Source organism: Notechis scutatus, chromosome 1, assembly GCF_049901735.1.
Source record: "Notechis scutatus isolate UNSWTSFEM ecotype Mainland chromosome 1, rNotScu1.2, whole genome shotgun sequence".
Lineage (NCBI taxonomy): Eukaryota > Metazoa > Chordata > Lepidosauria > Squamata > Elapidae > Notechis > Notechis scutatus.
The window spans coordinates 248,052,743-248,124,785 of NC_142009.1; the positions used below are offsets into that span (position 1 = coordinate 248,052,743).

Consider the following 72,043-nt stretch of genomic DNA (forward strand, 5'->3'; position numbering starts at 1 on the left):
AGCTTTAAACTGTCTGGACTTCAATTCCCAGAATTTTCCAGTCAGTTGAAGTCCAAACATTTCAAAGTTACTCAGGTTGCAAAAAATTGCTTTAAAGCAGGGGTGTCATTGCTTTAAAGCAGTTTCATTGAGGGCCACATTAGGGTTGTGTTTGAGGGCCGGGATGGTGTCGGTGTGGCCAGCTCAATATCATTTGTGTCAGGGGCACCTGTGGTGGCCAAATGCTAAGGCAAGACTTCCCTGAGACCCTCCTCACTCTCATAATCTCCTTCCTTCCTTCCTTCCTTCCTTCCTTCCTTCCTTCCTTCCTTCCTTCCTTCCTTCCTTTTCTTCCTTTTCCTTCCCTCTTCCTTCTGCTATCCTCTTCCTCCCTCCCTTTCTTTATTTTTCCTTCCTTCCTCTCTTCCCATCTTACCTTCTTTTTCTTTGTCTTTCCTCTTTCCCTTTCTCCTTTCCTGTCCCTTCTTGCATGCTCAAATGCAAAAGGGGAAACATTTCTTCTTTTCTTTTGTTTTTAGTTTGTTTAACTAGCCCACTGTCAGTGAAAACCGACCGCTGTTTTTGGCTACGACAGCTTCCTGCAGCCCTCTGCCAGTGAAAATGGAGCTCGGGGGGGCACATATGGCCCCCCGTGCCCCGGGCTGATCCTTTGCTGTTTCCAGGCCAGCCTTATAGGCCAGATCTAAGCATCCTGCAGGCCGGAACCGGCCCACAAGCCTTTAGCTTTAAAGGAAGTCCTATTGAGTTGAAAAATTTCTGGTTTCCCCCCCACACACACACTGGATTTTGGCTCTAATAAATGATAGATAGGGTGCACTATCAACTATCATTGTAGCAACTACCTTTTAAGAATGGATCATACCTCAGAACAGTTTTTCTGGGGCCAGCTCTCATGTTCTATAATTCCCTACCAAAGAAGACCTCTTAATTTTCAATTGACCATAGATGGATAGCAGATTGACAGACAGAGGGATACAATGTGTGGTTTGTGTTAGAAAACTATTAGTCGACTCAGGAAGGATGGAGGCAGGCAGGCTGGATGGCTGCTTGGAACCGTACAAAGTAATCTTTTTTTTAACCTAGTGTATTGATAGTCCTTCCCATGAGTCTCTACAGGGGAGCATGGGGGAGCAATTGATGACATGTGCATCATGACATCATCATACAAATGACACAATTTACATAGCTGAACCAGACTTGCATCACCCATTTTTTTTTCATTTTTACTTGCACTTTTATATTTATTTTAAAGATAATATATTACATATAAAATAGACAATTAAAAAGAAACACAAAAATTACAGTCAAGACAAAAAAGGAAGGAAAAATTAAGAAGTGTGCACAACATGTATAGAATCAACATGAAACATATATCATCCGCCCTGGTTGAATGTTGACAAATATGTCTCAAATCAATCTGATACGTTCCCCCTCCCCCTTGCACAGTGGCTCTACAAATAATTATAAGCTTCTTAGCTATACTTGCTATTTTTGGTTTATTACTATTTTACGTCATATTTTTGCAAATTAGCATTTTGAGAATGTTGACATGCTGTTCTATTTCTTACTTGTTTTTCTTCTTAGTTTTAAGTAATGCTTTGTAGAAAGCAATAAAATTAAGGATAAGATTTATCGTTCATCAAACAGAAGCAATATATAGGTTGATAACTGTTTTGGTACATGGCTTAATTTCTGCATACCAAGTGTTTTAAATTGAAAATATACAAGAAATTAATCTGGTTTACTCACTTATTTAATTATAGACTTCAGCCAAATTAAGAGAACTAATTCATGTAAAACAAAGGAACAAAACAGACTCTTATCAAAATCCTTGGGTGTTTTTCTTCTATTCATGAAAGTTCTTTTTGTCTGAGGTTGTACAACTAAATCTCTGTTTTGATAATCTGGATTAAAATTCTCATATCCATCCTTTGTTTTTTTTAAAAAAAATCTAATTATGTATATAAACTAAATTGCTCACCGCTACATATGTTTATCTCTCAAAAACTTTATTGCTGCACTGTCTGTGTTGTACTCCTGTCACAATGTAAGTCTCTCTTTTTTAATATATGCTTATGTAGATATAAGTAGTCCTTGACTTACAACTCTAATGGAGGCCAGAATTTCCATTGTAAGTCATGATGATCATAAATCGATGCACTAGTGTGACTGAACCAATTTTATGATTTGCTTTTTGTGGTGTTCATCAAATTATTGCAATGGTTATAAAGCAAACAGGGTAATTGTAACAGAAATGCTGTGGTTATAAAGCAAATCCATTAATTCCTATGGGTGCTTTTTGCCAGAAACTGACCTACAAGGTCCCTTCCAACTCTTTTAATCTGTTAGATCTGTTACTTCTCATTCAATGCAGTGTTTCCTGGGGTATACAGGTATACTCCGATGTGCTACCAGTAATGTAATTCAAGTCAAGATAAACATATTTGACATGTTAGCATAAGAAATTTGGACCATTGATTTTTTAACACTCAAAGCCTCTGGATAGCATCTTTCTTTTTCTTTTTCTCTCTCAGGAGACTTTATATATATTTATGGAGATTAGATCCTAGAGGCTTTGAAAATAAGAACATTAGGGGTGGCTGCCTTGACGTTCCCCAGAATTTTAATTTATAAAACTGGCATGGACAACTAACATAGCATTGCAGGTTGCTTCTATTCTTTTTACTGCTGCTGTTGCTACTGTTTTACTGTTGTTTTTCCTCATCACTGTCACCATACACCCCTGATAAAAAGGATCACAAGGGAGAAGCTGTGAGGAAGGATACCTTGCCCAAAGGTTGCAAAATCAAGCATTGATCTTGATGTCAAATAGATCTTGATACCTATTGATCCATTCCATTCTCCCTACTTCAGATGTACCTCAAGGACTTTCCAAAGTGGTTGTGCTGCCAGCTATAAAGATAATCAAGACTGTAGAGGGCAACTCAAAAGTAAGACTGATGTGTATTATTCAGCAGTCTAGACTGCAATGCTAGGAAACAACTATTTATATTACCTAAGTAGGAGGAATACATGCTTAGAAAAAATGAAACAGATGTATATAATGCTATCTCCTTCTCCACTAGATGTACTGGACTTCAATACCCACAGTCTCCCAGCCAGTAAAACAGATCGTTGAAGTGCAATATATATGGTGCATCTAAACCAGGTACATACAATGATAATGTGCCTGATAGATCAAGTCAAAGACCTGCCAGCTAGCATTGTACTACCAACAGTGGCCGCCTGCCTGATTTGCTTCTCCCTGACATACAGGAATTTTGCTTACATGATTTCCTTCATGCAACATTACCTTAGATTAGCCAAGGGGCTTGCATGACTCAATGATGGTATGGGCTATTATCATCAGAAGTATACACCCATTATGAGCTGGTGAGAGAAGAAAGGTCTGACCAAATACAATTCACTGAAAAAGTTAGTAGCAACACTCTACTATTCTGCTAAGAAAACCAAACGGACATTCATGATACTGGGAGATAATCCTTCCTCATCTCCTCACACCCCAAGTTGGAAGGTATCCAGTAAGGTATCCAGAGAAAGAGCAGTTGGGAATAAAGCCCGTGCTCATGCTGAGGTTGAACTAAAAGTCAAAGGGACAACAGTTGTAGATGTGGCCAGAAGCAAAAGGAATGTTCAGTGCTGCAAAGATACATATATCATTTGCATGGGGTTTATCAGAACCAGAAACCAAAGTGAATTTGATGTTATCAGAGAAAAACAAGAAGATATAAAGAGTAATCATTCCCATCCCTCCCAAATTCACACACTGGGATATGTCCCATGGTGACATGCTTGATAAACATGAAATTATGAGCTGGAACCCAACAGGTAAATCAAAGTATCCAGAAGCTCAGATGAAGCTTTGCAACAGGATGTGCAATATAATTGTGACATTCCCAACCTGTCCCTTAAATCCAGTTGCAAAATAGGACCTCACTTCTGGTTATCTTCCTACAGAACCTCTTGTATGACAGTTACTACTCCTTTTATCGTACTATGTGAATGTGATTGATGTAGAGAGGAGAAAATACACATTCTGAACCCACCCAGTTCTCAATAAGACAAGTCTGCCTTCTCACCAATGGTACTTAAACATTTGTGTACCCTTGAATTTGCAATATTTCTGTATACACATGTCTTAAAAGTGTGATCTTTCTTTCCCACATACATTTTTAAACTAGAGAATCCAATTAAACAAACGAGTCAAAAATGTTATACTTTTATTTTTTTTAATCATTTTTGAATAACAGAAAAAGAAAAGAGACAAAGTACAAAAGTAATGATAGAAATACATACATTATCAAAGAAAAAAAAAACACGTAATTGCTTTAGCAAAAGATGAACCCCCCAAAAATAAACCCAAAAAGGAAACAAAGTAAAATATATCATTATCACATTGAACAGTTTCAATCCTATAATATACTTGTATATGTTTCTAAAACACTTGTAGGAAGTTAGCACCCACCCCTCTCCTAGAAAATTGAAATAGCCTAGGAAATATTAAAAAGGCAGATTATTTCCTCTAAAAAGAGTAGAAACTCAGAAGCAGAAACTCACCTCAGAAGCAGAATCTCACCTCCACCTTTGTTAATGGGTTGGCCATTAAGGCCTGGGCCAGAATACTTTACATAACAAAGATCTCCAGGTAAAGCTATAACAATTGCCAAAAGCCCTTTTAAGGGCATAATCATCCAGCAAGGCTCGACCAAGCCTGGAACTCAGGAAAGCCTACAGAGTTGCCCCTGGGAGTCTGACAACCAATTAGAATACAAGCTCCAATTCAAATCCCAACGGAAGGTATAAAACCCAGGCACTCTCAGCACCTCAGCCCTTTTTTCTTGATCTCTTCTCACCTTGAAGCATGGGATCACCCTTCTCTGAAGCTCTAGGCCATGTGGTCCTGTCCACCATTAAACCTTCCAAGCAGCCTCCATGTTTCCAGTGTCTTTTTCCCCACTTGGAACTGAACCCAGAAGGATATTTCTTCCAACACACTTATGTAAGTACCATGCTTTTTTTGAACCTACTGTATTTTATATAAATGAATCCCATAGAGTATATAAAGTCTATGTCTATAGGCAATCCATAAGTCTGAAACCCTGTACTTGCTCATTTGATTGTTAGCTACATATTTGCGTGTGGCAAAAGTCTAGAAAGATTCCCACTGGAAGAGGAAATTAGAGTCAAGTGTTTCAACCAATGGGATGATACTCCAGTGGGAGGCTGGGAGGTCCTGCCTTGAATTAAAAAAAGAAAGAAAGAAAGAAATTATGGGTACTGAATATCAAAGTGTGATCTTCACAACATAGTGCGAAAGTGTGCCATGGCTCGAGCATAGGAGCTAGTTGTTGACACTCAGCAAGATGGAAAAGAAGACAAAACTATTTCCGAAGAGTTTTGGCTCCATCAGACCACTGTCAAGTAGATTGCATACAAATACAGGCAATTCAGCATCCCTGTTACCTTCCTCAAGAGTGGCCAATTAACCAGGATTATACCAACAGCAAGGTATGTAACTCTCCAGGAAGTGATCTATGCATGTCTAAACAATATGAATTTGTCTGCAGCCTAACCTTTCAACCTTTTCTGCTACACCACCTACCTGGCCCGCAGTAAAATGTAGCTCAAAATCAAAACCCATTGTTGGAATATTACATTCCTGAGCGAGTGCCTCTAATGTGAATGTAACACCACCCACATTCTAAAGGTCACATATTTTCATTGTGATCCCCCCCCCCCCAATCTTTGGTCAGGTTGTGAAAGTATCCATGGAAGCGTACCAAAGGAACTGCCTACAAACACCTTTATATGATGCTTTTTCATGCAGTGTTGACAGAAGAATGAACAGAAAAACAAACATCAGCAAAAGAGAAAAAAGAAGAGGAAACAGCAGACATTTTGTCAGCATATTTTCCTTACATTGAAGCCAAGGACCCCATGCCCTGTAAAAGAAACAAATTTATTTTCCCCCCAGTATGAAATAATATTCTTTCAACAGTTCATAAAAAAAGCAGTGGCAAAACAGGGGAAGTGATGGATTTCTCTGTGATTCTTGCTTCATTTCCTTTCTCTTTACCTTTATATGTAATAACATGTTTGCTCAATTTGGCTTTGCTAATATCAAGCAATTTCAGAGTCATACATTTCAACTAATTGCTTAGGTTGAAAACCAGATGTAAAGATCTACTAACAGTTCTTTTTTAAACAGTGCATTTGAAGGCATCCTGCTCAGTTTTGAATCTGAAATCTAACAGATTGCAATTAAGTCAATATAATACATTTTTAAATGTAAGTGCTGTGCTGGGGTTAGAAAAAAGATGCTGACTTTAAATTATCCATTTACTTTGGACTGGCATTTTTTAATTGGCTTTTTGAACATTTATATTGACGTCTCACTATTGTAAATTAAAACAAATAAAACATGGTAAGCACATTTATGGCATTATCCTTCATTTAAAATTATCATTTGAAATAATACATAAAAGTAATGTTCACTTTTAAAAAATCAGAGCATTAGCCTCCAGCTGTCTTATCTGCAGGAACATGTTTAAACTCTACTGAGGCCCCAAAAGCGTTTTTTAGAAAACACAAATAGTTGGTATGTGTAATCCAAAGCCTTCATGAAAATACTTTGGATAGAGAATGAATGAATGAATGAAGGAAGGAAGGAAGGAAGGAAGGAAGGAAGGAAGGAAGGAAGGAAGGAAGGAAGGAAGGAAGGAAGATGAGGCAGTAGGAACAATGTTATCAGTTTGTACTTTAGTAAATAGATGTTTCATGGCCATAGTTATTGGGGCAGCCAACTGGTAACCTGAGCTCTTTCTTAGGTAGCTATTTTGTAAGAGTACCCCAATGCACTGTATATTTCTATCATCTTCCCCCTCTCCTGCCCTCGTGTGTTTATTTCCAACAGATAACCTGCATTTTTAAGAGAAGCAAAGAGGTTGCAGAAAAGGGGCATAAAATAAGTAATGGTTGGGGATGTGTAGTTTATTTTGCTCAATAAAGTATAAACTATTTGATTTATTTAACGTATTTGCTAATCATGGGAAAATTTTGAATTATGTAGTAAAAGTATTCTGAAATAAAATCTATGCTTCTTCCATAGACAGACATGTATTCAATATTGTTGGCATCCATGTATTGGTATATTATTGGCATCCATGCTCAAGAAATTTTTTAAAAGCATAACATGGAATAATACGTCAAATGCCAGAGCAATTTAAAAAATGAGATAAAATTTCTACAGCCTTCATTACTAGTTTCTTATCCATATGAATTAGGCACAGTTTCAGACACCATTCCCTAAAAACTGACTTAATATATGGTAAACAGGTAAGAAAAGGATTTGTGCAAGGTAACTGTGTTTTTGTGTGATTTCCATTTATTCCTGGCTGAACAAGATTGTCAATGGATTGACTCCACCCCAAAAAGCAAACAAATGGCTTATTCAGGTAAAATTAACAAGACAGCTTTTGTGCAAAATATTCACTGGAAACAGAATCCATTTTAATGAAGCACAGGGATGCAGTTTTCTCTTATTTTGCTTTCCAGATAAAGCAGGGATAAAAAATAAAGAGTTGAATTATAATCACATTGCTGCATTGTTTTGTAAGGAACTATGTTCCTCCCTGAATTGTTACCTGGCTTCTGAACTAAACAGCTGTTGACATATTTCTCAAGTAACAGCTTTAGAGTAATATTACTGTTAGTAGTTTTACTTTGTTTTCTATTCTTGTCCCTGGTTTCCGGGATAATGTCTGATCAACTTGACTTTTGTTAACATGTTTACCACTATCTCCTTTCTCTCTCACAGCTCTTATTACTTTAGGTTCAAATGACAAGGAAAGGAAAAGAAGGGCTGCAGAATAGCTATGGCAATCTACAGTTCAAAATTACCACTGAATGGGGCATTGACTTTCTAATAAAGAAGGAACAGTGAACACAGTGTTACCTGGAATGTTTTAATGCTGGATTCATGACATGGTGCTGGAGGTCAGCTATGTGCCTTTGGATACTTCCCTTGAGGTCTGCCCGGCTCCCTGACCCTCATATTTAAAATGTTTTTCTACCTCTTCCTTACTACCTCTCACACTGCCTGCCTCTCCTCCCAGATGATGCTGGAGCTTTTTGCTTTCAGAAGTTGCATGGTGGAATGAATGAATTTTGCAGACCAGAAATGAACAAAATACTCACTGTGTTCTGACCAGTCCTGAGAGAACTGCTACTATTTCTTCCTTTCGTATGAAAAATCCAGTCCTATTATGCAATCTAAAATTGCATGTCTCATTGTTGAAGCTTCAGGATCAAAAATTTCACGGTCCTTTTTAAATGACAAATTTCTCCTACCCACTTCTTGTGCATTTGACTCTTTCAAAAATGGGGGAACTTCACTTTTTTTTTTTTTTTTGCATTACATTTCATATTTTTTTTAATTCTCTTCTACAATGTCCAACCTATCAAGAACATTCTGAATTTATTTCTAAAGTGTTAGTTATCCAGTTGGGTTTTTTTTTTTTTTTTTGTTACCTGCCAACTTAAGAAGCAGATCTTTATCTCTTTTCCAAATCCTTAATATCAATATTGCAGAGCACATGGCTCATTAGAGAGTCCCTTGGAGTCCCCTGCCACAACTCCTCCGATTTGATGCAGAATTATGAATAACTATTTTAATATGCTTCTTCAAACAGTGGAGGGCCAATGACATGGAGCACTTTTGATATATCAGATTGCATGGTTGGTAGTGGTACTGATTTTTCAGAACCACTCCATAATTTCAGCAGGGGCTGCTGTTGTCACTTCAATGACTCTGAGATAGTGTCAACACAGACACTAACCCTAACCTTAAAACAATCCTTTTTGGCTTGGTACCTAAGTGGTTATAGGACAACATACTGTAATTGATCTGGACCCATCCAGTAAGGTTTTCCCAGGAAAACCTGATAGTTGTGTTTGATTTTCTTGAACTGAGAGAGTAAGGCTGGAAAATACTCTTCCTCAGTTATGGGTCCTCTAATTTGGAATACTGTAGCATCTCCCCCTGTATAAACCTTCTGAAAATGAAATAAAGTAGTCTTCTGCCAGGTAGGATTAAGATCAGGGGTGGGATCCGACCGGTGTAACTACCGGTTCGGTGATTTTACATTTTGCCCGAGCATGCACGTTTCATGCACACGCCTGACGTGCGCCGCATGTGCATGTATATCGTCATCATCTAGCTGAGCAGTGCTGCGCGTGGATGCGCAGCGGTTGAAAAAGCACTTTTTTCTGCTTTTTTAACTGCAGCTGTGTCTCGCAAAGCAGCTGCGGTTGAAAACGCAGGAAATAAAGGTCAGGTAACAGCCTGGGCGGGCGGGCAGGCCAAAACAGCAGCAGACATAGAACGGTTCTATGTATGCTCTCTGTTTGTTGCTTTTCAGAGCAACTGGTTCTACAGAAGTGAACATAACAGGTAGAATCCCACCCCTGATTAAGATCTTGTGAGAGGCATGAGGGAGGATGATTGTGTTTTTGATTTTTTTCTTGTGGTTTCTTATCTAATTATGTGTTATCCTGTTTTTTTGCACTGTATGTGTTTTAATTTATAGTTTGCTATAATTCATTGTGTTATTAAGCATCCGAAGTCCTTGGAGACTGTGGCGCCTACTTGATAAATAAATAATGAAACATGTGTTTCATCATTCTAGGTGCTGGAACCAGGCTTGAGGCATAATTCATCATTCATGTGTTACTGAAAAGGAAAGGTGAGAAAACCTAAATCAAAGTTTCTGTCTATCTAGTAGACAAACAGATAATGTATATCTAGTAGACATTAAGGATCAACAAGCCTCTATTCATCAAGCAACTCTTAATATCGTTTACATTTTATTCAGTGCAATTACAGTGCTTAGTGTTGGGTTTCTTGCTCTTCCTTAGTCAAAGCCCAATATATAAACTTTGGCAAGCACTCCTGTGCTCATCAAAGAACTCTTTGAACTGCCAACTTGATTAAGGCAACTTCTCTTTTTAGGATAATCTTTGTCATTAGAAAAGAGAAAAAGAAGACCTGTTAGCACTGATGCTTGGTTTGCAACACTCACCACTAAAAGATCTGAGAAACATGCTGAGAAAACAATTCAATGAAGCCTTGCTGGCAATATAAAATTGTTCCTAGAGAACCAAAACATGTGCTTGTCATCGGCCAAAAGGCAGCTTAAAAAACTGAGGTTCAATGAGTGCTTGATGAAGTTGCACTTTCTTTGAAAAGTGTAATTCTGGAATCAACCATGACCTGGATGACATCTGGAATCAATCGTAATCTGGTTAATCAGGAGATTGAACAAATCCCTAAAGTTTTTATTATAAAAACATACTTCTGATTAAAGATTTCTCTGTTTGATTTGAAGGTGTAACGTTTTATTCCCCCGGCCTTTCCAGGAGTTATTCTTTTATCCTATGCAGTTCTCTTCTATTGGTCAAATGAGGAGAAAGTAATAAAAGCCCTTATCTCTTTCCTCTACAGTCTCCAGTGTTACTCCTCCTGCTATTCTGGACAGCCCCCACATTTCTGTGAAATAGATTTTCTTGGGATAGGGTTAAGATTGAATTCCTTCCTCCAGTTAGCAAATAGTTTCTACTAAATCAAAAGTTGTCCACGGATAGAATCAGCTTTTTCTGGAAGTCTGGCAATAATATTTATTAACCAATTGGAGTGATATGTGTTGCACATGAGACAATATTGTAATATGGCTTGGGGGATGCTAATTCATCCCTGTGAGTCATTTTTGCTTCATAGTATATTTCAGAAAATATACAGTAGTGTTAAAAAGGCTCTGAATCCCATAAAAATCTTTCCACTATATAAAGGGTTGGGGTTGGAAGAACAGGCCATGTTAACTGCATGGAAAAGAAAGATTTTGCACTGTACAAAAGAAAATTTTCATTAGTTCCTGTAATGAACAAGTACAACGCTCACTTGATTCAGCAGAGTCTTGGGCAGATCCATCCAACCTGAGTGGTGCTCACATGCCCCTCCACAAATCCCCTCATTCTTTTGCTAGAAGATCCCCATATATGTATTTTCACATATGGAAGACTATATCTGTGAGTTATATCTGTGGGTTGTTGTACCGTTTGAGTTCACTCACATCCCATTTTTGAAATTTGAAATCTTTGATGGCCCTGCCTTCTTTTCCAGGGTAGCTCTGCATGGTCAGTCACATGCAAGACTTTATGGAACAAAGTTTGTATAGTCCTTCCCTATGTCAACAAAGTTGAGTGGACCAAACATGAAGTCCTCTTCTATGATTATATAATGACCATCTGCATTTTCCTTGCCTTAAAACAAGTTTGCACAGGCAGGCTCTTCTCAAAGTGATTGCAATCTTGGCAAGTCTTGAAAGGACTTGGAAACCCATTTGGAAACCACTTCTCTAGGAAGGTCTCCTATTGTACCAATTGCGTAATCTCTCCACTCTGTGCGTGTGTGTGTGTGAGAGGGGGAGGGCAAGTGTGTACATATACATACTTGGAGACACACAGATATGTCTCACTTCACTGTCAATAAACATGGTCTTCATCATAAAGCAACTGTAAGGCTTTTGAAGTAATCTCCCTTATAAGTTTTTGATTCAAACACAAAGCTGTCTGCTGATAATATCTCTAGCTCAGCACTCTGTAAATTCTTGAGAGAAAAGAAAGGCTCAGCAGCTATATGATGAATGTTCATAGACCAGATTGTGCCAGAATCCTGCCACCTAATTCTCTTAAGCAAACAAATCTGGAACAACTGGCATGCTTTGTTCAAAGAAGATTTTCAAAATAATAATAATAATTCCAAAATATAATATTAATATTCAATTGCACTGCAAATACTTTGAAATATCAGGAGTACACATCATATACTTCATGTACAGGCTACACTTGAGTTTTAACTTCAGTGGCAGTAGCAGCACTCCAAAAAGTAATCAGAGTCAAGATTTTTATAGTATCAGTGGTGGGATTCAGCTGGTTCACAACAGGCAATGGAGCAGCCAGTGCAAGGAAAGGAGAAGGCCGCTTTCCCTCCTCTTCCCCTTGGGACAGCCACTCTGTTGCCTGTTTCTCCCTTGCAGCGCAGCACCCAGGATCCACTTTGATAGCAGGGGTGGTAATTTAACAACCAGTTCGTCCAGGGCCAGGTTGGCTGTCACGGGATGCTCGTCCCACATGTGCAGCAAAGCTGGAGGATGGGGGTGGGCGATGCCTCCCCTGGCAGCCAACCTGACCCTGGGTGAACCGGTTGTTAAATTATTTGAATCCCACCACTGTATAGTATGATATTGACAATAAGGTGGTGGAACAGAAGAAGAAAACACTGGTTTCTGACTACATTCAGCCATGATGCTGATAGAGGATTTTTGGACCGATCACCAACTTAAAGCCCAACTATGTCATAGGATTCTGAGATGCAGAAATGGATGTAATCTAATTGATCAAATATTAATTAATGGTGTTAGGATAAAAATAAAATCTGATTCACTTTATGTTTAAAAATGCCATGAAATAAATACAGTTAAGATTATTATTAAATACAAGGGAGTTATGATCTCTTGTTCTCACAACAAAAGTTACAATTTGTGGAAAGTGAAAAGAAATTTACTTTAAGGTAAAAAGCAAACTAGTTATGGATGTCACTCCAAGCCAGTGGAAATTATATTCAGTCGGAGGCTGAAAGTGGTTTCAGCAGCTGCTTCTGACTTTTTTTTCAGCTGCTCACTTAGAGTAGCAAGATACTAAAGTAATGACAGCATTTATTGATCAAATCTCAAGATCTTTCAGGGTGAACACAGAAGTGTTTCTGCATTCATAATCTCTAAATAATTAGGTATGTAAAGTATCTAATATTATTTGCAATTAGTGGTAGCATGTTTTTTATATTTTCCCCAAGCTTTATGGATTTTCCCTCTGATATATATCTGAAAAGTTCAGTGGTACCCAAATAATTTTAAGGGAGAGAACAGACATACCTGTGAAATTGGATTCCTAGCTGAAATGAGGGGCAAATTCCTTATCTTTTGGAAGATGTCTAATGGTAGCTTGAGGAGAGGTTATTAGCTGGTTGGAAAGTGATATTTAAGTTCAACAAAATATAAAACAATGCAAAAATAAAAAAAAAAAAAAGATTGTGGTATATTTATTCAATAAAGCTTCAGTGAACCATTTTTTAAATGATGGGCTTTTTTGCTGTTCAGTAACTTAGTCTTGTCTAACTCAGAGGTGGTATTCAGCAGGTTCTGATCAGTTCTGGAGAACCGGTAGCGGAAATTTTGAGGAGTTCGGAGAACCGGCAAATACCACCTCTGACTGGCCCCACCCCCATTTATTCTCTGCCTCCCAAGTCCCAGCTGATTGGCTGGGTGTTCTTTTTTTGCCCTGCACAGGAGAACGGAGCTGGAAAGCTGGTTAGTGGGGTGTGGAGAGAATGGGGATTTTGCAGTAACCTTCCTCCAGGAGTGGGGAAGGAATGGAAATTTTACAATATCCTTCCCCTGCCACGCCCACAAAGCCATGCCCACAAAGCCATGCCCACAGAACCAGTAGTAACATTTTTTTGCAGTGGTCTAACTCTCTGTGACTTTAGGCACATAGCACATCAAGGTCCCTGTCTTCCACTGTCTCCCACATTTTGCCCAAATTCATGTTCATTGCATTGATGACACTATCTAACCATCTCATCCTCTGCTGTCCTCTTCTTCTGTTGCCTTCAATGTTTCCCATCCTCAGGGTCTTTTCCAATGAGTCCACTCTTCACATTTAGGTGGCCAGAGCATTTGAACTTCAGCTTTGTATCTGTCCTTCCAAAGAACTGTCAGGGTTGATTTCCTTTAGCATTAACTAATTTGATCTCCTTGCAGTCCAAGGGAGCCTTCTTCAATGCCACAATTTGAAAGCATCTTTGGCATTCCGCCTTCCTTATTAAAATTATTGTTATTAATTCCTTATTAAAATGATTGATGTGACTTCATACTATGATCTTGCATTTAATAAAATGCAAATGCTGAAACAGTATCTGTTGACTTAGTAGTAAGCAAATATATTCACCTTAAATAACTAGATGCATATTTAAAGGAGGATATTTGTAGCTCAGGGTTGAAATGAGGGGTCCTTGGTGTTCTCTGAGCTTGCTTGTTTTCTTGCAGATGTGTCATTACCCTAATTAGGTAACATCATCTGATTAACTAGGGGAATAGTTTCCCTTCAGAAGTTGTCGGTGCTTCATCACTGGAGGTTTTTAAGAAGAGACTGGACAGTCACTTGACTGAAATAGTATAGGGTCTCCTGCTTGATCAGGGAGCTGGACTAAAAGACTTCCCAAGGTCCTTTCCAGCTCTCCCTAAGTACAAGACAGAGCTCGCCATCTTCCTTCAAATGCCAAACATTGTATCTCCTTTACAAAATATACCAAAATAACAGAGGGGGAAAACTAATTGTGCGTACAAAAAAAAGATACAGCTAAATATATACCTTACATAAAGTGCATTCTTAATCTGTGGGTAACTAGGTGTGTATGTTATATTACTTGCAATAAATGCTTGCATATATTTACCTTGTTTCCTAAGTTTTATGTTTTCCTCTGATATACATCTGATACTTTGTAAGAGCCAACTAAGGAATTTTAATATAGAGAATGAGGCTAGAGATGAGAAGAGGCCTATGTTGTATGACCAAGGGGAGAAAACTAGGGCTGTTAAGACACGAATATGCCAAGATAGAACTGCAAGTCAGAACAGAAACAAAGACAAATACAAATGTCCACAAAAATGTCCACACCCTATATACCCCAAAGACAAGGCAATCTTATCCCCAACAAACATTCCTTCCCAACACAGAAATATAAAACACACCATCCAAACCGACCCATTGCACCTGTGGGAAATTAGACTCAGCATCATACAGATGGAGCTTACTTTACTGTAGTGAAAATTACATAATGAGTTCGAGATGACTGCTGCCCACATGGATACAGATCCCTCCTTAGACCAGAAAGTGAAATTTTGCTAGGGTAGCAGCAATAAAATGTTAGCTCCTCATCCCTTGTGTCTCTGGAACTACACTGCTAGGAATTACACTAAAAATAGACTTACTACCTCTGACTACAGAAACCAAAGAGATTTCTAGCTAGAAGCAAGAAAGAAGAACAGACTCTCATTCTTTGCTGCCATCTAACAGCCATCCAGATTTTTTCAGCCTAGATCTAGTAAGCCTAGTTGTTGTTGGAGAAGGGGAATTTTTTTTCTCATTGTAAAATACAATCTCTGACAAACTGGCAGAAAGACAAAAAGGGTCTAGAGACCAGACCAGAAATGAAAGAAAACACTGCAGTCCTCAAACAGCAGCTCCTAAGCAATGAAAGAGCCAGGAAGAGATGTAGATGTGTCCCCTCTGTCTTAGCCTGCTAAGGGAAAGAAAAGAGGATGAAATTTACCTTCAGTTTCTCCTAAATCATGCTGGGACCTGGACACCATGTCCAGCACTGGGTGGGGCCTGCTTTGACGTGGGTTGGTCCCTCCACTCTTCCCACTTTTTTTATTTTGTAGGTAAGCTTGTGTTTGTTCATGTGTCAGATCTGGGATTGGCATTAATGCACTCCTGGGCATGATTCTTTCTCTATATAAACAGGAACATTAAAGGAAAAGGGAGGAGAAAAGGCAACCTTATACTTAAAACTGGGAAGGGGGTAGAGGAAGGTCAGGTTCTCCTGTGGGAAGGGAGTGGGGAATACATTCTGGATCTGGTCCCTGTATGTGAGGTTTGGGGAATATTCTTTCACAAATAACTTTTCACCCTTTTCAATTAAAAAGAAGACAAGCTTCCTAGGAACTGAAAAATAGGCTTCCCAATTACAGTATGTGTGGTTTACAGTTCTACCGCTTCATTAGCAACAATACTAAGCAATCCTTTTAATCCATGGGATTTATTATTGTGCCTAAGTCTGTAAATGATATGTGAAAATGAACTATACATGCCCTGACTCTGCCTTTTTCTAATTTTCATCACCTGAACTTCTGATTTCCAAATTCCACAGGGGAGAAATGTGTTCCTTTTTCTTTTGTTACAATAACTTCTATTAATACATGTTCATCCAAGGAATTTGGACATTTTGAATGTATTACATTATTATAATTGGTAAAGTCACAGAAACCCTATGATTTAAAAAGAAAGAAAAAGAAAAGCCAGTTCTATGAAAGAAAGTTTGATACGAATAGCAAAGAGGATAGGACCTGTCCAATGGAAAACTGGAATAACCTATTTCTCTGGGAGCATTTTTATGATTACTGTGAACAAACAATTGCAAAGTGTACCACGTTTCTTAGTGATTTAGATACACAGAGGCAATTCTCCAGATCCTGCTCTTTTATGTACAAGAATAAGTGGGAAGAGGATGAGAACAGAGCAGCATTTCCTGTTGATGTATCTCTCATGCTAAATAGTATGAAATAGAAATCCTAGTTCCACAAATATATAACCAAATTTGTCTTTTATAGCAGCAAGGATGTTTGGAAAGATATTTTGGGACAGGCAAAAAAACTGAAGGAAATTGAAACAAAAATTAGCTGTTTGTCCGTAAGACAAATTCTGCTTTGTGTGTGTAGGAGTGACAACTTCTAAAAACAAATCTTGCCTTAATGTTATACTATAAATTAAGGCAAAGGAAGTAGGTAGAAGCTCTCTGATTGAGGTAATTGGATAATAATATGAAATCAGAGTTTGATTGTGCTTTTCACATGTTACTACTACCAGCAACTTGATTTTGTTACTACTTATAAACTGAAATGTTTGAATGAAGGGCATCCTTCAGAATTACCTCAGAAATAGATTTGATTATTCTGTACTGTGTGTTAAATAACAAAACTATGTTTTTAAAAGGCTAATTGAAATATTTATTGGAGTGAACATCTAAACAACTTGCCAAAGTAAGTAACTTAGTAAAATTAATTAGCATCTGCAAAGACTTTAATCTGAGACATATGAACTATTGCCAAAATAAAATGCAATTGGCTAATGACATTAGGTGTCACTCAGTAAAATTGGGTCCCATTAGGCCTCCAAAGCCTGAAAAGACAGACAGACAGACTGCTGGTTATGCATTCCTCCTTTTAATACACAGGCAATGTTCTTTCATCTTAGTTATCTCGTTATCTTTTTAGTTGGAATATTGAGGTGTAATTAACACTAAGGTAAACAAATCAATAAGGCATTATGACTTTGAAATGCATAACTTCAGATAGCTAAGACTCATTTCTCTATTTGGCACTCAGTGTTTCTATGATCAACTGAACCCTGTGCTAAGGCTTGACAAAATGAGGATCCAAAAGATAAGAATATTTTCAAAAGAATCAAGTAGTATATATTCTACATCCCTCAATCAAGGCACTGGAGGTACTGTTTGAAATACAATAATGCAAAACTTTTGAAAGGTGCTTTGGAATCATTAAAGCAGCCACATCTTGTGCTTTGCAATCTGGGCTCTGGGCTGCATATGCCTGAACAGGCTTTTTGCTTTGTTGGGAAATAAGCAAAATGAAGTTGTCTCTACATGTACATACAAGCATCGACAGCCAGGAGCAGCTTCCAAAGCAGCCAGAAATACCTGGAAAAAGACACAGTCACTTTAAGAAGTTTGGAAATTCCTCTGTCAAACAGCCCTACTATAAAGGACTCTTGATCTCATAGTGGTTCCATTGTAATTGAAAGTGTACTTGTAGTGGCACTGTGGCACTGACATTGAAATAGAAGGATTAAATAAAATGGATTAATATTTTTATACCCAGCAATTGAAGAAAATATGACTCATTGCCTCAATGGATAAAGATATGCTAAAGAAAACCTGCCAAGAAAAAAGCCTGTCCCACAATGGAAAAACACAAAAGGCTGAAAAGTGCTACTGTAGTTCCAAGTCATTTCTCCTGTTCACTTTTCAGTGTCAGATCCAGTAAATCTGGGGGTACATCTGGTAGAGGAGGAATGTTTGTAGCTTAAGACTGAATTCAAACAACTGAAGATCCTGTTACGAACTCTTTTTTTTTTTTTTTAGTTATGACAGCACTGTCAAAAATAATGCAAGTATAAGGATCACAACAAATAAGAGGAAGCGTGAGGCTCATCAACAGCCTGCGAAATAGGTGGCTCATGACAAACTGCCCAGCAGAATCACATGTATTACTTCACTTCTTTTGTTCCACAAGAATAACAGAATAACAGAGTTGGAAGAGGCCTTGGAGTTGGAGGGCTTCTAATCCAATGTGGACTGGCACTGGTTCGTGGCATGCTGCGCAAACAAGCAAAGCCCTCTCCCTGGGATGCAGGTAGCACACAAAACCACACCTCCTCCGGTCCACAGGAAAAAAAAAACTCTCCACAAAACCAGTCCCTGGTGCCAAAAAGGTTGAGGGCTGCTGCCCAATTGTTGTCCAATATCTTTTTGTAAAAAAAAAACCTTCAGTGTTGGAGCATCCACAACTTCCACAGGCAAGTTGTTCCATTGATGAATTGTTCATGAATCATTCATTAACAAGATTCGTGGAGTTCCCTGACCACTTTTCAAAAACCTGTGAAGAACGTGATGTGTTCACTTCTACATGAAGCTCATTCCCAGTTCTATAGAGAAGATGGCTGAGACACTTAATTGCATGCCTAATACAATTTGTGAATCAACAATGGACTGAATAAAAATGGTGTTAAATAGTTATGAATTGCATTTAGAATATTTTGGAAAAGGGGGAATCAAACAGCAGTGGTAGAATTTAAGGCTGAATTAATTTTTTTTTCCTGAAAATGGATTAAAGCTGAAAAAGTAAGCACCTTGGGAACATCATTAGATTTAATTGTTGATTCAGCAGTAGACAAATGTAATAAATACTTTCTATAATATGCAGAGAGATTAAATAAATACTGGCAGAGCTCCAGAAACCATAAATCAAATGGCAGAATGTGCAGAACAAAGCACATTTAATCTTTTAGAATATAACTTTTTGCAGTGCCCATGGTAAAATCATGTTTTACTTTTCAGTTATTTTATCAGCTGGATATTGTTGAAGAACTTGCTGCTTTAGAACAACAGAGTACCCAAACCATTTTCTCCTGTTTATTTAAAAACCACAGTGCCCTCATAATGAAAATCAGAGTTCACAAAGTGATTCATAATGCTAGGTCAACATTTCGGAAGATAACTGCGTCCCACTGGTTTTTTGCAAAGAGCAACATAGTGCTGTTTTAATAAGTTAAAGCAGGGGTGAGAAACACCTTTGTGGTGAGGAGATATACTCTAGTGAGGGGAAAATACTTTTGAGAGCTATAGGGAGCATGTGTGATGACCCAGGGCGTGGTACAAAGGCAACACAGTCAGATAAGCAATAAGAGTCCCTTTATTATCTCCAACTTTGCCCCCAATGTCCAGTTTACCTTTGGCTCAAGAAAAACTCTCCCAGGAACAGCCTTTGATTGTAGAAAATTCAGTCCAAAACAAGGTACACACAAGCTGTAACTTAAAATCCAAACAAAACAAACTGAAGTAATTAGTTTGGCAGGGCAGGAACAGGAATTTCAAACTTGAAAACACGGCAAAACTCACACCGTTGGGCAGATGCCAGGAAGACAGATAAGCCACGACAATACAAGATAAAGTCATGTTTGCTCCCAACAGCTTGCTACATGCAGTTTGCCTTTTTAATACACTTGTTCCCAGCTGCAGCTAATGAAAGGAATGAGGGCCCTTTCCTACCCCGTAAGCCACGCAACCCATGTTACTCTCTTCTTCGTTCTTTCCTGCATGCCCTAGGATGAAGTGGGGGGTGGGCCTGGGTCTTCCTCTGAATTCCCCCTCTCTTGTTCTACCTCTTCACTGCTCTGCCCAGCTGGACTTCGCCCTTCCCCAGTTTCTTCCACAGCTAACGGAGCCACACTCCCACTCCCTGTCAGCTGTTTGGCTTCCTCCTCCAAGTCAGATTCTGACAGAGGCATGACTATATATGTCTTTGATAATACTGAGGTGGGGAGGCCAGGAGTGGGCTTCAAAAATATCAGCAAACGGTTCTCTGCCTGGTTGCTGGGTGGGCGTGGTCATGGTGGGCATGGCCTAGCCGGCCTCCTGCACCATGGCGGAATGGTGGTGGTGTTTTCTTCAAGCCTCTAGGAAGGTGAAAACGACCTTCCTGGACTCTGGAGGCCTTCTGGAGGCTGGAAATGGGCCCGTTTCTGGCCTTCCAGAGCCTCCGGTTTTTCACCCTCCCCAAGCCTCCTCCTGGGCCCTGTACTTACCTGGCATCCAAAATGGGCCATGTGGGGACTCCTGGAAAGGGTGGGGCAGGGTGGGCGGGGCCATCCAGGGGTAGGATTTGCGGGTTCACCAAACCATGCAGAATCTTAGCTAGAGGATCATCCAAATCCATGCGAACTCGCAGCAGCCCACCCCTGGGAGAGGCTGAACTTTTCTGTTTTCCATTTGTTTGAGTTAGGTAGTGTGGGTTGAAAAAAGTAAAATTTAGCATAAATAGTTTGCTTCTTATTTCTATTTAAAAAATTCTGCCAAATATTGGCAGTTCACTAGTGAATGTAAACATTAAGATTAGAAAGGGGGAGACTAATTCATTGTGGATAGGAATTTTGGAGGGTCAAGTGCCTACTCCTGAGTAAAAGATTCAGAAGAAATTAATATAAACACCCCAAAATATGTTAATTTATTCCAAACCTTGAACTCGGGATTAGGCACCTGGCCCTCCAAAATTCCTGTCCACAAAGAAGGGAAGGTGTGTGCTGGAGAGGTGTCAAACAGCATGTGTGTGATGATTTCATTAATAAAGGATTACAACTTACATACTACATACTAGCACCAAATTTAGAGCACAAATATAGATCTTGCATGGGGTTTTGCTCTGAATGAATCTGGATGTTACATATGTTTGTATGTTTGTTCGTTTGTAACATTTCTATCATCGCCCAGATCAATCAAATGATTTCAGTTACAGAAAATTCAACAAAACCTAAGGAAAAAAAATATTAAAATACAAACCAATAAACGAATACAATGGGGTGATCCAAACAGAAATGACAATATCATCCAATCAAGGCTCCCCCATATAATGACCCAATTGTATGTGAGTTGTTTTCTATTCTAGAATGGATACACAATGTTTTGTTTTCCAGGTTAACTGATGTACTAGTAACTTTCTCCAACAATACCCCCCCCCCCAAAAAATAGGAAGACCCAGCACTTATTTGTATGCATGCAGTGAAATTAAGCCCTGCCCCCCAAATTTGGGCCTATTTAACACGAGGTGAAGAGACATGGGGGGAAGGGCGGGGGGGAACTTGCCAAACTCATCCCATGTGCAGCCTCGCTTAGCCTAGGAATCCAGCCTTAAGTCCTTCTCCTTGTCCCAGGAACGCATCTGGTACTATTTATTTTTTTGCAGGAAAATCTTAACGCCAAAGTCTCCCAACTCCTTGGCGTGTTTTAGTCTACTGATGCCCCACAGCCCACTTTACCTTCCCTGCTCTTGTGCAGAAAAGATGGGCCGCACCAAGAGGCAGACGCTTCCGCTTTTCCATATGCACAAAGGGTACCGGCTCCCCCCTCCCCTCCCTTGCCACAGCCCCGTCAAGGGTGTGGGACCTGACTTTAAAATGGACTCCATCCATGTCCTCTTGGGCAGCCAGAGCAGGGCTTGGCAGAGATGCCTCCGGCAGAACTGCAGAAGAGCGAGCCGCCCAGCCTGCTGCTGGCACGCTGCCCTTTGACCAACGCTCCACTCTGGGCACGAGCTGGCGCAGTGGCAACCCAGCCCAGCACATATGGCCTGCTCCTCTCGGGGACCGCAAGCTCACTTGGCCCACTCAGCCTGGCTTCCAGTGCCACCACCAGCTGCTCTTACCTTACATGGCAGCAGCGCCTCCTCCTGCTGGCCATGCCTTGCAGGCTGAAAGCACAGCCCGGCAGCACCCAAGCAGGGGCTGTGCACTTTCGCCCCAGCACCCAGCAGAGCAGAGCTGCACTCCACCAGCTCCTCTTCTCCCGAGCACAGGTGAGGCTCCTTATTGGGGTTCGTGTGGTGGGCAGCAGATTCCAGCTTTGCTGGGCCCTGGGGCAAAAGCATGCAGCACCTGTTTGGGCTGTGCTTTCGGCCTTCCTGCAGGCACTCTTGTGTATACTTCGGCGGTGGCTCTGTAAGCAGAGAGTGTGTAACCTGTGCATCTCTGGGAGTGCCTGAAGCTTGACGGGGGCTGCCTGGGCACTTGGTGGTCCCATGCCCGGTCACAGGCTCGGAGTCCATAGGTTGGAAAACATCCCCCGGACTCCCAAAGAGAACTTGTTGAGAGAAGAAGTCGGGGCAGGTTGGTCATGGCCACAGCACCTGAACAGCGCAACTACATTCTTTTGGAAAGGTCTGGCTGAGAGACTTGGGAAAATCCCAGGAGGCAGAGGACGGAGGTTAGGGAGGGTAGAACAAAATCAGTGCGTGACTGGCTGGCTGGTGTTTGTGCTCGGGGGAAGAGGAGCTGGTGGAGCACTGGCCATGGCAGGAGCGCCAGAAAGGCGGCCCGCTTGCCTTTTGTCTCTCACCCAGCGGCAGGAAGCCAGGCATTGCCAGGGCCGGGGGCCTCTAAGCGACCCAGCAGTCTTCCCCCGCCCCCCCGCTCTTCTCAAGCAGGGCAGGTTAAAAAAGCAGCCCCTTGAGTAACGGTTCTGAGCACTGCAGCTTGATCTGAGCTCTAGCGTGTTCACGCGGCACGCCGAATTTGGCGCTTAATGGAGCTCTGCAGGTTTGCCAACCCACTGGACCAAGAACTACCTGCACAGGCTGAGCTGGCACGATGCACAGGTTGGAACACAGCCATTCACTGATAAGGGTATAAATACACACGCACGCACACACACTACCACCAGGCTGCGCATGGGGGGGGGGAAATTAAGGCATCCTCGAAAAGATGTCCTAGCCGTTTTTTGGGGGGGTCAAAAAAATAAAAATAAGGCCCAGCCTTATTTTCTGAGAAACACAGTAAATTGAGTTAAGATCTATAGTGAGATGTGAGCACGATTATAATTATTCTCACTTTATTTCACTGGGTTGTTTTGAACAAGAGAAGGAACCTCTCTTTTCATTACATTGAATGTCTAGTGTGATGTTAGAATATAATATAATGTAAGTACAATATTCAAACAATCCTCAGAGAACAAGGGATCTTGATAGCTAGTTACCCTGGCAGATGTTTCGCTGAACAATTTGTCTGAAGCAATTAAAACTACCCATAATAACATCTCACACACATATACAGTACTCTAACAACTGTCATGAATTGGAGTCTGTCTCTTTCCTCCATTTATGACAATGTTCCATAATGAAGGTATGAGGGCAGCTCCAAAATAGAAAGAAAAACTGCTCCTGAATTTGAGGGAGAGTTTAATATGTTTAATTTTATTAGTAATGCTGATGTTTGTTTTCTTTCTCCTTTTGTGATCAATCCATTGATCAATCAAGGAATATTTTAGTCCCCATGCTGTTGTTTCTAATTGGGATATTTATTTAATGACACCTTTTCCACTTAAGGCTTTTCCTGAGAATTCTTTAAGGGGTTTGGGAGTGTTATTGGGTAAAAGGAGGTCAGTTTAACTCAGGTCATCTGTAATGCTCTGTGGTTATGCAATGCATTGTCTGTTTTTTTAGTATGCTTTTGAAACTAAACATAGTTAGCTTTGGTCTGGAAGTCAGGCCACTTAATATAGATAGATTGTTTTGATCTTCGTATTTTGTGATGCTAATCACATATACATGCTAGTATTTGCTGTAAACAAATAAACAAAAAAACTTTGTAAGTTACCATACTATCCTTTGCATCTGCTAGTTGGAAAGTAATTTGCAAAAATAACTTTGTAAGTTACTGTATTACCCTTTGCATCTGCTAGTTGGAAACAAAGAGATCCATCATCTAACAACCAAACATGATAGAACAAGGCTGAACAGCACTTCACATAGTGTTATGGGAGGAATTCAGGGGGCAATTTGATCTAATTTCTCCAAAATATTCACACACACAAATATTGTGTTAGAAATAAAGATTTCTCTATTCCAGGCTTTGAAATTCAAATCAATCATTCATGAGATTTTTTTTTGCTTTGCATCTTTCTATAGACAGATGCTTATCTATAATCAATAGAATATTACATATCATGATGAACTTGTCATAAAAATGATTAATGGTATTAGCATCCATCCTATGGGACCCACAACTTTAACTTCAGTTTAGCCATTAATGCTAGTTCATTGGTATGTATGGAGAAATCTGCTAGGGTGAAGTGATTTGGAGCCAGAGAATATAGAGCAAACACCCATGCCACTTTAGAGCATTCATTATCTTTCTGACAAATCAGAAGTAACGTGAGTGATGTGATTTCACCTATCAAATTACTTTTTGGTCTCCAGTTTTCTTTGGAATGAGAATGATCCAATGCCATTCATTCTGTTCATACATAATTTCTGACCAATAAAAATGAAAGTTTCAGCTAAACTGCCTCAAAATGCCAAGGATGGTAGAATAATTAGGCTGCATCTATTGTTTTTTATTTCCTTGATTTCACTTCTGATCATCAAAAATATGTAGCAGCAATAGTAAAAAATATGAATTACTTAGTTCTGTGATATGAAAGATTGTGGAGGAAAGGAAAGGAAAGGGCAAAGGGGAACGGAAGAGATAGGAGCAGGCAAGTCAGTGGCCACGTTTATTTCATAAACAGCAACTCAACCCAGATCAGGAGAAAATTAGGAAAGAGACTGCCTTATTTAGGTTATTATAAACGAAGCTGGGAAAATTCTATTACACTCTCCCAAGTTCTGCATTAGCCTAAAAAGCACTTAAAGAAACTTTATAGAAATGTGTGGTCCTCACCTCTTGCCCCACTGTATGGGGCTTGAGATGTATACGATCATTTCTTGTCTTACAAGGAAAATATTTTCTTCTCCCTATAGCCTTTTTTACAAACTCCGGAAGCAATAACCAAAGAAGTATGAGTCACTCACATTGGTGCCTCTGCTGCCTTACAAAGGCACCTGAAGCCACACTTCCTTTGTAACAAAATATCAGGGATCCGGTAGCACCTTTTCTGAGTAACACATTTTATTACAGAGCCCAAGTTTTCATTACCTGATGAAGTGAGCTGTAACTCACAAACATTTATCTAGAAAAGCTACCAGATCACTGGTTTTTTGCCACCATAAATTAGCTTAACTCCTACAACTTCTTTTATAAAACAATGTGAATATTAGCAGCTGCTCAGTATTAACGAAGGAAGCAGATTAATCCAGATCACATAATCAGCTTAAGTGTCTCTTTCTTTTGTACTGAAAACCTGATTCTGGATCCATTCCAAAATAGATTTTGAAATCCATCCAATGGGATTTTGAAGTGTTCTTGCGTGATTGAGGATTGAAAAGTCTGTTTTTTCAGGAATTCTAGGCTGGCAAGTTAGGAATTTAGTGTTGGTCAAATGGCGCAGTTATAGGAATTAACAAAACTTGAAAAGCTGGTGTAAGAGGGTTTGTCACTACGTTACATTCTGCCCCAGAAAAGTTAAAACCCCTAAGAAGGGACTGTGTCATGTCTCCAGGGCATGCTGGAGCCGTGACACCACGCGTTGTGCCATGTCAGACTATGCTATCGAAGGGGGAAGTGCTGTTAACCACCCAACCTGGGGCTTCGACTGTTCCACGGAGATAACAAGCCTTGCTGACATCACACGCTGAGCTGTTACAGCCTGCGGGCGGTTGTAGACAAAGTGATTTGGTTGTTGCCTGTTGAACTAACGATCTCGGGAGGGATGGAGGGTCACTTCATAGGCGTAAATACAATGTTGGAATATGATATTTGTACAAGTATAGTAAATAGGGGTAAATAATTAATGGATAAAAAGCACAGTGTTTAGGTGACTGGTGACCGGATGTAATCCAGTAGCGCTCATCGGATGGTGGATAAACTCATTAAGTTGTTAACTGGTGTATAACCTCTGTGAGGTGCGCCAGAGCTGTCTTTAATTCCTTTTGGTTACTCGTTGTTACCTGAATCTAGAACATTGTATGGACGAATAAAGACTCATTTGATCATTACCTTGAGACCTTTGTTTCCCTTCCTGCCTGGAATCCGGCGAAACAGCTGAGAGACTGTTTTCCATTACTCCATTTTTCCATCTCTGCAGTGTGGATAGCTCCTGTCTATTAGGTCTATTACAATCATCAACTGTAAAGGAACAAACAGTCAATAAAATACACCACAGACTTCTTCAAATGCTGTGATGTGTCTCTATCTACACAGATCAGAATCATGGCAGCCCTGGTATTCTCTATGATACTCTATGGAAGCAAAAATTTGAAAAAACAGAATATTGCTACTTTTACATTTTGGTGTTGGAGAAGACTTCTGAGAATATTATGGACAGCCAAGAAAACAGACCTTTTGATCATCAAACAAATCAACTCAGAGCTCTCATTTGAGGCATATATGACTACACATTTTAGCACTTTATGTAAAACCCTCTGAAGAAGTCTCTAATCCTGGGAAAAGTGGAAGGAAAGAGAAGAGAGTGGCTTTTTTGCATTTATCAACCTGAACCATCAATTCTTCATTGCCACAAAGTTTCTGTGGATCTACGGTGGAATGAGGGTGTGGTTTAACTCACTGTAGTTCTACAGAGGGCAAAAGCACCTGCATAGCATCAAAGGAGGAAAAGGGAGAAAGGAATGTGAAAGCAAAAGAAATTCCCTCAACACTGTCCAACTATTTACTAAGTCTGCATTACTATTACTATTAATCTTCTCATTGATCCTATCACCCATCTCCTCTCACTTGTGACTGTATGACTGTAATTTTGTCGCTTGTATCCTTACGATTTATATTGACTGTTTCCTAGTATGATTTGATTGCTTATTTGTACCCTATGACTATCATTAAGTGTTGTATCTTATGATTCTTGACTCTTGATGAATGTATTTTTTTCTTTTTATGTACACTGAAAGCATATACACCAAGACAAATTCCTTGTGTGTCCAATCACACTTGGCCAATACATAATTCATTCATTCAAAAGAATGAGGAGTAGTAAGGAGAGAACAATTTCTAAAGGGAGAAGGCAACCCATGGCAGATCTGCCCAGTTAGGGATGGAAGGGCAAGAAGCAAGAATATACCAGTCAGGGTCTGTGGTGGCTAGAGCTTGTAACAGGCCATCCTGACTCTGTGTTGGCAAACTGCTACAATCCAGACATGAATGTTTTAAGTTGGCAGGAGGAAAAGTTGCAAGCAACACAAACAGAAGTTAAACAGTTTAGACTACTATGTGGAATTCATCTCAGAAAGATTAAACACTGTTGTCACTAAAGGTTTTGGTTTGCTGTCCTGCAACCTGCCTGTCCAACCTGATATGAAGTGAGTTTTGGAGACTTGAGGGTAGGTATTAAATCTGGGCCATATCCTGGAGAATCACTGAGAGTGAGTTGAGTGGCCCTATAAATTTTCTTAAATAAAAATAAATAATCACAAGATGACAGCAAAAGACATACAAAAACCTCTAACTTATCTAGATTTTTGCAACCTAGTCTGGTAGCCCCAAATTGTACATGTGGCATATGTGTATGAATGAGATGGGGGAGAAAAAAAGCAGAGAAAATGATACTGTTTGCTTTGATCAAATAGAAAGAGAAATGCGTATGGTAGCATTTTGCCCATGGAGGAGAGAAGTTTTGGTTAGAAATAGCACAGGTTAGCTGACTTATCCAAAATGCCAAAGCAAAAGGTTTCATTTAACCCAGAACAATAAAAATAACTTGTTTCTAAGAGGGAGATGGGTGGTCTAGAAACATGAAATATGAATGAATAAATGAATGGATGAATGAATGAATGAATGAATGAATGAATGAGCAAGGACGGTCACCATATGTCCTACATCACATGTCACTATTGTCTGGGCATGAGCAGCAAAGGAAAGGGCACTCTGTAATTTGACCAGACTTCAGTAAGTTGCCAGGCAATGCTAGGGAAGACAATAAAAATCAACAGTGCTTAATACAATTCGTTGAGTAAACATTACAGGGTGTTTGTAGTTGAAGGTGCATTTAGTGCTTAGGTGTAAAAAAAAATTTACTCCTCCCTGTTCTCCTTTTTCTCATCATGTACTTTTTTCTTTGGGTCACTGTTTTGGGTTAGCTGAACACAGCACAATTGCTGCAGCATTTTCAGAGAAGTTGAAAGGAAAACAGCTTTATATACTATAAATATATTTTTGTACCAATACTAAGTAATTTTTGGTACCAATACTAAAAGAAGAATTTGAATCTTAAACAGAAGACATTACATGTTTCAGTCTAGTGTCTTTTATGTTTCTTCTAAACACTTCTTTCATTTTTAATTCAGTTGCTATGGTGCTTCATTTCAGTAACACAATTTTAGCATCTCTTATTGCAGGAATCCATCTACAATGTCAATTTAGGGCAGGATGTTCAGTGAGGAAGAGACTTCCAAACCTGATGTTGCACTTGGCTCCAGAATTCTGTAAACTGTCCTTGATGGCTTATATATGATTGTACTTACAGCATGATTTCAAAAAAGTAATATTAGTTGCAAAATGTTGGCTCTCTGCTAAGTGCACTGTTGCCTCCTTGCTGCCACAGGAAACACTGCAGCATCAGCTCTCAGGTGTAAAATCTGCAAAAATCCATGGTCATATAGTATAAATCATTTATTGGAAAAAGACTGATTATACACCAAGGATGTTCTTTGCCAATTAAAAAACAAAGATGACATCAGGCAGGAAAGAGGAGATAACAACTCATCAAATTGTTCATTAAAATGTTGTACCTGCCAATGGCACAAAAACCAGCTGGGTGATCTTGGGTCAATCACTCCCTCTCAGCCCTAAGAAGAAGAAAGCAAGGGCAAACCACTTCCGAAAATATTTCCTAGAGAATTGCATGGACTTGTCCATGTGGTTACCAGGAATCAAGACTGATTCAAGCCAAGAAGCAAATAAATAAGACTTAAAACTTTTTCAGGAGTTATGGAGTCATAGTTAACTCATTATGGAGTTGTGTTCAGGAAATTATACTCATCTCAAGATGTTGCGGAAATGTTCTGTTTCAGATGTTATAATCTCTTTCATTTTGGTACCCATATTCACATTTGACCATTTTTCATTACTGTATATAATGGTAATCCCAGGCAAATTCACATATACATTAAATGAACTGAAAGTTATTTTGGAATAATTCTGTACAGGATCAGCCTATGAAGAAATCATGGTCTGGAAATTAATTTATCTGCTTATGTTTTCATTCACAATTTATTTGAATGAAGGGATTTATTAAAGGTACTATTATTCACTGGTGGGCTCAGCTAAACGAGCACTTAATTTACTAATTTAAAAAGTGTAATCTGAAAACCCCCATAGGCAAGTAGATTTTCTTTCTTTCTCTCTCATATAAAAAAGAGCTGAAAATCAAGCCAAACAGATTCTTGGAACAAATTCAACTGCTAGAGGGTTTCAGGAATAAAAGTGCTGTAAAATACACTTCTGCAAGTCATTCCAGCATCTGCATGAAATATTTGCACTTTCTAAATCTAGAATGCTTACAGCAAATTATTTAATAAAAACAACACATAGTGTGGCTTATTTGAGTAAAAATGAACTAAGAAAAAAACTAAAACAAATCAGCAACCATCAATTATTTTATCAGTACTTATTATTATAGAAGGATTCCCCCCCCCAAAAAAAAACATAAATCCACATAGCTCTATTGGATTTTGACCCCCCCCCCCCCACTTGTAATAAAGATTTCTTGCCAGTGTCAATATTTTAAGGTATAATATATGAAGTGGAGAGATATGCAGCATACCTGAGTAACTTGCCAAATACAGAATCTTTTACTGCATTCAAATCAAATGAGATCATATTTCTGAGAAAGATGAAATATGGCAAACTTCAAGTTTCAATAAAGAATGAATAATTGACTCTCAAAACTCAAGATAAATCCATTCATATTTGTCAGTTAAATGTTCTACATAAGTATATGTTACATTCCAGACAAGGTTAAAATATTTAACCAATTCTTTTCCAACAAAAAGATCTATAATATTTAATCCGTCAGTTGAAAACAAATTTCAGCGAACCTTAACTGGGAGTGGCCAGTTGCCATGTTTGTGTTTGTGCCATGCTGTGGCTTGTTACCAAATATACTAATATACAAGAGGATGGATTATGTTATTATTGAAGGACTGAGAGTTGCTGGTTGTTTTCTTTCCTCTTGAACCATTATTCTTTTTACTGATCTGTTTTCATGTTCCTTAACACTCAATAGTCACTAACTCTATAAATCACAAAACAAGTCCAACAGATAGAACTTAACTATTTTCCAGACTTAACCCAAGAAATATTTTTATATTTTTGAGCTCCCAATCAGTTTCTCATTTGAGTGACCCATCAGCCTTCCTTTAAAGCAATATTGGAAAAATCAGCCTGCTCTATAGGCTTTGGTTGATCAGGCATTCATCTTAAAGATCTGTCCTTAGTATTAGCTTCAGGGAGAGATTTATGGTTTTTGCTGGGATAGTTATATTCAGCATCACTGATACCAGTTTCCATCACTTGAGTTGGTGGAGATGATCGTGGCTTTGAAGATTTCTCAGGATGAAATGTAATGTAAGACTGCATAAATTTCAAGTCCAATGTTCTTATTTATTGGAATAACAGAGCTCATATTGTCAACAGAGAGTGTTGTTCGATTATAATGCAAATATAAGAGACCTAGTTGTACATTTATTTTGACTCTGTAGTACATACAGCTGATATTTTTTTCAGGCATATTTCAATAAATGTAGTATTAGGTTTTCTATTGCAACAGAAAATAGATAATGAAACTGTTTTTGAAAGGCTACAACAGAAAGTGTTCAGCAGGGGTGGGATTCAAATTTTTTAACAACCAGTTCTGTGGGCGTGGCTAGGTGGGCATGGCTAGGTGGGCATGGCCTTGTGACTGGCTTCTTCTTCTTTTTTGCAGAAACCTCCCCACCCCCCCATTTTATTTTATTTTTGCCTTCTGGGCCTCAGGGAAGCCTCCTGGAGGGCTTTTGTTCCCAGAAGACTTCCTTGGGGCCCAGGAAGGCAAAAAATGGAAACTGGGGAGGGCACGCAGGCCCCTCCCATGCTAAATTTTTGAGCCTCCTGGGCCTCAGGGAAGCCTTCTGAGTGAAGCAGTAAGACAGTGAGGGAGATCCCGGCACAAACAGCTGATCGTCGGGAGCGGGGAAAGAAATACTTTAAGGAGTGACTGGGTGGGGGAGAATGCAGTCAGCGATGTTGGGCATGTGCGCGATGTCACACATGTGTGATAAGGACTGACTGGGCGGGGAGGGGAGGGTGGAGAGGGGTGGGGCCAGCCAGGGGCACAATTTGCCGGTTCTCCGAACTGCATAGAATCATAACAGCTGGTTCTATAGAACCGTTCCGAACCAGTAGAATCCCACCCCTGGTGTTCAGTGTTTCATTCTTCCATCTAAAATAAAGAGTAAAATATTACTCTTTGAAATTTATTCCTCGACTTACAACCATTTGTTCAGAGATTATTCAAAGTTACAACAGCATTGAAACAAGTGACTTATGACAGTTTTTCACATAATTGTGATAGCATCCCCATGGTTACATGATTAAAAGTTGGACACTTGGCAATTGGCATGTATTTATGATGGTTGCAATGTCCTGGGGTCATGTGATCACCTTTTGTGACCTTCTGACAAGCAAAGTCAGTGGAGAAGGCAGATTTACTTAACAACCATGTTACTAACTTAACCATTGCAGTGATTTACTTAACAACTGTGTCAAGAAAGGTTGTAAAATGGGACAAAACTCATTTAACAACTGTCTTGCTTAGCATCAAAAATTTTGGGCTCAGTAGTAGTCATACGTGGGGGCCTATTTGTAAGTCATTTTATAGCTAGCTAAGAATCTTACACTGGTGTCCAGAATGGTGTGGCTCCATTGTTTATTTTACTTTTTTACTTTTTTGGTATCCCATCCTATCAAACATTTAAAATATGAAATGTCTTTATTTTTAGTACATTAGAAAATTTACATGTATCAATTTGAAAATGGTAAAAGAAATAGGTGTGGAAGTACGCTTAACTTTGCAAATTCTAATCAAGTTGAATAATGCCAAAAAGTATAATTATTCATGTGCATTTTTAAATTGTGGCTTCCATCTCACTAATTTCCTAGCTTGCCTATGAACTAGCCTTAAAAGTCTCTAGAAAGTATAGCATGGATCCTAATTAGCTTTTTGATTTACTTTAAACATATCATAAACTGGAACAGTCTTTTGGGAAAGAGAAACCTGGTGAATCCTTCTGCATCTTCATTTACAAAAATTTCTACCAAGCTCCTTGGATCCAACTATATATTAATTCATGTGTGCACTTGTAACTTACTAGATGATCCTCTTTACTCCTGGGGTTTGTTTCTGTTGTGTTTAGCATTAGATTGTTGAGGTCTGATGGATTCAAAATCATATGGGAAATGAAAGGGTAAACTAGCTTTAAGGCTAGTATCAGTATCTGGGGAAATCCATAAACATACAATGATAGCACATTAGAGAGAAATTAAAGTTAAAATCCACTGCTAAGCAGTTTCTATTTTGCAATGAGTTGTTATATTGAAAGTTTTCTCATCTGTAATCTAACATGGTGTAATCAAGGAACATCTAATTTGTTGTCCGCATGAGTCAAATAAGAAACAGATTTTTGCTTCCATGTATGTGTATGTTGTGTGTGTATATATACAGAAAGAGAGAGAGAGAGAGAGAGAGAGAGTCAGTCAGTCAGTCAGTCTTAGGGAAAAGAAATGAGAGTGTCCCTTATTCCTTGCAACTAGGTCCTGCAGCTGAATACACTCTGTTCCAAGGTTAGGGGTACTTACAAGGGTGCAGTTACATAAAGTGGTATGAACTCTGTGTGAACTTCAATTGTCAATTGCAAAGAAACTGTGAGGTGCAAGACTGGCCCTGCCTTTAGGGCCAGTCCTGCATCTTCCAAATCAATTTGCAATTGACAGGCAAAGTCAGGCAAGCATACTTAAATACTCTTGTTATTGTTCCTTTAGATTCCAGGTTGAGTTCATTGATAGTTTCAACACTCATTGGGCATTCTAGGACTTGAATAACTTTACTCTTTCAATATCTATGAAAGTAATAATTGTCCCAGAATCCATAACAGCAGAAAGTTCCATCTTCTGCCTGGAATCTAAAGGAACAATAACAGGAGTAATTAAGTATGCTTGCCTGACCTTGCAGCTTGAGTTGTCCTCAAGTAGTGGATGACTAGATTTTGGGTTGGGGCCAGTAAAGTTTCCCTGAGGTGCTGTCTAAGACCAAACTGGGCACTTTCTGGCTTCATGCCTTGTCAATGTATAATTTCTGCATCTCTTTGCTATGTCAAATACTGGTACTTTTAATGGGTATGATCTGCCTTTGTGACCTAGAGCAGGGATCTCCAACCTTGGCTACTTTAAGACTTGTGGACTTCAACTCCCAGAGCTCCTCAGCCAGCTTTGCTGGCTGAAGAACTCTGGGAGTTGAAGTCCACAAGTCTTAAAGTGGCCAAGGTTGGAGACCCCTGACCTAGAGCTCCACAGCAAAAGCACAGCCTCTGATCCCTTCCTCTTCTTTTTTTTCCTGATGATGGAGATCTCCTGGCTGCTCTGATTTGCATGGGTTCTCCTATGCTGGAGTCTGAGAAGGCCATAGAAAAGAGTGATATGGGGGGAAAACAGGCTATAGGTTCTTTTCTTCTTCTTCTTCCCATTTCTCCCTTGCCATAACTCTTCCAATTGGACATCTACAATCACCCAACACTCATTGAGCTCTTCCAGGGTATTTGGGGTGTCTTGCCTTACCGGTTCATCTCTCAGGTAATCAGCTAGCTATTCGCTGAGCTAATCAATCAGGGATAAGTTGTTCCATCCAACAGTGCCAGCAAGAACCTTAAAGTCCAAAATATATGCCCTCTGTTCCTATTTTGAGTTTCTGAATTTGACTGGTTGTATGGGATCTTTTATCCTTTGAGATTATGTATAAAGCCTTGACAATTTTCCAGCCCTGGATCATTCTCCTCAACAAATGGTATTTCCCATTTGGCTACTGCTTCCTTTAGCAAGCACAACACAAACATCACTTTGGTGTGATCCCTTGAGGATGCAGAAGCATTTATGAGATGCTATCTGTTGTGCTGCTATGGGTTAAATTCTGCCCCAGGTGCTGGCTTTGTTGTATTGTAGCATTCTATAAGTTGGTCATTTGTGCATCTACTTGCTATTGATGCTGTAAAATGCAGCTGCTAGATGCTGAGCAGTTTGCAGTTTTCCTTGAGAATTGGAGGCCATTTTTGAAATTCCTCTCTTTGGAAAAGAATAGGGAGACTTGCAAGATTGATGTTAGCCCTCCCAAGTAAATCAGACAAGAAAAATATTAGATGAACTTTATTGTAAGGCTACATTAACAGAATCTCCTGCCACCACTTTTATCTGTTTGATCAATTACGGCAGGTCATTTTTAAGGTTCTCTTTCTGACCACTGTCACTGGGGACTCTCTCTCTCTCTCTCTCTCTCTCTCTCACACACACACACACACACACACACACACACCTGATTATTTCCTAGGCAGTATCTTTCCCCCCTTTTCCTAAGGCAATTCACACACTCCATTACACATTGAATCCAACACTGTCAAGTGAGGACATCTTGTAACCACAATTTGCAACCTTGTGCCAGCTTCCCCATTGGCTCTGCTTATAGGGAGCTGGCAAAGAAAGTCACAAATGTCAACCATGTGACTGTAGGCACTGCAGCATCATAATTGTGAGCTGAATGTGAATCACAATCACATGTCCTCAGGGATGCTGCAATGACAGGAACTTTGAGGACCATCGTAAGTGCCACTCATTCAGCACCATAGCAATGGTTACTGAACAAGTGGTGGTTAAGTGAGGGCCATATGTACTACAATAATGGAAGAAGAGGATTTTATCCTAAATCACGGGTGTCAAACTCTCAGTGTCACATTACCGTCATGTGACATTGCACGACATTTTCGCCTTGCAGGAGCTAGGGTAGGTATGGCCTGGGCGTGATGCTTCCGGCCCGCAGGCCGCCAGTTTGATATCCCTGTCTTAAATGGTACATGTCTTAGGGTTGCAAATATTTTTAATGAGAATTAAAAGAGAAAACTTAAAGGGCAGCGTAATGTACATAATATGTAAATAGTTGGTGTTCAATTATCACAACAGAAGTCCTGTGTTTTATTTATTAATCCACAATTTTGAATTGAATTTATTATATGAATGGAAAAGCCCCAAGCATACCATTGCTAGGCTCTTTCAAGAGAAGAAAAAATAAAGGTATTTTTTTTAAAAGCATGCAGTGATTTAAGTACAAAACCTTTCTTGGGATGTGTATGGGAAGGATTTTGGCAGATCTTCAGGCTCATTAAAATGGAAATCCATCATCATGTTAGGAAATAAACTTAGAAGACAAAGTACCGGCTTGTTAATCTTGCAAAACTATTGAAGAAGTAATTCAGTCACAAGTGAAGTTGAAAGTCATGACAACATGAAAATGAATGGAGAAACAGAATATATATTAAATGGGGAAACCACAAGACTACAAAGACATCCTAAATTTTTATCATAATTATACAAATATTTTGGATGGAATTATCTTTTATAGAACAGTGTGTGTGTGTGTGTGTGTGTGTGTGTGTGTGTGTGTGTCTGTGTATTCCTGTTGTGGAAGCCACAGAAGCAAGTTAATTTGAGACTGTTGAAGGTAAGAAATTATACATATCTGGAACTCCCCTTAGTGCTATGTTAAGGTCATAAAATGGCTGTGGGGCTTTGAAAGACTTCACTAAGTGTTAAAGACTATAATTTCAGGAGATTATTTACAAATGTTATTTTCAAAATTATTGTAAGGAGCAAATGAAAGTTCCAAAATGTATCATTGATTCCCCCTCCCCAAAAAATAAAAATAGGTTGCTTTTAACAATCTGACTTGACAAGTTCAAATGTAAGCCAAAGAACATCTCCCGGAAAAGGCAGCTTAAAAAATTATATGTGGGTGGCCATTATTAAAAGATCCAGGAACCCTGTAAGCATTAGAAGATTGACACTTCCAGTGGAAAGTTGAGAGAAAATTCAGCAGAACTTATAAGAGCTTGCCGTTTTAAAACGTCCTTCTCCTTTGAGGTAAAACCACAGATTCTTACCACTTTCATGTCATCTGGTGCCACAGTTTAAGATCTGACTGAACACTCTTTTGTTGGATATAATTTTAAACCACATATATAGTTGTTACCTTTTTTCTTCTTCACTTCTTCAGATTCCTCTATTTTTTGAGTTGTTTTGTTTCAGATTTTTTTTAAAAAAGCATAAGCACAGTTGTCTTTTCTATCTTTTTCTCTCTCATTATTCTCTCAATACTCACCTCTTTCATCATTGTTCTCATTAACATATGTTTTTCCTCCTTCAAATTTTACTATTTGATCCAGTATGTTCCTATTTTTCTCTTTTAAAAAGTTGCTTTCTTCTTATCTTTAATACTTGCTATTATGGTATCAGAGGTAGCTAAAACAAGTCTAAAATGGCAAGGATTCAACCACTGAATATACTGTAGAGTTATGGTAATTAGAAAATATATTTAATTGGCTATGATTGGCATATAATTGTAATATTATAATTATGTAATATTATTTTGTGTGGCAATCAAGTCAGATATGCAATGGATTCTATGAGATAATGGAGTGAATCTACACAATTATTGAAAGAACAAAAAGAATCTTCTACAAATATAGTTGCTTTCTAGAGAGTTACAGTCTTGGGTTTACATTTACCTATTCCTGGTTTCCAGATTCTTTGCTCAGATCCCAATATCTTCTCCTAGCTCTATTAACATTTCTTAGCCTTCTGAATCTTTTTATGGGGTGTCAACCTCACGTCGTCACGGTGGCGTCACAAGACTTATTAGGACTTTTCTCCCCTTCGGTAAACTGGACGTGGGTGTGGCCAGGATGTGGCGCATCTGGCCCATGGGCCGGGAGTTTCACAACCTTGGGCTAGTGGATAGGTCAAAAAGACATTTTCATATATTCCAGTTTTATATACTTGTGATGACCTGGAGTGTAACACAAATGTAACAAAATCCAAAACATAAATAAATGTCCTTTAATGCCTACAACTTGGCCCCACTGTTCAATAATTCTCAGTTGGAGATAAAACATACTCAAAAATAGTCTTCAAAAGAAAGCAATACAGTCTGAACTTAATGAGCAGATAGAGGTGAAATAAAAAACCAAACAAACTACAATGACGAAATTTCCACAATCGAACAGGATTCAAGGAGATAACAAGGCAGTCAAGGAGATAACAAGGGAGTCTGTTGGAAGGACACCAACCAAGGTAACTTTAGCCCAAGATAAAACATGCTTTGCTTCTGGCAACGCTGTGTTGTAATCGTCTCTCTTATATACTAGTCTCCCCAGCTGCAACCAATGAGGAGGATCATGGATGCCTCCTCTCTCGCAAGCCAAGTTGTTGCCTTCTCCATTCCTCCCTGCATCCTAGGATGCAGAGGGGATGAGCCTGGTTCTTCCTCTGACTGCCCAGCCAGCCTCTGTCCTTCCTCAGCCTCCTCCACAACCTCCAGAGCCACACCTCCACTCCCTGTCTGTTGTTCCTTCTCCTCCTCAGAGTCTGGCTCTACCAAGGGCATGACAATACTGTAGTACCTGTTATTCATGTCTCTTCTCTCATGAAACCCAGTTAAAGCTTCTCTGAGATTTAGGTTAGTAAAAATGCAGGCCTTCTGCAAACCTTCTAAAAGGGTTAGAACCTAATGGTTAAATTTTTTTTTCAAAAAACGCTGCATGTAAGAAATTTCTTGACAAAAGTAGTTGTAGCATTCGGTGGCTATGCCAAGGAGTAAATATAATATTTCTGCTAATTATCATTAGGAATCTTGGGATACTGGCACATGGTATAAACCTGATCCCCAGAAACATAATACAGTTGCAGAATCTGAAGAAATGGGGAGCAAAATTGACAACTCTTCTGTACTAAAAGGGTCACCATAATCAAAGTATTTGGCAAGTTGAATAGGATAAAATTCCTACTTATTTATAAAACCTAAGTTAGGGGCCTTGCCAGTTTGGTATGCCATAAAGTCAAATATATGGTTTTGAAGCCTACCCAGCCTAGTGTTAGAGGCAACTGCAGGGAAGAAGCCAGATAAAGTTACAGAACTTCTTGATAATCACATAGTGAATAGAAGAATAGTCATAAATAGGCCCAGACCAGAAAATCCTGCCTTCCAGTGGTTTACATCACAACCAGGAGTACTATAAGTTGAATGGGCAATGCATATTTTTGTGAAATGGAAAAGTTGATGAAGTTGGCATCAGAATTTACTAGAATGTGAAGATTTATTTCAGAGCCAATCAGAATGTAAAGAACAACAGAAAGGACCAAAGGTCACAGCTTAGCACAACCTCCCAAAATCCTTGTATCTATTTATAAAATGCCACCCTTTCCTGCAAATATGGCACATAACTGTTACCTCAGACAGGGAGGTTTTAGCTGGGCAGTCCTGTGCAAAACGCCCTAAACCTGAAAATGTAAACACAGACCATGTAGAGTGATTGCTGCTTCTGGCTACTGACAGTAGAGCTTGTTGACTCCTAACTTCATGGCATTGACCTCTGATTAATGATGAGTAGAAGAGAAATAGAATAGAAGGGGGGGTATTTTCTTCTCATCTGTACTCTGTCTTAATTCCTCCTATAGTCATGCAAAGCCAGATTAATGCTTCCAAGTTTTCTAGGGTGCCCTGTGAAATTAGCTCATCTTAGTCATAAAGATAGGCCCAGACCAGAAAATCCTGCCTTCCAGTGGTTTACATCACAACCAGGAGTACTATAAGTTGAATGGGCAATGCATATTTTTGTGAAATAGAAAAGTTGATGAGGGAGGCTCTTTTTAAATTAGTTGACTGATTTATTCCAATCCAAATCCTGAGCAAGCAACTGAAACTCAATCACGCTGTAACTCATACTTTATTTCTACCCTGTTGTATGTATCAGATTTCATCCATATCACTGTCATCCATATGGGCTATACAGTTAGTATAATTTCTGTGTCCAGGATGTTCCACTGCAGAGGAGGTTTTGTCTATTTTGTAAATTCTTCAGGCAAAAGACTAATTATAAAACCTACAAGTGGGAAATTATTCTGATCTCAAGAAGATATATAATTTGTACTGAGTGAAATTGTTTTGTGCCACATTAGTTCCATTCCTATTAGGATGTCACAGCCAGAAAGAAAGTACTTGGAAGCATCAGCCAAGCCCCACACGTTGGTAATATTGGGATCTACAGGAGTTTAGTTTTCCCTCTGTACTATTTAAGATATGCATGAAACTGATGAATTAAGATCTTTTTGAGCATGTAGAATAAGATACCAACAATAAAATGGCACTCACATCTATTTTCCTTATGAGAAATGCTAACTATGAGAAATTCCTCATGAGAAATGCTAGGTTAAGATATATCTGCATGAAGATGGGCTGGGTTCTCAGCAAGCCAAGATTCTGCTGAACCTCCGTGGCTTACACAGATTTAGCAGTATTTTTAAATGTTCTATTCCTGTTCTTTATTATATACTTTAAAAGAATATAAGGATAAGTCCGAATAGCTAAGTCTTCCAAAGTTGTCTGCATTTTGAAGGCCAAGCCGATTGTTCTTTGCTGCGCTTGATATCACTATCTGGAGCATGACAAACCTAAGTAGATTCTAGCAGTCATCTTTAGCCAGAAAATTATTACTGTTATCAAATTTTCTTATCCATTTCTGGATTTGTCGTACATCCAGAATTTGATTTTTAGAGTCCACGTTTTAACATTTTCCCTAATTTATAATATTAGTAGAACATCACAAAGCTAGTATATTCTATTCATCTTTAGAAAATTATAATGTTATTAAACTTATCCATTTCTGGATTTTTACATCAGAATTTGATTTTAGAGTCCACGTTTTAACATTTTCCCTAATTTATAATATTAGTAGAACACATCATTTACTACTTATAGTTTCTCTTAATGATTTGGATAGTGTAAACCAAGTGTTTTAGTTTAAGGCAAGATATTTGTTACATTTTAATTCTATCCTTCCATCAAGATGCCCAAAGCAGAATCCATATATGAATATATAGTATTCCACTCATTACTGGCTTCCAGTCTGCTTAGCTTCAGAAGGAATTATTTCAGATAGCTGCCATACATCAATGCTTATTTGACTGGGATTCAATTAATATATGTTCATATTCAGTATAAGAAGATAAACAATTATGCTCCTTGCAGCTATCTTCATCATGGTGACCTCTTCGGAAGTATTGAATTACGGTTCCAGGAAATTTCAGCCAATATGGCCAACAATTAAGCTGGCAAGGATTCCTGGAAGATGTAATCCAACCTTTCTGGAAGGCACTATTCATCTGTTTTTATGAGGCAAAATCCTGCTATTTATCTAGGATTAGAATATAAATATGATCTATAATTAAATACAGGGGAAAAAAACCTCTGAAGTTGCAATACAGAATCTGCATGCACATACAAGTTGTTTCATTCACAGACAAGAATTCGGGAACATGGAAAGGATCATGTCATATATAAAATAGCCATGCAGGTATATCATTGAATTCATGGAACATTTTGAATTCATACAACTGTGTGATCCTGGATAGAACTGGTTAGCATATCTTGGGGAGGAAATCCACAATTAAATGAAAACTGGAAGAGAGAACATTCTAAAAACATGCAAACATTTAGAGGATAATGTCACCTAAAAAGAAATTTCCAGAGAACTGAAAAATCTAAAGCTAACTTTTCAGTTCCTAGGGATATGCAAGGGCTAACCCATGTCACAAATTCCTAACCCAGTTTTTCTAATCTCATATATGAGAAGGAGAGATCTGTTTACATGGCTGTTGAAACTTGCTCTGTAACTTTGGAGCTAAAGCCAGGAAGACAGAGTAATGACCTTGAATGGGTAATTAGTATCTATTAAAATAGTATACAAACTAGGGCGTCGTCAAGGTGCTAGCATCTGGTTTAGCCACCTGGAGCAATTTGGCTTCAAAACAAAGAATTCAAGATGGATGGTGCCTCTGCAAAGTATTTTTTTTTATAAATTATTGAGTGAGGAACTATCAAAGGAGAGACCAAACACTGCTTCATATTCTATGCCATCAAATTTGAAGCAAAGAAGGTGATTGTTTCTTATTTTTGATTCACTTAAATGAAGAGGGGGAAGCCTTCTGTTAGAAATATAATTTCAGGATACCTAGAAGGAGGAGGTTTGCCTAGGAGGTATTCGCTTCAGTGAATAATCTTCTATTTTCTTTTTATACTTTAATGGGAACATAAAGACTCTGAAATTAAGTGTGATTCGCTGTGTGAATATTTATAAAATGGAGCCAGGGGTGTAGAGGGGAGAGGAATCTTGGTTTTTCCTTGCTGGACATAGAAGAAACAATCTTATTTGGCTTTCTTCTTCAAATTGGGAATGAACAGTAGTGCTGTATTCTTACGTAGAGAAGATCAGATAATTTCTTTTTTTGAGGGAACCATTTAGCATCTATCTCATAGGTGATAATTGCAGCATTCTGAGAGGATTAGCATTCATGGCAAAAACTCTCTTATGTTGTTAGATCTGGAAGAACACCCAGAATTCATTTTTTAGAAGAAAACTACTGTTTGGACAACTATTGGAATCACTGGAACAAATTTGTTCTAACATTCCCCTTCTCTAAGTTGTCCCTTACATGAGAATCTCCATACATGAGAATCTCCCTTCTCAAAATTGTCCCTTTACTCAAAGGAGAAGACAGATGATCTTTCCTAAACTAGGAGTGCAGTTTCCTCTACTTTAGCCACGCAGGATCAGAGGTACAAAGAATAACACAGCTGTTGCAGTATGTGTTTTTCTGAGCTGTTCCACTATTAAATCAAGTAAATGAAGTGGCCAAGTTGATTTATATTCCTGGAAGGAGATAAAATAGCAGTTCCCAGGGCCAAACCACAGGTTATACACACATCTTATCCCCTGGAACACCAGGCTATCAGATGGATGTAAGGACGTATTTACCCTTGTTCTATTCAGGTTCTCATCAAGTTAGTTTTTCTCCCTTTTGATTTTCATGTGCATGTTTATCAGCCTTTGTAGGCAAGATTTTGTTTGGCCTAGAATCAAAGTACTTCTTTTATTAGAACAATCCAGCAATTATTGCACCCATATCTAAGGCTACCTGATCTGGACTGCAGAAATCTAGATGATCAGTAAATAGCAGCAAGAAAATAAAGAAAACTCTTACCATTTTGCTGCCATTCAGTCTGTCATCTGGATCTTTGCCAAGCAGTGAGCCAACTCCCTTCTTCCAGGCTAAGGATAATCCTGAAAAAGAGCGGATTTCTAAAGCGGATTTCTTTATTAGTTAGCAAAGATAAATGCCACATTTTCTCTTTGATTCTACCAATTTGCATTGCATGTACTGGTTTATAATCCATGAACTTTCTTTGCCATAATCATTTTACTGTCTTTGAAACATCGCATGGCTATTCATTCATTTCTATGCAATTATCTTATTTGATGCAAGAATAAATATAATTATTACTCTGAAAATGAACATGTCCAGAAGATGGGTGCAGATATATTTTTCATGTGCACCAGAGATCACCTTGACAACAAATGAATCCACAATTTATGGAATCATGAAGGTCATGCCTAAAGCTAAAGTTGATTTCACTGAGTTTAACATAATATCTTAATTTAACTTATAGCATATCATTGAAATATACCTACTATATCTGGATTTAATGGCTGCTCTATTCAGCCTAACTTAAAACTACATTTAGGTGGCCACACTGGAGTCTCTAGGAATAAACCAAAGACTTTGAGAAATTACATGAGGCCTGGATATCCTTGCAGAGAACATTGCATCTTCAAGAATGTGAAAGTGGTCAATTGGTTAAGAGATACAGAAGATTCTAGAGAACAATCAAGCAGCAAAATAGGAAATACAGGTCTTGTATATGCTTTCAGTGTCTCATAAGTCTGAGATACGTTCTGGGAAAAGATGTAGCAATTTAAAGTTCAAAGCTATGTTAAGTTTGACTAACAAATCTAGGCTACAACAATCTTCATGACCTAGAGGTTAACAAAGAGATACCATATGGAAAACTCTTTCCTATCATTGTGTGACTGTCCTGATTTTTGCAGCCAAGAGATGGTAGTGAGGCAGTCTAGCATTTTCAGACTGTTTATAAGAGCCTAAAAATATTTTTTGGACTTGTCTGGTTTTTATACACTGTAAATGTGAATAATTGTAACATCTCTCTAATGAAAACGTATTTTATTCATGTGTGAATGTTCTCATTACCTTTAAAGATGTCTAATAAGCATTTAAAGATATTTGATCCCTTGACCCCAATTATATCCTGTTGCCAGTGGTAGTGTTATAATTACATTAGTTTGAGCCTTTCTTCTTAGGGCTTAAAGTGTGCTCCTATTCAGTTTATATGAATTTATTCCTCTCTTCTTGAAAAGAACAAACAATTATCTTAACCCCCAACCTCACCCCAACTTGCATTCTCTAATTTTGCTTTGACTCTGTCTTGTGTTAAGTGAAGGAGAATTAACTGAGTCTACTCAGAAGATACATGGATATTCCAAACCAGGTTTCTTTAACAATTGAAATTGTTCAGATTTTCTCTTACTCATCCAACTGCTTTTCTCAGGTTTAGAATTTGTCATGCTGATATATAGGAAGGAGGCAGACAAGAAAATGTTTAATGATTGGCACTATTATTCATAAAAGTTTTATTTATTTGGCCAAGAAAATTACAGCTACCATCTGTGTTTCCACAGTCACTATTGAGGTAAAGATCATAAATCCTAAATCATCCTTCTAAATTGGATAACTATCATATGATGAAAACAGGAGCCCACAGCTTTAATATCAATTAGACAATTACAATTGCAAGAATTGTATAGAATTAAAGTAGCATGAGTCAGTGACCTGCTATTTTGTATGTAAATGCCTCTGAATTCTTCTGACATCATCTACCTACATAAAGTCAATTGTTACATATATTGGCAGATATATGCAAATCATTTATGGACCTGGTAACATAAACCTAGTTTGCATCTGAATAGGAATGCTTTTTAGAGGAAGTTCTTTTGTGTAGGCACTTCAGCCCACATTCTGACCACCTAATTGAACATTACTGTCTTAAAATAATGGCAAGAATTGGATCAGAGCAGATGGCTTCAGTTAATAGCAATTACCTTTAGATAATTGTATACACGCAATCAATTTGCCTTTTGGGGAAGTTTCTCCAATTAATTTAAATGCCTCATGCAATCTGTACATATGGGGGGGGGGGAAACATATACGCTGCCTTATTTATTCATCCACCTTACAATCCTTTAATTCATTTGAAAGGGGTTCCGTTGCATCTGCTCATTGCTGGTTATGATAAATTCAATCAGTAGGCTCTGCTACTTTGAGATACTAATTTAGGAATGTACCTGAAACAAGAGGCCTAAATCATGCATGATTTTCATACTTATTTTGAAACTGAGATTATAAGATCCCATGTGGGTGACTGTGGCAATTTTCTTTCTATGATTCAACATAGTACACAATAAATAATAACTGAGGAATGAGAATGCCAAAGAGCCAAATTGTCTGATGGAGGGGCTGTTCCTGGTACTACTGAAAGCACAATCAAAACCTAATCATTATTGGTATGGTGGTTCTAGACTATATTTGATTATCTAAGAATATGTCCAAAGAAACTGAGTTATGTGTATATCAGAGTTAAACTCAATTTTCACATGCATTGAACTTCCTGTAATTCAAGCATGCACTACCTGCATTACGTGTGCCATGTAACTCCAGTTGCAAATGGGAGTTTATAGTTAACCTCATTATCTAATTCCCTAGGCAGTTCCCACTTAAATATTCAAAAATTCAGAAAACCTCAATGGTTTCTCCCTTCTTTACAGCTAATGAAGAGCCTCAAATTCTCTTAGAACCTCCTGTAGATCTTGTTCTCCTATGCAGAAATTAGCTTGAGGCATCTGTTGTCAGCTTCGAGAAACTGTTGTAACTCCAAACAACTGTCTATCAATTATGGTAAAACAAGGGTGGGGATGTCGGTAGAAAGTTATTTTCTCTGATGAATTTATAATTATGCAGTTCAACAGGTCTAGTCCTACTTATAGGAAGGTGATAATCTCTGCACGTGGCACTTAGAAACATGTTGTGGAGGGTTGTCAGAATAAAAATCAAATATTTTATCAAAAGATTTTTAAACTAGGCAGAATGAAAGGTATCACTCACACCCTTAATATCATTCCCATTCATAAAACTTGACAAACTAACATGTATTCTAAACATTTAAATGAGACTATACTTTGAGGAATGCAAATTTAGAACAATGAAAAAAAATTGAAGTATTTAGTGTCTAGAAGAGAATTTTCACTTTGTACATGCTAAAATAGTTGTACTGCCATTATTTCTATAATTTGAATAACTGAATAAAAACTTAAAACCCTGACAGATACATAATTTCTCAAACTTTCTCATAAAGAATACTCTAAGCCAGGGGTGGGATTCAACCGGTGTTACAACCAGTTTGGTATTTATGTTTAGCGTGCATGCGTGCCAGACGCATGCTGCGCACACATGTATTACACTGAAAGCTGTGCCTCCCGGACAGCTGATATGTGCTGTGCACAGGTGTGCAGCATTTGAAAAAGCACTTTTTTTACTGCTTTTTCAACCTCAGTTGTGCCGCGCAAAGCAGCTGAGGTTGAAAAAGTAGGAAATAAAGGTCAGGTAAGAGCCTAGGCGGGTGGGTGGGCCAAACAGCAGCAGACACAGAACCGGTTCTGCTGCTCCTCAGAGCTACTGGTTCTATAGAACCGGGCAGAACCGGTAGGATCCCACCCCTGCTCTAAGCAGCCTACACAGAACTATGTTTATAATATATTGTAGTGGTTATTTATATTATGGGGTGGCACAATGGCTCAGCAGTTAAGACTCTGAGTTGTTGGCTGGAAAACAGGAAGTCTAGGTTCGAGAACTGAGTGCCAGGTGACAGGGTGAGTTCCCATCCTCACCCCAGCTCCTGCCAACCTAGCAGTTTGAAAGCATGCACATGTGAGTAGATAAATAAGTACCACTTTGGTGGGAAGGTAACAGTACTCGGTAATGCCATGCTGGCCACATGAACACGGAAATGTCTTTGGACAGCCCGATTAATGGCCTTGAAATGGAAATGAGCATCAATCCATATAGTCAGCAAGAACTAGCGGAATAAAATCCACAGGGACTTCTTTTTATTTATCATTATATATTGTCTTCCGAAGAATGCTTAGCATATTCTTGTTGGTTAAGAATAATTCAAGTTTAACCCCAAAGCCTAAGACTTGACCATATAATATAATATCATCATATTATGTATATAGTTGCAAGCAAATCTATTTTTTATAATCAGAATAATTCTACTTTTTCCCATCCTTTTGACAGATCTAATGTTATAATATCTAATGCTCCAATAACTATTGGAAAATTTTGCCAGTTTATCCTACCCTCTCTATGTTTGATTATTAAGGCCCTATCCAATATCTTCTTTTAGTCTACTCTAGTGTTATTTGGCATTGCCACTTCTATATATAAAATTGTTTTTTTTTTCACCCACTGATGTGCATATGGAACATTTTTTCAGTGCTAAGGTCAAATCAATACAATGCTCTCCCAACTCACATACAGCTTGAGTCAGGCTTCCCTGGGCCTCTCCTATATCCAAGCAGCCACACTCTACTCTTTATCTGAGACTGCTTCCCACTTAACAACCTGTGCACTTTGGGGTTAGACTGACACCCAAGAGTAGCTGGATTGCCACTGATGCAGTCACATGGCATTGCACTTTCCAACAAAATGCTCATGTTAATCCTGATCCCAATTGCCATTATAACTCTATTGTTGTTGTTGTTGTTGTTGTTGTTGTTACAACCATTAACATCTCTTAATGTGGGGGAGAGTTAGAGCTGAGCATTTAGTGCCTGGATGCCCTTGCTGATATCATATGGAGTTTGCAGCCAATATTTTTTTCTTGCACCCTAGGAGAGAAACATCTGCCACTACCTAGGATTGAACTCATAATCTTCCAAAGGGGAGGCGAGAGTCAAGTTTCCATCCATGTAAAATACAAATGTTTTAAATTTAATTTCAACCTCTGGGCCATGTTGGCTGGGAATCCAAGTTTTCACTTGGATATATAGAGACTGCTACAGTTTTTGGAGGAGGCTGACATGATCTTGGGCCACAATAGGTCCCCACTTTTATTCAGAAAAAGCAGAGACCCATCTCATAATGGTTCAGTTTCCTATGTTGATTTCTAAGGCTTTGCATGGAAGTTGGAACCTGCTATAGAATCTTTCAAGTTATAACTTTACAGCAGTGCTAAAGGCATATTATTTACCAGAGTATTGAAGTGGTTATGAAAAACTTTCGGAGAATATCGCCAGGCAACCTTTTTAATGTAATTATCTTGCTTTAATTGCAGAGTTTTTTTTGGGGGGGGGGGGTGAAGGGAGGGGAGGCATCTAAACATTATCAGTGTATCCTTCCAACTCTCCTTTATTTACTTATCTCTTATAATGCTCATTTTTCTTTCCACAAATGATTGTGAAGAGTAAAAGGAATAGCTGAAAGTTGGCTGTGTTCACGTATAACATTAAGACAGAATATAATACAAAGATGGGGTACTGAACAAACCAGGAGAAAGTAAGCTGTCACATTTATGAAATACCTTCAGTATTTTAATGCTGGATTCTGGGTGTTGAATTTCCATATAAGCAGATATAGATTTAGGTATAAAGGCAAACCATAATCTATTTTTAAATGGAAATTACTACTTCTATACAGGGCTTTTTTTTTTTTTTAAAGCATAGCATTTCTGGGGATCATCTTCTCTCTCAGCATAGTTCCCTATCACTGGCTGGATGGTGATTCACTATTGAGAATAATCCGCTGCTTATTTGGCAACAATTAGTTTTCAATTTTAATGTAAAAAAATCCTGGAGCTTGAAGATTCTTTGTGTGCAATTGAATATTCATGAGAGTGGGAAACCCATTTGAGCCACGACTAGTAAGGCAATTTTTCTAACTATAACAGAAAAGTGATTTATTTACAGAAAACCCATAGGAATAGTTAAGGCCTAGCTCTTACTTATCTAGCAAAGAGCATGGGAATGTGTGCCTGGGAAGAAATGCAGAATCTCAAATAACCAAATCATTAGGCAGTAATAGGCAAAGAAAGGGCATAGAGTCAGCTCTTAACTCTCTACACATTATTGCCCCCTTATGTCAGTAGGCATGAAGTGCTGAGGAGTCAGTGTCATTGAATTAGCACCTGCAATGCAAATAATATTAGTCAATAACATTAACTGAAATTTTAATCTTGAACCTATTGCATGTTCTAAATCCATTTTTATGTACTATCTACTTTGACATTTGTAGTGATCAGTATTTTAGAACGTGTTCAGACTGCCCTGTAATTTATATTTCATACTATGTTGCTTGTGCATCACATTAGGTCTTTTTCACAGTTGCTAATACTTTGGCTATTTGTTCTGTAATTAGATTTTTATTTGGTGCCCATTAAAGCTATCAATGCAGACAGATTATTTTCCAATTTCCTAAGGAACAGTCTTGATCTGGCTAAAGAGAATTCGTGTATCTATGGTATCCTTTGGTCACGTTATTTGGGGAAAACCTTTGGAAACACACAAGAGCAACACTTCTTGTTGCTTGTCTTACAAAATTGCAGTTGCGAATGAGATGTCAATTTCTCAGTCAATATGATCTGTATAAAACAGTAGGGTATTTCAGTTTTCAAATATTATTTCATTTGGATATAGAAATAGTTGTCCAGGGAAAGGAAATAGATTCAGCATGATACGACATACTGAATCAGAAAATATATTTAAGCAGAGTGTTTCATTCAAATGGATGGGTTTGGTGTTTTTTTTAAAAAAGTCCTACCTAACTTGTTTCTGAATTTGACTTCCCATCAATGAATTGCACTGATTTAACAACCTCATAAAATGAGTTAAGCCTCAAAAGAACTGAATCACAAAAGTCAAAGAAAAAGTTCATTCTAACAATTTGGCTGGTGACCAAAAATTTCTGCATTCTTTTTTAAAAGACCAGTCAGAGGCATCTGACACAGTTATAGTCCTGTTTGTTGCTTAACACTATACCTGAAAAAGACAATTTACTAGAGAGCTGGAGGAAGATCTCCAGTATGATACTCATATTATAGGCCATCAATAATTCATCCAACTACATTTTCCAGCAATGTATTTCTGTACACATGAAGCTCTTAACACATCTGGTTTGATATTTCTGTTTGGCTGTTATTTTTTTCACTACCATATGCTGTCTTAGCCCAGACCACATGAAATGCTGGAATTATACAACAGACAAAAAACTATATAAGAAAGTATTTTTTTTTAATATATTTAAACATCTATCCCATAATTCACCTTATTTAAATTCTGCCAAATTAAGAATTAAACATTCTTAAACATTCACATTGGCAAGGAAAAATGACCTGCAGCATTATGGAATCATTGCATAATTCCTTTGTATGAACAATAATCATAAGATTACAAATGTAACAAAGTCATTAATGCTCCATAAGCAGTTATAAATTAGCTACTTGAATAGCTGATTTCAAATCCTGCTTTGCCATAAAACTTTGGATTTTTCTTTAAGAAAACACTAAATCTAGTTTGAAAATGCACAGGCTCATACCATTGTGCTGTTGCTGTAGAACTAAAATCCTTTATTTTTTAAATTAAAACAAGAAGAAATTATTCTCATCTGCAAATCTGGTTTTAAAGGTAGTTAACAACTTCTGTTTAAGGCAGCCAATCCAACAACTTTGATTATAAATGAGAGAATATGTAAAAAGGAGGTAATAAACCTTCATAAATTGGATTTTAATTTCAAGAGTAGTTACAAATTAAACTATAGTTTAATGCTAAATTTTTCACTTTTAGGCCATACTAAATTAATGTTTGATAAGAGCTGTCCATCCTCCTTGTCATGCTTTAGAAAACAAAGCTGTGACATAAAAATATATTAAATGAGAAGAGACATGAAGGCAATTAGAGCCATATATGCCAATCTACTGAAAAATATTGTACCAGTAAGTCATTTAATTTAATCCTCAAACAATCACTAGTAAATCTCTATTGAGTTTTCTTCTTAATGCCTTAGTTAACAAGCCATGAAGTTGTGTTCAACCAAGCAAAAAGGTGAACAAGAGAAAGACAGGAGGCCACCTCATACAATTGCTTTATAATCAGAGTTACACACAGGCCCACACCTATAGGGTGAGGATATTCCAGCCTCATAACTACAACCACAAGCTTATAAATCAGCTTGATGTGAACAATAGTCAAGTCCTTTGAGCAATAGCTATGAATGGACATAAAGATATACTCCTTAATGCAGTTGAAATCATTGGCACTTCTGTGTAAGTCATGCTTTTCTTTCCAATTACTACAGATAATCCTGAACTTACAAGAGTTCATTTAGTTGCCGAAAAAGGTGACTTATGACAGTTTTTCATAGTTATGACCTTTGCAGCATTCCCCATGATCATGTGATCAAAATTCAGATGCTTGGCAACTGGTTCATATACAAGACTGTTGCCTCCCAAGGACGTGATCACTTTTTGTGACCTTCTGACAAGCAAAGTCAATGGGGAAGCCAAGTTCACCCAACAACCAGGTTCCTAACTTATCAACTGCCATGATTCACTTAACAACTTGGCAAGAAAGGTCGTAAAATGGGGCAAAACTCACTTAACAAAAATCTTAACAACAGAAATGTTGGGCTCAATTGTGGTCATAAGTCGAGGACTAACTGTACTAGATTTTCATATTATTGTAATTATATGGCCTTTATCCATTATTTGAGAAGGAAAAAATAAACTGCAAATTATATTCATTCTCTCCCTTAAAAAAACTTAACTTCCTTAAACAGGAAGTTTTACTAACAGTAAACATTTTACTGTTCTGAAAAGAACAAGAAACTCAAAGGAAATTTAAAAAATCGGGAAAGAATTAGAATTGTAATATATGAACATATAATACACCAGTGGTAAGTTGAGAAAAGACAAAGAGAGATGATACGAGATGATATAAGATGCATTCATTTGCAAAGAGATTATACATGAAACAGCTCTGCTGGTTAGCTTTGCATCTGGTGATGTACAGAGTAGAAGAGCTGTAGGCATCAGGACATATGTAGAGTACTATACATTTGGGCAAATTCACAAATTTATTTATTTATTTATTTGATTTATATTGCTGCCTATTCGCCCATGGCGAATACCTCAAATTGGGGGAAAGATTGGCCACTGAACACCTTATGAAAAATTGGTCTTCCTACCATTGAGTAACAACTTCCCACCAATATGCAAGGCAGGGAAACGTCTCAGCTTCAGTATCTGATGTCCTATTATCGGATGTTCTGAAGACAAATCTCTGCATTTCCATTATTTACAATGTTGTCCTCTAAGGAAGAACTTACAGAGAAAATAGAATGTAGCAAGAGAGTTATAGCAATATGGAAGTTCACCGTGGATTCTGTTGATAAGTATCTTGCTTTTCTTATCCCAGTGGACCAAGAAGGAAGTTTGGATAGCAACTATCTCTTATAAAACAATAATTCTGACTCACTTTTGACAATCACTAGGGGTTGTCATTGCCTCTTTTTTCCCCCCTCAACCAAAACAACCCATGTACTCACAATCACATATAATGTCTGACTTAATGCCTGCAATATTTCACACACTGATCAGATGATTATGCCCCATTGTGTAGTCATATAATTATTTCAAGAAGTTATGAAAAGAAGAAAATCTTCTGAAGGAAGGCATCCCCTTCTACTTTGATCACAATATTATGAAAGAAAGTGCGGGGGGGAAATCAAGCATCTCAGCCAGCTGGTACATTTTTAGAAGCAAACTAACATTCCCCCCCTTCTCTCCCCGCTCCCCCATTCATATAGTAATTGGACCTGAAAATATGCTTAATATTTTATTACAAATCTGGACATGAATTTACTGGAACAAAAAAATCACAAGTCCCAAAGTGGAAAGTAAAACAAATTGGATTTATACCCATTGCTAATTACTGGTAATTGCTGCCCTTTTTTGCAAGAGGAAAAAAACCAGAGCAATGGCTAAAAATCTCCTAATTATGCTTTGTTCTCCTCTCTCCATAAGACCACCCTTTGCATTTTGGTCACAAAAGCAGCTGTTGAAAAAATGCCAAAGGTGGAAGAAAAAATGAAGTCAGAAAGAAGAAGAGAAGGTTCATCCGACAGTGCAGTTTTACATGGAAAAATTTCAGCCAACGCCATTCATTGTTATCTCATGAAGGACCTGATGCTACCAGGCTTGAAATTTTGGACCTGGACAACCTAGAACTACGCTGCCTATGGTCTGATCTAAGCTTAGTAGACAAAATTGTCTGCTATGTCTTACTTGTCAATGACTACTTCAGCTTCAACTGTAATAATACACGAGCAAACAATAGATACAAACTCAAAGTAAACCGCTCCAAACTCGATTACAGAAAATACAACTTCAGCAACAGTGTGGTCAATGCCTGGAACTCACTACCTGACTCTGTTGTTACATCCTCAAACTCCCAAAACTTCAACTTTAAAGTGTCTATCATAGACCTCACTCAATTCCTAAGAGGTCTGTAAGGGGGCATGCATAAGCACACCCTGTGTTACTGTTCCCATTTATCCATTTATTCGTATTCATTTATTATGTATATACCTGTTTATACTTATATATTTATATGTTATGTTCATACTTGTTTTCTCATACATGCTTAACAAAACAAACAAACAAACAAACAAACATTTACAGCTTCTACAAAATATGATGAATTCTAATTTACATGGAGGAAAAATGTCAGAGACTTTGAAAGAGGCCAATATAGCACTGATGCTTTAAAGAGGGACAAGATTTGACTAACAAGGAATTTCAAAGCAAATATAAATTGATACTGTAATTTTATAACTGCTGTAATGGAAATCAAATGCTACTTCTTTATATTTTCTTTCCTTTTGCAGTTTTAGCTTTCCTTTTTTTTTCTTCTTTTGTTTGTTCTAAATATTTCTAATATTTATTAAAATCTTAACAAAGTTATTTGAAATTATTTGAATTTATACCATAGCAATTCTAATATATTAGAGCAATATATTTAACCTGCTAGTCACTTTTTTCTCTCATTAGCACATAAGAAAATACTTGTGCAGTTCTTTGTCCTTTTGAGAAATAAGACAAATGATAATAGAGATAATAATAGAGAAATAATTGTTCATGTACAATAGCCTTAGAAACCTAAAATTAAGGCTTAAAAATTAATGTTTTCTTTACACCAATAAAAATAGAATACATTCTCAGCAAGTATTACTACATCTGTTTGGTACAAGGCATTCATCAAATGCTTAGGAAATTTCAAGAGAGATTTTTCTCTGCTTACGTCAGGAAATTTCAGGGTTCTTGTCATATGAGAAAGTCTTAACATATCAATTAAATCTGAAATTCATTTCACATAATTGCAGAGAAGCAGATATGCAAGCTGAGCTTGTCCATTTCTTTATACACACTTCTTAAATGCAGCCTTAAATGAGGAGCTGTTTACAGCATCCATGATTCACACTTTGTGAGCTCCGACTCATGAAAGCTCATGTCCTTTAATAAACATGTTAGTTGGAAAAGGTGGTACCTTCTGACTTTTTGCCATCATGGACTACAATAGTCTACAATATTCACAGATGATCATTCTTTGTTCATTATTTGCTATAAGGCTATAAGATTAATTGGGTGCCACTGAATCAAATCCAACTCTTCATTAGTATGCAAATAAAATCATCTCAATCTGTTCCTGGACATAACCTGCATACTTTCCAGAAAAATAGAGTTGGAAGGGACCTTGGAGGTCTTCTAGTCCAACCCCTTGCTCAGGCAGGAAACCCTATACCATTTCAAACAAATGGTTGTCCAATCTCTTCTTAAAAACTTCCAGTGTTACAGCACTCACAACTTTTGGAGGTAAATCATTTCACTAATTATTCTAACTGTCAGGAACACATTTCCAGAGACATTCCAGTAATGTTTTTAATTTTGTCCATCCACTTGTCCATTGCTTCATGCTCAAACTTTCTTCAAACCTGATAAACATATTTTTTCCTAGACTTATCATCTGTTAGCATAACAATGCCCAAATATGTGCATTTCTGCTCGCTAATAATCAGCTCAGGAGAGAATACACTGTTTTTATTTCTTCCATAACTGTTTGATTGAGTCTGCTTAGAGACCATGATTCTCTCCTTGTAATCATTTTCCAAATGCAAAATTCATATTTATTTGTCTTCTTTCTCTCAATGTTCAATATTCACAGCCATATATTGCCTCTGGAAAAGCCCTTGCTTTAATTAGTCTGATCTTTCTGTCATAGAATGTCTTTATCCTTCATGGTCTTGTCTAAGACAGTTCCTTCACTATGAAGAACCCTTTTCCTTCTCCAGCACAGTATCCATCTATAACTAAGAATATACCACCTTTGCTACTTTACTGACAGCTACGACTTCAGTAAGTATGTTTGTTCACATTATCACTTTTAACATTATCTCAGATTAACATGAGTTCTGTTCATTATGAAAATTCTCAAACGAACAGGGGCTCGCCCCATTATTTCTAATAAATTTCATATTCTGGCATAATCCAGTCAGAGATTTTGCTAGGTGAAGGCTTTTATTGCTGGTATCTGTTGGGCAGAGTTGAGCTTCAGTATTTACTGACTGTGGCAGATTGGCAGATTTAGCAAAGCTTTTCTGGCAAATTATTGGCATCTTCAGAGGCAAAATGGCTGCAAAATCCTATTATTTACCCTGCAACACAACAAGAACCTCACCAAAAAGCAGGACCAACCATAAATCAGCTCCCAAAAATGGCATATTTTGTATGTTTAGCAAATGAGGTAGTCAGAGGGATCAGGAATGGAAGACAGGGCAGAGTTTAATTTCAGCACCTAATTGGGCGCTGGGAGGAGAGAAAGATCAAGAAGTCTATCCATCCTATCTTTCGTTCTGTTTTCTTTATTGGGAAAAAAAATGTGGATTTGTGAGGGAGGGAAGAGGTAAAGCGAGAGAAAAGGACAAACTTTGGGAAGTTTGTCCTTGAGCTCCCCCAAGGGGCTGGCTTCCCCAAAGCCTAGCAACTGTTAGGAAAGGCCTGCAGTCTTCCAACTGCCATCTGGTTGGAGCAGAGGCTTAGCCCACAATGGCAGGCCACAAATGTCACCAGTGAATGGATTGCTCATGTTTCAAAGCTTCTTGTGACCAAGCACCAAGAGCCGTGATGGCACAGTGGTTAGAATGCAATATTTCAGGCTAATTCTGCCGACTGCCAGGAGTTCGATCTTGCCCTGTCAAGGTTGACTCAGCCTTCCATCCTTCCAAAGTTGGTAAAATGAGGACCCAGATTGTTGGAGGCAACATGCTGACTCATGAAAATGGCTTAGAGGGGACTGTAAAGCACTGTGAAGTGGTATATAAGTCTAAGTGCTATTGCTATTGGCATTTAAAGGCCTGCTGGGCCCTAATCTAGCTGGGCTCTTCCCCCCCCCCCCTTCTGTACTGGCCTGTTTTTTGGATTCACAAAGCTTTTTGCTGTTTTTATGCCTCCTTTTTGGTCCCAGCTGGTTGGCAAGCCTCCCAGTGTGTGCCCCATATCTGGATCACCTCCATGCTTTGCTTAATGACTCATGACTACAGGGAGAGCATGGAGTGAGGCTCATAAAGTTAGACCTTCTAACTTAAGAACTGTCATGACTTGCTGACCCTAATGAGCAGGCTCCATTACGGTCATAGACTTATATACCGCCCTATAGTTCTTTTATAGCCCACTCTAAGCGGGTTATAGAGTCAGCTTATTGCCCCCCCCCCAATCTAGGCCCTCATTTTACTGACCTCGGAAGGATGGAAGGCTGAGTCAGCCTTGAGCTGGTCAGGAACAAACTGCTGGCAGGGAGGGAATGAAGAGTCAGCCTGCAATGCCTCATTCTAATCACTGTGCCACCACATCATCAGTAAAGGACTATTTGTATAAACACAGGGAGTTCATTAGATCTGCTCAGTTGCCTGTAGTCTCTGTAGTGGACCAATTTGCCTTTGAAGATGCCACAGTTGCTGGAAAAACATGAAGAAAACTGTTTTGTAGATCATGGTCACTAAACTCTGAAATCCAGCATTGGCAACCAAAAGGTTTTGCTGAAGTAAATATCTTTCTTAAACTGCCTTATTCTCTCCATTATCCATCTTATTCTAGCTATTTGAGCCATATAAAGTATATCCTTTTACTTTAAATAATGTCCATTCCTTTGACATTTCCCTTTTCATGCATAGTTCTATTTCTCATGGTACCATCTTAGGCAAAACTCTCAATTACAGCGAGTTCAGAATCTGCAGTCCTTCAACCTATCAAGGCCCTGTGGCATTTGATGTGCGGCCCCTGCTTCCTGACTCGGTTATCAGTGTAAGCCCTGCTGATTACCCCACCTGAATACTAATGGATGGCTAAACCACAGGTCTCCAACACCCTCCAACCCCCACAAGTAATTACAAGCCTTTGTGGTAATCCAGATAAATAACTTTGCCAAGTTGTAAACTAGAGAGCCAGAGTACAGTTTTTTTAAAAAACACAGCTTCTTCCAGGTGTATCCTTCCCTTCCCTTTTTGCCCATTCCATCTTAACCGCTGTGGTACCAGGTTGGTTTGTGCATCAGAGCAAAGGAATGGATGAGGAAAGCCCTAGCTACATACCTCTCATTTGAACTGTTGCTTCAAAGGTTTTAACACAAATCTCTGCGCTGAAACTACAGGTAGTCCTTGACATACAACAGTTTATTTAGTGACCTTTCAAAGTTACAACGGCACTGAAAAAACGTGACTTACAACCATTTTTCACAGTTATGACCTTTGCAGTACCCCCATGATCATGTGATCAAAATTCAGATGCTTGGCAACTGCTTCATGCTTATGACTGTTGCTGTGTCCCAAGGTCACATGATCCCCTTTTGCGACCTTCTCACAAGCAAAGTCAACGGGGAAGCCAGATTCACTTAACAACCATGTTACTAAATTATAAACTGCAGTGATTCACTTAGCAACAGTGGCAAAGAAGGTTGTAAAATGGGGCAAAACTCACTAAACAAATTTTCAGTTAACAACAGAAATGTTGGGCTCAACTGTGGTTGTAAGTTGAGGACTACCTGTAGTACTGGGCTGAAAAGTACCATTGTATCTTTTTAACCATCCATATTCAATGTGATGAAAAAGAAATTACTGTTAATATTTTTAGAAAGAAAGAAAGAAAGAAAGAAAGAAAGAAAGAAAGAAAGAAAGAAAGAAAGAAAGAAAGAAAGAAAGAAAGAAAGAAAGAAAGAAAGAAAGAAAGAAAGAAAGAAAGAAAGAAAGAAAGAAAGAAAGAAAAAGAAAGAAAGAAAGAAAGAAAGAAGAAAGGAAGGAAAGAAGAAAAAGAAGAAAGAGAGAGAGAGAGAGAAAGAAAGAGAGAGAGAGAGAGAGAAAGAAAGAAAGAAAGAAAGAAAGAAAGAAAGAAAGAAAGAAAGAAAGAAAGAAAGAAAGAAAGAAAGAAAGAAAGAAAGAAAGAAAGAAAGAAAGAAAGAAAGAAAGAAAGATTACGATATTTGCATGGTTGAAATGCAATAAGATCTTCATTGAGTGGTTGCTGAAAGCTTCCTGCCCTTTGTTGTACCATCAACCTCCTGCTCATCCGTAGCCCCCTTGGCTACCCCACAGTCCTTAGACATAGTCAAGGGAGAAACACTTCAAATCAAAAATCAAGAAAGCTAATAAGGCTGCTGAGTGTTGGGGAACCTGCAACTGCTGTAGTCTTCACCATTTCTTCATAGTGAAGTGAAACAATGGTAAAAAAAAAAGAATGACATACATTCTAAAACACTCCCAGAATGGTATATAGACAAATGGAAGGCTCTTTTTTCAGGGGAAAAAAAGTTAAACATTTTGGATACAAGAACCGAAAACAAAATGTTGGGTGAAGTCAATAGGCAAAATGACCAACGTCAAGATTCTTGAAAGAACATGCGTATTGCCTACATAGTGAAGAAAATAGACTGAAGAGACGGAGGAAAAAAATCAACCTGAAACAAGCAACTAGAAGTAAGAAGTTTCTCTGCTGTATTGACTGAATGAAGCTGGCCAAGATGGAAAAGAAAGGCTGGAATGTGGCTAGTTGGAATCCCCCATTCAGATGCCACTCTCCTCCAAGAGCACTTCTGTCTTCCCCAGTCCCTGTGTATCACCTGGCCAGGGTACAGCAAATCAAGGAAGTGTGTGTGTGTGTCTGTCTAATTTTTAAGCAATTGTGAGAGAAATTTTGTAAGTTATGTGAGACTCTCTGTATGTTGTATTCCTGTTAATATCCTGTTAATATTCCTGAGTATCTCATTGCTGTGTAAAATCTCAAAATCCAGATTTATCAGAATTTCTGGAAAATTGGAGAACAAGCTTTAGCACATGGTTTGTTTAAACCCGGCAATTTTACCTGTAAATTCCACAACTATGTTAGTTATGTAAATTATGGATATAAGAAAGCAATTATATGATCCCCTAACTCTCTGGAAAGCAGCAAAAGTAATCATTTTTATAATAAGTAGTTATATATCATCACATTTTTGAGACTTTGCTTTTATTTAGTCAGCTTCCTCTAAAGGTTGTTGACTTTTACAAAAACATCTTTCCAAGAATTTTTTTCCAAGATCCAGTATAAAATGTATTTTTTTAATGTAGCTCTTCTCCAAGCAAGCTGAAATAAACAGTGTAACACCTGGGATTCCAAATCAAAATAGTGTGTTGAGGTTTCTGTGTTGTTATTGTTGTTGTGTGTAATGTGTGTGTATGTGTGTTTGTAGCATAGCCAGGTGAGTACTGAAGGAATGAAGTGGGAAGTAGCACAGCTGCATATTTCCCTCTGCCTCTAGCACAGTCACCATGTCCAGGCAAGTACTGAGCAACCTTAATTAACTCTAATTAATAAAAACATATAAAGTTGCTCTAACCTGAATCTGGTCATCTAGTTTTTACAGTGACTCTTCTTATTATCTATGACTCTTTTAAGCAGCAGTAAGTCTTAGCAGTAGCACAGGAACCCCCAAGAAGCTGTGGAATAGCCTGTAATGTCTGGCTGTCATCTAACCATTACTGTTTCAACTTCAGTAACAGTGCCACAAGAGCCAGTTTGGTGCAGTAGTTATGGCATCCGGCTAGAAACCGGAAGACTGTAAGTTCTACTCTTGCCCTAGGCATAAAGGCAGCTGGGTGACCTTAGGCTGGTTGCTTTCTCTCAGCCCTAGGAAAGAGGTACAGAAACATTGAAATATGGAATCCTATGGCTGGAAGGGATCACAGAAGTATTCCAATCCAACTCTCTGCTCAAGGCAGGAATCTTGTACCATTCCAGTCAAATGGTTGTCCAGTCTATTTTTGAAAACCTCCAGTGATGGAGCACCCACAACCCCAGGATGCAAGGTATTCCATTAATTAATTGTTCTTATTGTCAGAAAATTTATCTTTACTTCTAGGTTGGACTTCTCTTTAATAAGCTTCCACCCATTACTTTGTGTCCTGCTTTCTGATGCTTTGGAAAATAAGTTAATCCCCTCTTTTCTGTGAAAGCCCCTCAAGTTATTATGTCCTCACAAATCCTTCTCTTTGATAGACATACCTAGCTCCCTCAACCCTTCGCCATACAATTTAGCCTCCAGATCTTTTATCATCTTTGTTGCTCTTTCCTACATAATTTCCAGGGTCTCAGTCTCCTTTTTTTTCATATCACGGCGACCAGAACTGGATACAATATTCCAGGTATAGTTTCACCAGCACAGTCTAAAGCAGTAGTATCACTTCTTATTTTGTTGATGCTATTCCTCTGTTGGTTTGGGCAAACCACTTCTGAAAAATCTTGCCAAGAAAACTGCATGGACTTGTCCAGGCAGTCTCTGAGAATCGGACACAATTGAATGGAAGGGGAGGAAACAGTGCTATGAATAAGATATTTTCCTAAGGAAACCACAGTCTTAACAATTCAGAGCCAAAATATATTGATATCTGCTATCTAGACAGAGATGAGCAAATGAGTGACATACATATGCTTTGGCTATAGCTCTTGTAGTCTTTTATCATTAGCCTTTTAAACTGGGATTCACAGAGATACTTAACCTTGCCTTCCTGAATATTTCCGTAAGTATTTTCATTCTTTTATTTCTTTTATATTTTAGATAATTTGACCACTGTTGTATTCGTGAGAAGACTTCACAGAATGCCTACTCTTTGGGACTTCTTTTTATCAGTGGTGTCAAATCTCTTGAAAGTTTGAGGATTTATCTGGACCCATATCATCTTTAAGGACAGAAGTAAATGCTAAACCATACAAAGGTAAAAGTAAAAAAATGCAAAAAAAAACAAAAAAAAACTTAAGGAGGAAAAAATGCACTATATTCAGATTTAAAATGTCAGCATACTCAGAAAGTGTAAACATGTATTTCATTTCATGTTATGATTACCTCCAGTTCAAACCCAGTGCAGGCTAACTTAGTAATCATCAAGGTCTAATCCCATTCTTTTTTATGTTTAAAAATGTGTTCTTTCATGCCACAGATCTGGGCACAGTTCCCAGGATATTTTTCTTCCTGATACAGGCTTTTCAGCCGTTCATTCACATAAAGGCCTCAAGTATGATGTATGGGAAAACTATTTCCATTTTGCAAAACTTTTGGACTTCTTCAGTTTATTACTTTGATTACTCTGTGAGTGATCTACTTTTCAAAAAAAAAAGAGAGAGAGAATACATAGTAATATTCTTGTATGACTTATAGTGTAAGAAATTTTTTTTCCATAGATCTTGTTATCTCATTAATAAACCTACTTTTTTTTTATTTTAGAGAAAAGCAACTGAATCTGAGATAGAATCTATTGTTAAAAATCAGCTCCGGAATAAAAATAGAAAAATGTGTTAAATGTCCTCTTAGTTTAGTAACTGAATATTTAAAGAGAAAAGAAATAGATAACTTCAATGCTTTATGGTGCAATGAGATTTTTAAAATAGTCAAAAAATATGTTCTTTTGGTTAAACTTGATTTCTCAAAACAGTATTACTTTGGATCAACTGAATTCTGCTGTGATTGTTTCTTTAAAATTTTTTTTATTGATTTTACAATTAAAACAAACCAACAACACATACACAAATGAAAGAGAGAAAAAGAAGAAAGGGAGAAGAAAATAGAAAGAAAAAAAATAGAAAACAATTAAAAACATTCTCATCTTCAACAGTTTGTAAGACCTCTTTTTATCCTTATTTTATGCCATATACACACACCTAATCCTTACATATATCTGTGTATCACTACTATGGATTTATTCTATCCTCTTTTGCCTTTTAGTGTGAAGTCTATCTTTGGTCTATCCGTTTGTACCAGCAGTTCCAGCTGTTGTAGTATATTGAAGTGTCTTTATTTTTTAATGCCAAAGTTAATTTGTCCATTTTTGCACTACTTGAAATTTTTTGAATGATCATCTCTTCTGATGGAACATGAGGCTGCTTCCAACATTGTACAAAAGCCAATCTGGCCGCTGTCAAAATGTGTATTATTATATATTTCACTTTTTTTGATATTTGTTTATCAAAGATCCCTAACAGAAAGGACTCTGGTTTGAATTCGATCTGTTCTCTTGTCATTTCTTCCAGCCAATTTCTAATTTTCTGCCAATATTTTTGAGCTTCTGTACAGGACCATCACATATGGAAAAAAGTTCCCCCTTTTTTTTTTGCATTTCCAGCAATTCGGACTCATATTGGGGTGCATCTTTGCTAATCTCGAAGGAGGAAGGTGCCATCTATAAAACATTTTATAGGCGTTTTCTTTGTATGCTACCGATTTTGTAATTTTATTATTTCTACCCCAGACCTTTTCCCATTCTGTTATGGTGATGCTACGTCCTATATTCCTACTCCAGGCTATCATGTTCCCTTTTACAATTTCTTCTTCTAATTCTACTTCTAATAAATAATTATAAAATTTTGTTATATTTTTTTTGCCTGATCCTAATAAAATTTTATCTAATTGCTGGAGTTTATTGTTAATTCCAAATTTTTTCTTGTCCTGTTTATATCTACTTTGAATTTGAAGATATGCCCACTGATCAATTTTTAGTCCCCGCTCTTGAAGTTCTTGCCACGATTTCAAATTTCCTTGTGTATCCAATAGATCCTTATATTTAATCATTTTAGTGATATTGTTTCTTAATTTTTTTTTATCATACTTGATTTAGTTGACCTGTCTTACCTCTTGGCAGTTACAGTAATTCAACTTAAACATTAACTGTTTGTAATATTAAATGTTAATATTTAATAAGATATTGTTTCCATTATTATCTCTGAATTTCCAGGCGAGTTTTTGAGAAACCAGAAGAAACTCGTAAACTGGCAGTCCACTTTTGCAATAAACTGGAGGAAATGTAAAATAGATTATTTTTGTGAATGTTGAAATAATAAACTTGAAAGTTTTGCCTTTGCAACAGACTGAAGGGTTACCTTAAAGTAGCTGAAACTGTTTTTAATTTTAAAATAAAGTTAACACAAACTATTTTTCTTGTGTACTGGACATCTCAGATAATATTTACTAAAGGTTGGTTGTAATTACCTCACAGCTGGGAATACAATTCAAAAATTGTAACAAATATGGATTCTATTATCACTATACTTTCAGCTGAAATAAAAAGAATTGTTAACATGATTTTAGAGCAATCATTGCTGATTATTTCTGCTTTTTCTTTTCTTTTTTTTTAAACTTAGGATCTGTCAAGACAACCAAGAGGTGTGGATCTCTCAATGACACATACAACATTGGAAAGACAATTGATATCTGACTTGGAGCAATATCTTCATCTGTCAACATCTTAATATTTGTTTATTTTGACAAAGGGGCAAGGCAGAAGGTTTTTGATCCATTTTGTTGTAATGTTTGGAATTGTTTTTAGAGTTTATTACTATCTTTTTTCCTGCTTCTAATGCTCAGAATTCTGAGTTGTAGTCCATGCATATGGTGGATGCTCAAGTAGAGAGAGGTTAATTTACAAAATGAGAATTTTATTCAAGCCAGTGCTTGAATTTAATTACATCCTAAACTTGCACAGAAACAACAAATCCTTTTATTTCTTGTTACTTTTCCAGAAAAAAATATTTTAAAATATTATTTATCATGTTTTTTGGTTTTCCTGAAAAGCATAATCCATCTCAGTGAAGATTGTTTTTTTAAAAATTTTCAGAAATCCATGTTAGCAATCGAACTATAGAAATAACTAATCTTACTATTATTAAAGTTTATTTAAGTAACACTTTTCTGTTCAAGCACACACAAGAGTAGCTATTAAGGAACTGTGGATATACATTAAAGATACAACTAGAATATTTATTTATTTATTTGATTTATCTTTGCTGCAGTCAAAAAGTATCTTGGTGGCTCTTAATACAAACAAACAATAAAACATCCATCATACAATAAATTATAGGAGTGATTTCAAAATAACAAAGGCCTCTGTACAAGTTTACATAACTAATGGCATTTCTTCCATCTCTACAAGCTCTCCAACATAGTTTTAAAAACATATGGAAAGCCAACAGCCTTGCCATCAATTGAATTTCTGAGAGGAAATATTCCACAAAATGCATGGAGACGCAGCTTGTGTGAGCCTCACCCACTCCCCTTCCTTCCAACAATTCAAAATCAATGGCAGGTTCTCCTGAGATTTCAGAAAAGGGCAGGTTGGAACCAGTGGTGGGATTCAAATTTTATTACTACCAATTCTGTGGCCGTGGTTTGGTGGGTGTGGCAGGGGAAGGATACTGTAAAATGTCCAGTCAGAGGTGGTATTTGCCGGTTCTCCGAACTATTCAAAATTTCTGCTACCGATTCCACAGAACTGGTCAGAACCTGCTGAATACCACCTCTGGTTGGAACCCATTGGAAAAGATGGCCTTCCAAAAGCTTCCTATCAACATAAGAACATTAGCAGTGCCCTAATTGGACTCCTGGCTCATCCAATCCAGCAGTATGTTCTCATGGTGGCCAATCAATTGCACAAGAAAGTCTGATTCTTCCAGCTGAGAGCCTTCACATGACTTTCATGAATGGGTCCTGCCATTTTTTGAAGCCAGCCAAGCTGGTAGCTAGCACCACAAGAAATGTATGGTTGTATAAGTTAAATATCAGCACTTTGAATTGTTCTTCGAAAAATATAGGGAGCCAGTGCAGAGCCTCACACCAACGTAAAGAATTCATGTCGGCATCTACCCAGCAACACCCAGGCTGGGTCACTGCAACACTGCATGCTGGATCAAGTTTGGCTCCTGGGGGTCTTTAGAGGTGGCTGTATATAGACAGAACTACATACTACAACCACAGATGACAATCTTTTTTTCCAAACATTTTTATTAGGTTATAAAGTATTATAAAATGCAAACTACAAAGGGTAAATAAAAGAGCAGTGAAAGGAAAGGGGGAGAGAGAAGTGAAGAAAGATAGGGAATAGAAAAGAAGCATTGACTTCTGACTCTGTTGCAGTAGAATAGGGCATTAGCATCAAATCACAACTTTTTGTTTTTCCATAATAATAAGAACAAGTTATTTCTATCAATCTAATCTGTAAAACCCAAAGTCAAAATTACGTTCTTTTCCACATCAAACACGAAATTCTGAAGCGATTTCCATGTGGAAACCAAACTACTTATGTTTTTTTCCTCTCTTTAATCAGAGTAGTCAGTTTTACCATTTCAATCATTTGGCTGAAACCACAAATGACAATTTAATAAGAATAAAACTTATTAAAACATTTTGGATGAGGTTATATTCCAACATATGCTAGAAAATAAGGAACTATACCAATCTAGTATATCTTCCTGAGAATCAGTCCCATTTAACAAGATCTGAGTAGATGTGTACTGGATTGTACTCTAAAAGATACACTTATGCAATCCTGCCCTCTTGTGCTTTATTTAATGTATAGAAAAAACAGCCCTTTTCTTCAGTGAGGGAGCTGATATTTGTTGAGGTTGGCATTTGAAATAAACTTTTAAAAATATGCATACCAGTCTCAATCCAGGCAACCCACCGAACCTTGTTTTCTTTTTATAAAATCCTAAACACATTAAAGTCAACATGCATATCAAATGTCACCCAACTAAGTACCCAATCAAGCTTGGTTTATTTCAAACATTCATACAGACTCGGTTAGTTAGTGCTTCAGCTGGAAACCATCAGGGAATCTCAGGGCTGAAGACTAGAGTGGGAAATAGGAAAAATCATAATAGAAGTCAATGGTAAACTGGCTTACACATGTAGACAACTCTACGGACTTGTCCTGAAATAATTGGGAGTCAAGTTCAATGTGGAGCTGCTCCTTGTTGTTATTGTTGTTCAGTTGCTAAATTGTACCTGACTCTTTGTGACCCCAATGGACAGCCGCACCTCAGGCCCTCCTTCCTCCACTATCTCCTGGAGTTCACCCAAACCAGTGGTGGGATTCAATTTTTTTTACTACCAGTTCTGTGGGCGTGGTTTGGTGGGTGTGGCAGGGGAAGAATACTGTAAAATCTCCAGTCAGAGGTGGCATTTGTTGGTTCTCTGAATTACTCAAAATACTGGTTCTCCAGAACTGGTCAGAACCTGCTGAATACCACCTCTGAGCCCAACCCATGCACACCATGTCAATGACATTTTCTAACCATCTTATCCTCTTCCATCCCCTTCCCCTTTTGAATTCTACCTTTCCCAGCATCATAGGGTCTTTTTTCAATTAGGACCTGTTCCTACTTTATTACAAAAAACAAATGGACATTATTTGTTTTATAATTTTCTCTATTTTTCCAGAGTCCTCGACCGAAGATAGACCTTTCTGATCTCTAACAGTTTTCAACAGGTTGCTCCTGAAAACAGAGGGAAAGTATAAGATAATCAAATGTTTTCATGCAGAGCAACTACACTTCTCTTCCATCAAATTGCCACTCGAGCTTTGCTTTCTGTATTGGCACAGTATACCCATGATTAACGGATGATACGTATTTTACTCAATCAGTTGGTTCATATGGTATACTGAATTGTAAAGGAATTGCAGACATTGAATTTGCACAACATAGGCAAAATGTGGGTTGCAGTTCACTGTGGCAGCACATGAACTTACATGGGAAGTTTGGTTACTGTGGGACAAGTAGAAAAAAAAATCTTGATTTTGTAATCTCAGATAATCTGAGTTTTCAAGCAGCCCTTTTCTTTTCTTCCTGAACGCAGATAGCATGTTCACATACAATTTTCCATCCACTGAATTTATTCTGAATATATAATACATAGATCCAGGGGCAGGGGGAGCAAATATGGTCCCAGGACCCCTGGAGATCTTCCAAGACCCTCTCTGAGATTTCAAAAGCAAAACTATTTGCCAGCCTATGTTGAAAAATAAGCAATATAAAAATCCCATCAAACAATGGCGAGAAGTTGCAGAGGCAAGTGAATGCATCCATTTTAAATTCTAATATGGAAAGTATCTATAAATATAATCCATACAAACAACAACTGTTTTGGGATCCTATATGGTTTTTAAATGTGGGAAGAGGTCTTGAGAGAAAATATTTAAGAAACAGAGGATTTTAAATTTAGTTATTCCCAGTTTTGCACAGCAGATGGCAGTACATGACTGTTCTATTGAATGAAGATCAACCTTGGCTACTATCCTTAACTTTCCCAATAACTGTTAATCATTCCGAATCTTAAGCAATTATCAGCTTAATACACCTGATAAGATGGCAATATTCAGATAAGCGAGTTCTAGTTCTGCAGTTATCCAAACAAATGATAGTGCAAATAATTTAAAAAAAAAAAACACACCACCAAACTGTGTAGATTGCATTGCAGTTCTTGGCCAGGTAGGATGTGTGGTTAGTAATACAAGCAAAGAGAACTTCGTGCTACTTTGCCCCCCCCCCCCCCAATATTGTCTTCTTTATCTATGATGTTTTTTCTTCTAGAAAACATATTTTTTGAAGAAGTTGGAGAGATCTTTGAGTAGCACTTTGCATCTAGATATTCTCATTTGTTCAGAATGGTAAAAATGTAAGTACCAAAACGGTAGTAACACCGGTTGAATCCCACCCCTGCATACAGACCTTGCAAAGTATCATACAACTTTATCAGCCAGTATCTCCCTTTCTCACTTCCTGTGGAATCCCATTGTCTCTAGAAGTCCAGATTCAGCTTCCTTGCTAGCTTCTGTGTTTCAGTGTATTAATACTGAGGAGCCCTGCTGGTGTAGTGGTTAAACTGCAGTACTGCAAGCAAACTCTGCCCACAGCCTGGAGTTCGATCCTGATGGGGTTCAAGGTTGATTCAGCCTTCCATCCTTCCTTCTGAGGTCTGCAAAATGTGGACCCAGAGAGTTGGGGGCATTATACAAATAATGCTGACATTGTAAACTGCTGAGAGAGAGCTGTAAAGCTCTAAGGGGCAGTACATAAGCCCAAATGCTATTGCTATCCTAACAGTCTCAAAGGTGATGTGCTTCTGCTCAGAACAGGACTCTTTCTCATTTGGTTCTCATCAAAATTCAGCTAGGTAGGGCAGGTTTGATTGGTCCCAGTTCATTCAATGGCCCTGTAAATACGTGCAGCTTCTAAATGAAACTTCTAAAGTAAATTTTATTTGAAGTCAAGCTAAGCCCCCGATAAGCCTCCTATTTACTTTCTATTCTGTCTACCTTACCATATAGGTCATTGAACTTTTGCACAATTGTAGAGGATGATATCCATTATTTTCTACCAATGATCAGAAGAAAAATATACAGGTAGCTCAGCTAGAATATGAACACCAGAGCTACATAATTTTGCATCTCAGGTGATTCTGAACATCACGCTTTGCTGTATTTCCAACTCTCAGGGCTCTAGGGAAGGACCCAAATGTCTGTACCTCCAATTAGCTCCCTTAGGTGCTTCTTGATTCTAACATCTGCGATGGAATAAATTCCATTCTTCTTCTGGTAAAAGAGTTAACTTTCTAAAACCCACACCATCTACTTGTGTACTATATTGTTACACTGCCCATTCCTACTGTAAGGGAGATGGTCAATTTCTAAATTTGATAAATCCGTTAAAACTACACATAATATGAAGGATGTCAGAAACATCTTGCTACATCAGCCCAAATACCTTTCTAGTCCAGCTTTTTATTGCTACAGTAGTGAAGCAATTATTTGTGGAAGGCTCATAAACACCGTATCAGCCATTGTCCCTCTTCTTGTCCCTGTTGCCCAGCAACTGATTAGAAAAGACAAATTGCTTTAAAAAATGCTGGGGTTAAAAGCCACCAATAGGCTTACCTGTCATTAATTTGGTTCACCCCTTTGTAAAGCTGGCCAAAAGGTGGCCCTCACATCCTATGATGCTGAGTTCTTTGCCCTATGTTGGAGTGGCAGTCTTCTGCAGTTGTGTTTCTGTAATGTGGCCCACAAAATATCGACATGGGCAGTTCACGTCATGAGTGAACGAGGCTGGCATCTGAAGGTGGGATCTTTATAGCTGGGTTTCTAAAACTCATGTGGATGCGCCAAATGGTTTAAGCAATTTGTTTTGTTTGCCTCTGAAACCTGACAAGAAGTATCGCCTTTGGAAGTTTGCCACTGAATTTCAACTATGTGGTCTTGAGATATCCAGGGTCCACACGTAGATATGGCTTGCCCAAAGTCTTCCATCAAAGGATTTGGAATTATGAGAAAGGAATGGAAGTTTTTTCCTATCCACTTTTTCCATCTCTGCATTTTTCCATGATCTGCTCTACTCTAGTAGATTCTATTTGGTCTTATTAACAAAAGTGAAGTTAGATGACATACCTGTGGCAAACAATCACAGCATAGGAAAGGGTTGTAGAAAGTTAGCACGCACCCTTCTCCTAGAAGAATGAAATATTTTAGGAAATATTAAAAAGGCAGATTATTATATTTCCCTGGATGAGAAAAGGAGAAACATGTCTTTAAAGACAAAGCAGCTTCCTACCGCTCCCTGCTCTCTCCGCCCCCTGCCTTCAGCACCAGAGCATGGTAGGATTAGCCCTCTACCCATTTCACCACATGGCACCTGGGAAGATTGTATCACCCAGCAATATTCAACCAAGCTATCCCTGCATGGCCCCATGGGAGTCTGACAACCAATCAGGATACATTTCTTGCCACAGGAACCAGAAGCAAGTTCAAAGCCCAGAGAGGGCATAAAACCAAGGGACTCTCGGCATCTCTTCCCTTTTCGCTCAGGAGCTCCAAGGCATGTGGTCCTGTCCACCATTAAAACCATCTCTCCAAGCAACTTCCATGAATCCAGTGTCTTTTTCCCACCTTGGAACTGAACCCAGAAGGATATTTCTTCCAACAGGGTCATTCTTCTCAAACTCATTTCCCACCGTAAGTGTTTGATCTAGAACTTCCAGAGCTCCCAAGCAATACAGATGGAAATCTATTTATCTCTTTTTGGGATTTATCATCTTCATCTCTTTCAGGAGTAGAAGATGATATATACTTCCTCCTACCTTTTCCCCATATCAACAACTCTGTCAGGAAGGATGGGCTCAGAGAGTGTCTGGCCTTAAATTATCTGACCCAGGGAACTTCCATGGTGTAGGATGCCCTAGAACCTGTTAGTCCACCTCCTTCACCTCTGCTTTGTACCTACAGTTCCAAAATATGTGGATGACGAGGCTGGGGAAGGCGTTTTATCTTATTTCTAAAATGAACAACATCTTATTAACGATATTTAATGGATAGATAGCTTAATGAATTGGAGAAAAAAGTAGAGAGTAGAATGACATTTTGGTAAAATCTAATAGGTTTGTATTACGTTAAAAAAAAGAATAATCAGTATGCTAGTTGAACAGATTTAACATAGTGAAGATGACTAAGAGTAACTATGGAAATGAAAAGATTTCATTTTCATTTGCCTGGTATATGTAAAGCCGAGTAATGTAAGCTGTATTGGTATTGTCTCAAACAAGAAGAGCATAATTAATTTTATATATATCAAAGCAGCCTCTCTCTCAGTGTACAAAAGACAAAGAAAAGAGTCCTTGTAGTGGTCCCTCTTGTAAACAATAAAAAAAGCCTTTGGTCTCACAAAAATACAAAGTAGGAGACTGATTTCTGTTGATAGAAACCCAAATTGACTAATGTCAATAAGCTCCTATTTCTATCAGGAGAAGGGAAGGAGGGAGGGAGGGAGGAGAAGGAAGGAAGGAAGGTCATCTTAATCTGATTTGTCTTCAAAAGTGCTTTCAATGATTTGTAAATTACTCCTTGCCGTTATTTCTTTTTGCTAGGTTGCCATCTGCTATTAACAGATGGTATATCTTACAGTAGCAGAATGGCTACAAAATAAAGACACATAGAAGGAAAACAGTAAAAATTAAGAGGGAATATGAAGGGTTGGGGAAAATAGATATCTGATTAGTTTTCACAAGAGAAAAACAGAATCTGCACAGAATAATTTAGCTGCTGAACACTTCATACAAAACATTGACATCACTGGAAGAGAAGGCAAATGCAAGGAAAATAGCTTTATTTTTGCATTTAAAAGCAGCACATTTATTGACACTTTGATTTTTTTTAAAACCACAGCACCTTGACTACATAAGGGTTTGAAACTATGTGAGGGCGATCTGGCTGCGACATCTGTCACCCCATTGATCACCAGGGTTGATTCGGCTGATCTGGCTGGCTAGGCGGGTGTCCCCTTCCTCCCTCACCGTTTCATGTGCGTCCCTCCCAAAGCTGCACGCTTGGTGGAAGAGGACGACCATCCCAGATAAAAGGAGTGTACCGATCTTTGGTCAAGGGTATACAATAGCTGCGCTCCCCTGCTAGAACCTCCAAACAAGCTCAACTATTGCTATTTTAAATGGGTGAAGGAGGGACAAGAAAAAAAAATTGACTTGACTGCATATCAAATCTGATTTTGATCAGATATTTATGACCAAATTTTGGCTAAAGCTAAAATCAGCCCACCTTGGCCCTTTAGTTGCTGAGAGGATTCTTGCATTATCAGGTAGCAAAATGTGTTAAACTAATCTTTGTGATTAGTTTTGTCTTTAATGTGATCTATTTTACTCACTCCCTGCTTTGGGACAAGCCTGAAAAGTGTAAAAAGGATGTTGGTTATTTTTATAGAACTGGATATTTGATTTCTTTTGGGGTTTTTTGCACAAGAAAAATATCACAAGAAGGCATGGATCATTGAAATGTAAGTTTCTGGGCATTAAGCAGCTGTATAATATACACTTTTTATGGTTCCCAGAATTCATTTGAGGTATTAAAAAAAATTATAGGGAAGATAAGTAAGTAAGTCCTGTGATTCATGGAGGAAGCCGCTAATGAAAGAATCTAGATGACATCAGTGTTGAGAGGACAGAGTAGTAAAGCTGGAAAAATCAGTGGGATGTCATCAAGCAATAAAAACTAAAATGTCAGTTCATAAGGCCAAAGTAGACTAAAAGATCTGGAGGTGGGTGGGGTACAGCCAGGAGAACTAGAAATGAACTTAGACAACAATCAACACTGGAGTAAAACCAGAAGGCATCTTGGTCCAAGAATAAAGGAATTGTAAGTACATACAGGCAGTCCTCAGCTTACAGCAGTTCACTTAGCAACC

The 72,043-nt window shown here is 38.1% G+C and overlaps 1 long non-coding RNA gene across 1 annotated transcript; it reads left to right on the forward strand.

Annotated features, from left to right (window-relative positions):
• Window positions 1-4,806: 4,806 nt before the first annotated feature.
• Window positions 4,807-60,745, forward strand: LOC148133317 (uncharacterized). The gene is made up of 4 exons (XR_015747275.1): window positions 4,807-5,020; window positions 7,838-8,016; window positions 9,708-9,764; window positions 60,594-60,745. It is a non-coding gene; the product is annotated as an uncharacterized LOC148133317 (long non-coding RNA).
• The last annotated feature ends 11,298 nt before the right edge of the window (window positions 60,746-72,043 follow it).